The sequence below is a fragment of the Oncorhynchus tshawytscha genome, linkage group LG06 (genome assembly GCF_018296145.1).
Source record: "Oncorhynchus tshawytscha isolate Ot180627B linkage group LG06, Otsh_v2.0, whole genome shotgun sequence".
NCBI classification, from domain to species: Eukaryota; Metazoa; Chordata; class Actinopteri; order Salmoniformes; family Salmonidae; genus Oncorhynchus; species Oncorhynchus tshawytscha.
The window spans coordinates 72,726,468-72,787,415 of NC_056434.1; the positions used below are offsets into that span (position 1 = coordinate 72,726,468).

Genomic DNA, 60,948 nt, shown 5'->3' on the forward strand with positions numbered 1-60,948 from the left:
CACCTTCGATGCATGACCTCATGTTGCAACAATCTGCACACTATTCCTGGAAGCTGAAAATATCCCAGTTCTACCATGGCCTGCATACTCACCAGACATGTCACCCATTGAGCATGTTAGGGATACTCTGGATCTACGTGTAAGACAAAGTGTTCCAGTTTCCATTAAATAGGAGTGGACAACATCCCACAGGCCATAATCAACAACCTGCTAAACTCTATGTGAAGGAGATGTGCCGCGCTGCATGAGGCAAATGTTGGTCATACCAGATACTGACTGGTTTTCTGTTCCATTCCAATAACTTTTTAAAGTATCTGTGACCAACAGATGCATATCTGTATTCCCAGTCATGTGAAATCCATACTTTAGGGCCTAATTAATTTATTTCAATTGACTGATTTCCTTATGTGAACTGTAACTCAGTAACATCTTTGAAATTGTTGCATGTTGCGTTTATATTTTTGGGCTCAAAACAAAGTGACGTAAGTCATGCACGTGGAGTAATGATTACAACACATGCAAAGTGCTTGCTCTTGATAAAAACACATACAGTACATACTTTATCTGCTTTAAACTAGTTTGAAAATGTTAACATTTATTTATGGAAAATACATGTTGTATGTTCCTGAACAATGCACCATGCTGCCTTGATGACAATATGACCTGGTGGCCCAGATTATGGTTCAATTTGAGCAGGGCACTCCTCCCTCACTGCTTAAGCCTGTTCATGTCATGAGCCATAGCCCGGTGCACACCGGTTCAGCTTAATCGAACTCCCTCATTCATGTGCTGAAACAGTGTCAAACAAGGCATATCCACATGGGCAGTAATATGAAATACACTTCCACAAAGGTTCAGATGCTACTCGATAAGCTAACATGGAAGGTAAGTGTTAAGTAATTACACTGTGGCATTTTTTAAATAAAAAATAAATGTTAAACCCTTTTTCTCCCCAATTTCATGGTATCCAATTGGTAGTTACAGTCTTGTCTCATCGCTGAAACTCCCAAACTCCAGGTCAAGAGCTGTGCGTCCTCCGAAACACAACCCAACTGCTTCTTGACCCAATACCCACTTAACCCAGAAGCCAGCCGCACCAATGTGTCGGAGGAAACACTGGACACCTGGCGACTGTGTCAGCGTGCACTGCTCCCGGCCCACCACAGGAGTCGCTAGTGCGCGATGGGACAAGGACATCAATGCCGGCCAAACCCTCCCCTAACCCGGACAACGCTGGGCCAATTGTGCGCCGCCCCATGGGTCTCCCGGTCGAGGCCGGCTGCAACAGAACCTGGACTCTAACCCAGAATCTCTAGTGGCACAGCACCTTACACGGCTGCGCCACTCAGGAGGCACCGACACTGTAATATTACATGAGAAGGAGATCAGCTTACTTTAAAACAAAAACAGTATACTTTTTTGGTGTTTGTGTACCTCCTCTGTAAAATCTTATCACATACCATGGGGATATGCAAAAAATAACAGTAGGTTGGATTGTTAAGCACAAACTGAAGTCCTTTTAAGTATGTGCCACTACACTATACACTACATTGAATGTAACTTCATGTGGTCTTTTTTCTTTCCTGCTGCCAGGACCTACCAGCTGCCTGGCTCAGAACCAGTCCCGCCTGGCCAAGTCCACTCATGCTTCTGGCCCCTCACTGTGCTGGGTAACAGGTCACAAACCATAACAGGTTGGAAAAGTAAGTGAAAAAAGTTGTCAGTGAGTTTCAAGATACTCGGTAGCTAGCTATGCGGCCTCAAAGACAAGAATAGGCACACAAAAAGGGCAAGGACATAATTTCAGTATGCTTTCCTACAATCAGGGCACAGGATAGTGGAAGTGGCTTCTAGCTTTATACCTGCCTCCATAAGGCTATTGAGTGCTGCACTCTGTCCTCGCTGTCCTCCTAGGCACCCTGGCGGCCTATTTAGAGATTTATGGATACATTTATTAATAGGCTACACAAGGGGTAGACAACCCTCGTACAAGAGTGCCGCAGGCACTTAATGTATATTATTTAACCAACCTGGAAGACCAGGTGTGTTGTATTTAGTCAATCATTGAACTGATCAATTAGCTCAGGTGGTCTGGTGTGTTGCCTAGTTGGGACAAAATCCTGCAGTACCTGTGGCACTCCAGGAACAGGGTTGCCTACCCCTGGGCTACACCCTCATGCACAGTATTTTATATGCTAGTGCACATACATCCTGTTTATTATGTAATAATGCACTGTTATGTGAGCTTTAAATTGTGCTTGATGTATCTGACACCACACATTTTTCTCTGGGAAAATAAAGTTAGTTATACATGCTGTTTTGCTATGATGTGTTTCCAGTAGCCTTAACTTGAATATTCTATCCATTTGTCACGTGAATGCTGCTACAGGACTGTGCTGTTTATTTCCGCCACAGGCAATTTACTTATGTACAAGACACATTCTTATTGCTCTTCCATGTTGGTATGGAAGATATGTGTAACCCGAGTTTGTTATGGTAAAAGATAATAAAATGGAGAGTTAGATGTACACTATCAGTCAAAAGTTTTAGAACACCTACTTGTTCAAGGGTTTTTCTTTATTTTTACTATTTTCTACATTGCAGAATAATAGTGAAGACATCCAAAACTATGAAATAACACATATAGAACCATGTAGTAACCAAACAAGAGAATGCCAAGAGTATGCAAAGCTGTCATCAAGGCAAAGGAGTCATGGGGCAAAGGTGGAGGTGAAAGTGGTTGAGACTGAGGTGGAGGAGTTCAGCGAAAGCGACATCAGTGACCTTGATGGGCCAAATGTCTGCAAAGTCAGAATACACCTCAAAAGTGTATATCCGCAGCTGGCCGCGACATTAATCAATTATCGAGCAAATGGAATGAGCACCGGCTACATATGGACCATTAGTGGAATTCCCGTGAGAGAGTAACGGTTAATGTGATTGGATGTTAATTATTTGAATATGCTACCTGTATTTGACATTGTGTTGTTATGTCACTGAACTCTAGATGGTTTAATTTTATTTCTGGCAGTGAAACGAGGCTACTCAGGCGAGAAAACAAACTCACCCAAATGTATAGCCCCGTTGGAAAATCTAAATGGACTGTTTGAAAATGTGAAGAATTATATATATTTTTTAAATAAAATAGGTAGCGAGTTTGCTTCTTTGCTGCTTTGGACACAGAAGGCAGATTGCTTCTCCTAGTTATCTAGCTAGCTAGCTAATCATTATATGGGTATCGTTTATTTTACTGTTGTGGCTAGCTAGCTAGGTTCTATAGAATCAGACACTAGCCAGTTCATGAAAAGACAAGAGAAGAGCTACAGTGCAGTCGGAAAGTATTCAGACACACTTGACTTTTTCCACATTTTGTTACGTTACAGCCTTATTCTAAAATTGATTAAATCGTTTTTTTTCCCTTCGTCAATCTACAACCGATACCCCATAATCACAAAGCAAAAACAGGTTTTTATTAATGTTGCACATTTATAAAATATAGAAAACTGAAATATCACATTTACATAAGCATTCAGACCTGATACTCAGTACTTTGTTGAAGCACCTTTGGCAGCGATTACAGCCTTGAGTCTTCTTGGGTAAGATGTTACAAGCTTGGCACACCTGTATTTGGGGAGTTTCTTCCATTATTTTCTGCAGATCCTCTCAAGCTCTGTCAGGTTGGATGGGGAGCGTCGCTGCACAGTTATTTTCAGGTCTCTCCAAAGATGTTTGATCGGGTTCAAGTCCGGGCTCTGGCTTGGCCACTCAAGGACATTCAGAGACTTATCCTGAAGCCACTCCTGCGTTGTCTTGCCTGTGTGTTTAATGTCATTGTCCTGTTGGAAGGTGAACCTTCGCCCCAGTCTGAGGTCCTAAGTGCTCTGGAGCTGGTTTTCATTAAGGATCTCTCTGTACTTTACTCCATTCATCTTTCCCTCGATCCTGACTAGTCTCCCAGTCCATGCCGCTGAAAAACATTCCCAAACATCCCCAACATCCCTCCAGGTTTCCTCCAGACGTGGTGCTTGATATACAGGCCAAAGAGTGTAATCTTGGTTTCATCAGACCAGATAACCTTGTTTCTCATGGTCTGAGAGTCCTTTAGGTGCCTTTTGGAAAACTCCAAGTGGCCTGTCATGTGCCTTTTACTGAGGAGTGGTTTCTGTCTGGCCACCCTACCCATAAAAACCTGATTGGTGGAGTGCTGCAGAGATGGTTGTTCTTCTGGAGAGGAAATCTGGAACTCTGTCAGAGTGACCATGGGGTTCTTGGTCACCTCCCTGACCAAGGCCCTTCTCATCCAATTGCTCAGTTTGGCCGGCCGGCCAGCTCTTGGAAGAGTCTTGGTGGTGCCAAACTTCTTCCATTTTAGAATGATGGAGGCCACTGTGTTTTTGGTACCCTTCCCCAGATCTGTGCCTCGACACAATCCTGTATAGGAGCCCTTCAGACAATTCCTTCGACCTCATGGCTTGGTTTTTGCTTTGACATGCACTGTTAACTGTGGGACCTTATATAGGCAGGTGTGTGCCTTTCCAAATCATGTCTATTCAATTGAATTTACCACAGGCGAGCTCCAATCAAGAAACATCTCAAGGATGATCAATGGAAACATTATGCACCAGTGCTCAATTTCGAGTCTCATAGCAAAAGTTCTGAATATTTATGTAAATAAGGTATTTCTGTTTAGTTTTTCTTATACATTTGCAAAAATTTGTAAAAACCTGTTTTCACTTTGTCATTATGGGATACTGTGTGTAGATTGATGAGGGAAAAATATTATTGTATACATTTTACAATAAGGCTGTATTGTGACCAAATGTGTAAAAAGGGAAGGGGTCTGAATACCGTCCGAATGTACTGTAAATCACGTAGATATCTAACTAAACAGCTGCCTTGCCTTGTTTTTGCAGACTGTCTACTCGGCTTGTTATGAGAAGTTCATTTCACAGACTCATCTTATAAATCTGAACAGATACTCTAATTACCAACATAAAACCGAAGTGTATACAGTTTTTTACTTTAATATCGTTGTCCTGATCTCATGACAAAGCTGTCAAAGTTGTGAGAACCCTTTATGCCTTGATCGCACCAATAGTATATTTGTGCAAAATAGTACACAGCATCATCTGGATATGTATGCAACAAAAGTTTAACATTCACCTTCTGCTACTGTCTACGCATACAGCTTGACGCATATGTTTGACAAATCCAACGTATGCACCATACCGAACGCACTGCAACCGCCTCTGCAATGCCTCTGCAAACGCAGCGTTTCATTGGAAGTGAATGTAATTCTGGTGTACCAAAATGCGATGACGCTGTCGGAGTGATCAAAGCATTAATGTCCAGTGGAGGCAAGGCACCTCCCAGTGGCAGCATTCACTTTCAGTCCCCTGGCAAAACATTGGCGTCAGTCGTTACTATGGCAATTCAAGTTGGAGCTACCCATACCTCTAATAAACCTTGTTCAATTTCAAAATCCCCAAAATCCAGATGTTTCTATATATTAAATGGGCATGTTTAGTATTCATGGATGGAATACATCTTTTTGGTTAGCTTTACTTCCTAAAGGGTTTCTATTCTCGTTGAATTCAACAGGTGTTGTGCTTCAACATGAAATGCATTATGGGATTCATTCTACATGACACCCTTGAACAGCATACCCTATCAGTGGCACGGTGGCAGAGCTTCGGTCAGTGTCGGCATCAATGTGTGAATGTGCGATTGTCTGTGTGATGAACAATGGCACATTACAGATAACATCAAATGGAGGGTACACAAACCTCTCTTCTCTGTGACCCTGTCACTAAATGCTGTACAGAGCTGAACGCTTCTGTCACACTGAGTTTATGCCTCTTTATACTGTGCCATGAATAGTCTCATAAACTGGACACTGAAGACTGCATCAAGGTTAACTTCAAGATTATTTGTAAAGTAAAGCAGATATCTGCAGATACACAGTGTTGGTGTGCATGCGGGTGCATGCATGTTTCCGTGCATGTGCATATCCTTGGGTTACCATAAACGCAAGATAACATGTATCTTAGCATTGGATACATGTTTAAACCTCTTGAGCTAACCGCTTTCAATATAGAGAGGGTTTAGTAGAAGAATAGCAAAACCTTATATGGAAGAAAAGCTGGAGAGCTGTAGAATAGCTATGGATTTCATTCCTCAATGGCATATACAGCTTCAGTGAATTGTCCGTTGTGGCTGTGTCCTATAGAAAATCATTCAAGATTGTTTAGTAGGTCTGTTGCTTTATAAGTAATGCATTCCCAAACGGACAGCTGTTTAGCCAGGTGAAAATGCTAACAATTTAAACCATGTACCCTAATGACCAATATAATGAATACCTTTTCTATTTATTAAAATAAGTAGCTCTTAAATAGCTATTTCATCAAATAAATAGCTCATGAGGTCAATGCGAGTGCCAGGTGTGTGTGCATCACAATTGACACTGACGTCTTTTATTTATTTTTATTTTTTTTGATCTGGTCCGAACCAAACCTGAACCAATCATAGACATTTTTGTTTTGTTCAGATTTGGTCCTGTCCGGACCGGCCTCAATTTCAACACCCACAGACATCCAGAACGGCCTATATTTGGCCCAAACATAGATGTCTATAATTGGTTCAGATTTGGTCTTGATTTGGCCGGTCTGGACGTCTGTCAGTTTTAAAGCTTTTGAAAAAGCTAATATAAAAGTGTGACAGTAATACTAAATATTCTATGTTGTGATCTTCAGTTGGCTCCTCTCTCTTATTCAGTGGTTTAAAAAATAATTATTGTAATATAATACTTACTTCATTGAGAATGTACAGTGTGTGCAGTTGAAATTCTCTTAACAACCATCTTTAAAAAACGCATACTAAAAACTTGGAAATCAACTAATCCGTAATCATTAACACAATGGAAAAATATAATGATTTATTCTTGAAATATTGAAATAGCATGGGTGACCGAGAAAAACAAATTGTTAGAATTTTAGTCCATGTGGCAAACAATAATGAAGGTAATAGGGTTGGGGGTGTGAGCATGTGAGTCTGGACAGAGTAGATGGAGTCATTGTTTGGATGTCTGAAAGTTGTTGTTCGTATGTATTTTAACCTTTATTTAACTAGGCAAGTCAGGTAAGAACAAATTCTCATTTTCAATGACAGCCTAGGAACAATGGGTTAACTGCCTTGTTCAGGGGCAGAACAACAGATTTTTACCTTATCAGCTCCAACACTCTAACCAATAGGCTACCTGCCACCCCATATACCTTTGTATATGTAGTAAACATCTAAAATAAAAGGGGAAGACAAATATCAGAAAAAGTAAATAATAATAAGCGTTTTCAACGTCCATAAAATACATATTTTCAGAGTCCCAAAGAATACGTATTTTCACCATTCATTCAGAACCCAAAATGAACCTAACTTCAACGTCTGTAAAATACATATTCTAGACCTTTGTTTACTGGGTTATGTCTCTGAGGTGCCCATGCAGGTGGCTCTCACATCTGAACTTATTTATTATGAATAGGTTGCTGAATTTTGGCCTGTATCCAGTCTTACTCTAAACTTCACTCTAAACACTTGGCAGAAGTTGTAATTGCCTCATGTGGAAAGTTTGAGGGTTGACTGCCTGTGATATCCACAATGTTCTCATCTGTTCATAGGGTAATTAAGGCATCGGGTCACCTCAGGAGAAATCCGTTTGTCTGAACTAGCTTTGGCAATCTGTGAAACAGGGAGGTAACTCTAGGCTCTTCTGTCGACATGAGAGGTTCTAGTAAAGAGCTCTTGAGGTGGTGAATGATGAAACGAGAAGCTTTTACAGAGTTCAAAGACTGGCTAGGCTGGAGTGTGTAGAAGTGTCTTGTGTCTACATGAGTGAGCATGTCTGGGCTAATTCATATTGTTTTGAGTGACTTCTTTGTAAGTGTCTGAAAATGTCAGCCTATTTCTGTCTAGGTCCTAGATTTGTGGAAAAAAATCACCAAAAACTCATTTTACATACATATCTTTAGTATTTATCCACAATCTACTCTGGACAGGTCCAATTCTGGCCTTAAAAGGTTTTAACACCATCATTGAATGAGTTATTATCTTCCTTATCCATTCTGCATCACACCATAAACCGATTCTACCAACAACCCTTTGAACGTTCTTCCTAGAACCCTCCAAAAACAGTTCTACCAGCCTTATTTATACATCAGGCCTGCAAGTCACATTATGCTGGTTTGTAAAGTGATGTATGATTCTTATGGGAATCCAGACAGTGTGAGGTTATCCAACAATTTGAACAACCTGCAACCTGCATTCAGAATGACTAACAGGGTAGGGAAGAATGAGCACTGAGATGACCTACATTTTTTAAACTGGAACAACCATCTCATTAACGGGTGCTATAGTCCAACTGCTAACACATTGATTAGTTTAGAAAAATGTATGTTATTTATCTTCGTGCAGCATGAGGTTAGTCAACCAATCAATGCACATGCAAAAAACAAGATATTGAAGTAAACATTTCTGAAAATCAAGCTGCAGTAGAGCATGCTGGGGAATATGATAATGAGTTTCCAGTGTTTCACTCTACACAGAGTCAAAATGACACAATCACACTCAACTCTGGTTATTAATACACCAACGCTGGGGTTTTTGTACACAACTGAGTGTTAATTTTCAGGACCTCTTTGAAGACCGAATGCTGCCTCCGAGGCAAAATGAGTTTGACACCCCTGCTAAACCATTACTGTTTCAGCAAAGGTTTAAAAGAGCGTCAAAATGATTAAACCATGAATAGGGTTGTTTCTTATCTATTCGTTTCAAAGCCAAGCCGAACATTTGGCAGAAGTTGTAATTGCCTCCTTTGGAAAGTCTGAGTGAATGCAGTGAGACTGCCTGTGATGTTCACAAAGTTCTCATCTGTTCAAAGGGTAATTAAGGTATCGAGTCACCTCAGGAGAAATCGGTTGGTCTGAACTAGCTTTGGCAATCTGTGAAACAGGGAAGGAACTACATTTCAGGCTCTTCTGTCGACATGAGAGGTTCTAGTAAAGAGCTCTTGAGGTGGTGAATGATGAAATGAGGACCTTTTACAGAGTTCAAAGACTGGCTAGGGTGTAGTGTATAGAAGTGTCTTCTTGAGTGAGCATGTCTGGGCTAATTCATATCGTTTGGAGTGACATCTTCGTAAGTGTCTGAAAATGCCAGCCTATTTCTGTCAAGGTTGTAGTGCTGTGGAACAAATACACCAGATTCCCAGTGGTTATATGGCTAGGTCATCTCAGGATTCAGTTGAATCTAGTTATTTCAGGTAAGCATATCAACATATCAGTAGGTATTCAGACACAATTTAAATTTAAAGGTTTTATCACCATGATTGAATGAGTCATAAACTTCCTTATCCATATTGAAACACACCATAAACCGACCACCAATATGCAGTATTTGAGGATTTTGAAATCTTATTGCAGTAGGAGTATGAAAAAAAAACTTTAACGCACTGTGGGAATCAATTGTGTCTCAAATTTCAGGAGTTTAAGCTCAGCCTGTTAAAGGCAGCAATCAGGTAATATCTGTGTGCAGGTTCCTATAGGGACATGGAGGAAGTCTCCTGGCTGTATCTTGTCCCCTTTACTGAGTGCCTGACCCATAGTCCCATTAGATTAACATGGGGTGCAGTAAAAGCTTTTGCAGAGAGAGAGAGAAAGAGAGAGAAAGAGATGGATGGAGAGAGGTAGTTAGAGAGAGATTTTTAAGCTCTAAAAATATCTATTTCAATATCTGTGTTTACCTTAGCTTGCCCTGAATGATATTGACTTTGAATCTTTCATTGTCACACACTCCCTGATTTGAGCGTATATTGAATAATCTTATAGGCCTATTGATTTTGAAGTACACAGAGTTCTTTGATTGATTTCATTTGGCTTCTATAGGTCTTTTCCAGACTGAATAGAAATGGTCTTGGCATTAACCAGTCTCACGTAGACAATTTTACTCTGGCCCATCTACTAATGTGTTCATCTTATGGAACGTTTTCCAAGAGGACAAAACATTTAAATGCTAAATATATGATGGGTTTTATTTACATTCATTGTATAGGTCTTTCTTTTTTGTAATAAATGTAGAACAAAAGTAGAGAGGTAAAACTGAAAAGAGAATATTATTAGGTCTATAGCCCTTTTATTATTGTATATTTGTTTCACTAGATGGCAGTGTAAGCAAGCACTGGAGTTGTTACAGATATTTCAAGATATGCTAATAGGCCTACACAAAATCCAAAATGTTATGAGACCAAATGTTGTATTATTTCGTTTTTAGACTCCTCCTACGAGAAAGTGTTGCTTACATTTTCATGCATGTATTGCAGAGATCTTAGCCATTGACATGGGCTTGTTTACAAATGCTTAACTCCTAGTTTTAAATCAACATGACACCTCCTAACTTTATGACACTGGCCTTTTTGGGTGTGCTCCTGGGATGGGGTGTTATCCTGCGGGTGTGGTTTACTGATTGGAGAACGTTCAGGAAATGAACGTTTTTTTCAGCCTATTAAAAACAACAACAACATGGTGGGTGGGTGGGAGAAGCTGCAGCCAATCTAAATAAGGGTGGATTTACATTAGTAAAATGTGTCTAGTGAGATCTATCTCTCTTCAACATCCGATTTGCAACTTTTCTGTTTACACTAGCCTTGGATGTGTTGTGGCCCAAGCCACATTCCTGCTTCTTGTGTGAGTACAGCTATTACTATACTATACAGGAGCTTCTCATCTAAACCATATTGCACATGGTGTTGCACACTTGATTAATGCAATGATTCACAAAAACATTTCATTTTTTGTTCGGCTAACAGAGCAAAAATGCTGTCTACTGTTAAAGTAATGAAGGTAATTATTGCAGGGACGTGATGTGGGAGAAAAAGCGTTTACCCAAATATGCATACTATGTCACATATAATGCCTTTAGAAAATATTCATACCTGTTGACTTATTGCACATTTTGTTGTGTTACAGCCTACATTCAAAATGAATTAAATATTAATTATGTTCTCCCATCTATACACAATGCCCCATAATGACAAAGTGAAAACATGTTTTTAGAAATGTTTGCAAATTTATTGAACATAAAACACAGAAATAAGTCTCTGAAATCTTTACACACTTGGATTGTACAACATTTGCACATGATTATTTTAAATAAATGTCAAGCTCTGTGAAGTTCATTTTTGGTTATTGCTAGACAGACATTTTCAAGCCGATTTCAGTCAAAACTCTAACTAGGCCACTCAGGAACATTCACTGTCGTCTTGGTAAGCAACTCTAGTATATTTGGCCTTGTGTTTTAGGTTATTGTCCTGCTGAAAGGCAAATTTATCTCCCAGTGTCTGTTGGAAAGAAGAACCAGGTTTTCCGCTAGGATTTTGCCTGTGCTTAGCTCTATTCTATTTATTTTTTCTAAAAAGCTCCCTAGTCCTTGTCGATGGCAAGCATACCCATAACATGATGCAGCCACAAATATGAAGAGTGGTACTCAGTGATGTGTTGTGTTGGATTTGCACCAAATATAGCACTTTGTGTTCAAGACATAAAGTTAATTTGTTTGCCACATTTTTCTTTTCAGTTTTACTTTATGCATGTTTTTGAATGTATTCTGTACAGGCTTTCTTCTTTTCACGCCATTATTGTGGAGTATTGTAGAGTAACTAGAATGTCATTGATCCATCCTCAGTTTTCACCTGTTACAGCCATTAAACTCTGTAACTGTTTTAAAGTCCTCATTGGCCTCATGGTGAAATCCCTGAGCAGTTTTCTTCCTCTCTGGCAACTGAGTTAGGAATGATGCCTGTATCTTTGTAGTAACTGGGTGTATTGATAAAGCATTCAAAGTCTAATTAAGGGATGCCCAGAGGGATATTCAATGTCTGCTTTTATTTATTCCTACCCATCTACCAATAGGTGCAATTATTTGCAGTGCATTGGAAAACCTCCCTGGTCTTTGTGGTTGAACCTGTATTTAAAATTCACTGCTTGATCATTTTATGTGTGGGGTACAGAGATGAGGTAGTCATTTAAACATCATGTTAAACACTATTATTGCACACAGAGTGAGTCCATGCAACTTATTATGTGACTTGTTAAGCAAATGTTTTATCCTTCATTTAGTTAGGCTTGCCATAACAAAGGTGTTGAATATTTATTGACTCAAGACATTTCAGCTTTTAATGATTTAAAAATTTGTAATCTTTAAATCATGATTCCACTTTGACATTATGGGTTATTGTGTGTAGGCCAGTGAAACAAAATCTCTATTTAATCCGTTTAAATTCAGGCTGTAACACAACAAAATATGGAAACAGTCAAGGGGTGCGAATGCTTTCTGAAGGCACTGCAGAATGTGCACCACATTATTGCACTCTCTCGTTCTGCTATGTGTGCATCTTACTAGCCTTCACTCAAATGGCAAGGGGCTGAATGAAACTCATTGGCTAAAACTCTAATTGTGCAGATTGACATAAAAAGTGTAGTCAACTTTGTTTAAATTCAGAAATAATCTGATTGGTTTAGGGCAGAACAAATCTGATTGTTTTCTAAAAGGTCAATGGGCGGAGTTTACGAGATTCACAATTTATGAAAACATGGTGGAGGTTTGAACCAATTATTTGTATATGCACTATTTGGTGTTATTTTTATTTTTTTCTCATCTATTTTCTACTTAACACGTATTTTTCTTAGAACTGCATTGTTGGTTAAGGGCTTGTTAGTAAGTATTTCACTGTAAGGTTGTATTCGGCACATGTGACAAATAAAATTGATTTGACTTGATTTACATTCATTCCTATGAAGGACTACTCCGAATGGGGAGTGGCAATATGACCGACTGGTGGCTTCAAAGCCTCTCAATTGCCGATACATAGCATAATCTGCAATCCAGGGTTTTTATACACCATTGGTTTGAACTGAGAATCTTGTAAATAAAACTTTCAGTTAAAAGTTGTAGCTAACATTTTGAAATCATTGTGTTACAGTAGTCAGACAAATGTGAGTCAGTGAAGGGAAAGGGTGTACCTAGTCAGTTGCACAACTGAATGCATTCAACTGAAATGTGTCTTCCGCATTTAACCCAACCCCTCTGATTTAGAGAGGTGCAGGGGCTGCCTTAATCAACGTCCACGTCATCATCGCCTGGGGAGCAGTTGTTGTTGGGTGTTAACTGCCTTGCTCAAGGGCAGGATGGCAGATTTTTCCACCTTGCCGGCTCGGGAAGCTCATAACTGCTAGGCAAACTGCTGCAAAGAGTAAAATGTAGCAAGCTAGCAGCAACATGGTAAGTTAATCAGAGTTGCTAGCTAGCTAAGCATGTTGAGTTAATAAATAGAGCAAACGAGAAGATAGAACAAATATTACAACAAATGTTATGGTTAAATTCAAATATGCTGATTAATAATAAAAACATTATTTATGGAGAAGAAAAAATATATTTTTTAATTATTTATTAATGTATTATGAATATCAACGGTGGAGTTATGTCACATATGCATGCAGCTATCGGAAATGTATGGGAATGTCTGCTCAATCCAAATTTACAACCAACTGATTGCAGCATTACCACAAAAATGGAGGAAGCAAGTGGAAAAGGGAGAAGGTAGGGAACTTGCTTGCCTGCCATATACTAAAGATACAAATTGGCTGAAAGGAATAGGCATGAATAGAAAAATATACCAGTTTCATTTGAAGACAACATTTTTAACAGCTGCGCCATACAGGTTGCAAAATAAATGGGAAGAGATTTACAATGTACCGATTCCATGGCACATGGTTTATGAACTGGTACCAAAAACAACACTTGATTCAACACTTTGAGTTTTCAATTTAAATTATTGCACAAAATTATTGCCTCGAGTAGAATGCTATATACATGGGGCATACAACAATCTCAGCTCTGTAGATTTAGCTGTGAAGAGACAGAATCACTAGATCATTTATTCTGGTATTGCCGCTAGGTAGCTTGTTTCTGGTCACAGGTTCAAGAATGGTTACCTTACAAATAGCAGTGTTGGGCGATTTGGAAAGCCAGGCAATAAATAATATAATAATACTCGTAGGAAAGGTTTTCATCTTTACCTCACAATCTGTGGATACTATACGATTAGAAAGGTTCAAAATTATAACATCACAGCACAATTTAAAAATATATGGCACATGGAAAATAAACATGGGTAGTCTATGGTGATAGGTTGGATGGGCTGAGAGTGGCTGAGGGGTGGGATTAATACTTTATGTTTGGTAATGTATTATTGCTATGTGATTGCTTTATATAAAAGTATCATGTGTGCAAAATGTGTATGTAAAATGTATGTATATGTAGCAGAAAAGCTGTAAAAAATATATTTTTTTAAGTGTCCTCCAAAGAGGGGGGATAAAAAAGTGTGTATATATATATATATATATATATATATATATATATATATATATATATATATATATATATATATAATAAAATAGAGCAAGTAGATGTAAGATATACAAGTAAGTCAGCTAACATTTGCTTTATTGAAATGTTAAGTTCAATAAGCTATGTGAACTTAAAAAACAGGAATGGACAGCCCCAGGGACAGCATTGTAAATGCTAGGCTGAACAGAATGAGTTGGCTAGCAGATAGCTATCTCTTACTAATGTTGAGTCATAGAACATAGGTAGCTAGCTCCCACTTACTATATAAAAAATCTTTTGAATAAGCTTTAGAAACTTAAAAATTGGAATAGACTGGTATACTATGGGGGCAGAAATGTAACATACTAAGCTAAATGTAGTTTAGCTGCGCAGAGAGCGACCTCCTACTAATGTTGAATTCTAAAATAAAATAGCTAACAAGCATGGTCTCAAATCTGACAGTTTGTCAGTTAACATTTGTTTTATTTAAAGTTTAGTTGAATAAGCGATATAAACAAAACAAATTGGAACAGACTGTTTACGATGCCCTGGGGGCAGAAATGTTTATTTGGGTCAAGATCACTTGAGGCCATAAGGGCAGACATCAAGTACAAACGGTAATTTAAGAAAGTCAACTGCCTTCGGGGCAGCCTTTTGAATGCACTGTTTAAATACTTCCCCAGGACCAGTAATGTTAGTTTGGGTTAAGATAACTTGGTGCCCATGGACTTATCTAAATCAGTGGTTAGAGCATTGGGCCAGTAACCGAAAGGTTGCTAGATCAAATAGCCAAGCTGCCAAGGTACAAATCTGTCGTTCTGCCCCTGATCAAGGCAGTTAACCCACTGTTCCTAGGCCGTCATTGTCAATAAGAATTTGTTCTTAACTGACTTGCCTAGTTAAATAAAGGTTCAGTTAAAAAATCATCCAAACTAACATTTGGGTGAGCAGCATTTAAACTAAATATTCCAATTTATAGTTTATTAAGCTTAATCTTACCAATTCATTTTGGTAATCATTTTCTCATTTACTGGCATATTTGAAAGCTAGCTAGCTAGCTCTGCTTTTTTATTCAACATTAGTAATAGGTAGCTAACTGCTTAGATAGCTCGTTCAGCTTAGTGTAGCATTTTACATTTCTAACCCCAGGGAAGCATAACAATCCGTTCCAATTTTTAAGTTTATATAACGTATTCAACTAAATAGTTTGATAAAGCAAGTGGGAGATGACTTACTGGTATATTTGAGACTGAGCTAGTTATATTCTACGACTCAGCATTAGTAAGAGATAGTTATCTGCTAGCCAACTAGCTCTGCTAAACTTAGCATTTTACGTTGCTGCCCCTTGGGCAGCATAACTGTCCATCTCTCATTTTTATGTTCATATATATTATTCAACATAACATTTCAATAAATCAGATGTCAGCTGACTTTCTTGTATATTTGACACCTAGCTAGCTAGCTCTATTTATTAATTCAACATTGGTAGGTAAGAAGTTGCTAAATACTTAGCTCACTTGCTTGCTCTGAGTAGTTTAGCATGTTGCTGCTAGCTTGCTGTATTTTACCAGTTGTGTTTTAGAGATTTTATCACTTTATGTCTGACTACTGTAACACAATAATGATTTATTACATCTTGTAACTCAACGTTTTCTTTACAATATTCTCAGTTGAAACCTCCACCCTTGTTTTAAAAAGTTATGCATCTGTTAAACTCCGCCCATTGATCTTTTTGAAACCAATTGGATTTGTTCTGCCCTAAACCAATCAGAATATTTCTGCCCTTAGAGCAAAGTTCACTACACTTTATGTCAACCTGCTGGAATTGCTAGGGGCTGGCCTGCATAGTGGAAAAACAGTCACTTTCAAACTAGGGATTTCATGGCTAATTGAGGTAAATCTGTAATTCTGCTCATAGATTATGCATGTATTATGCAGGTTTCAAAAATCTTTAGTAGTCTGCAAAGTTCCGGTTGATGTCTTCAAAGAGAGATTTGAATCTACATCCGGCTCATTAATAAATTATACAAGTATCTCTCCTGAACCTACTTTATGTTGTGGAAGCAGTGTAGTGTAAAGAGGCCCTAAAATCACTACTGATGCTCTTCCATTTTTCTTTCCTTAAAGTTGATGATTCATTATCAATGTTGATTCTTTGTGTTAAAGTTATATTGTCTATACTTCTGTATTATATGTGTGTATTCTATTGTTGTCTAATCAAATGTGTAATAGATACATAAAGGAACAACGTGGTAGTCGGTCCCACACACTGTCTACAGTACTGGGTTCCCCTATAACATCGTGAGAATACCCAGTACCCCCTATGATAGATGTTCATATCTCCTATATCAAAAATAATATTCCTCTTCTCCATCTCTGTTTCCTCCCACACAAACACTCTTTGACACTCTCTCCCTCTCTCTCCCCCTCTCTCTCTCTCTCTCTCTATCTCTCTCTCCCTCTCACACACACACTTTCTCTCTCTCATGTGGTATTTATTTTTGTTAGTGTCTTTGTATTGCTTTACTGATTCTTTATGCAAATGCTTGGCTCTAGGCCACAATGTACTGAATAAAATGTACTATATGTCATGTATTCAGGCAGGCAGCACAGTGGAGAAGGGAAGCAGTGCTCTTTTACTCATCCACTCCTGTGTGGGAGGATGAGGTGATAGTGGGCAAGCATTCTCTGCATTGTCCTCCAAGCTGCACAATTTACAACATGTAGCCTAGCTGCACACAGAAAACAGGTTGAAAATATCTCATCCAGACAACTGAAAGTGAAAAAAGCAATAAAGTATGAATTGATCAAATGATTTATTTCATTGGTAATCCCTGATTCATCATTGTAATGTCACAGATCTTTGTGTAACACTCCAATACTACCATTTCTTTAATTTGATATGAACTATTTAGTTATTTAAAGCCCACTCTCAAAACGTTGAATATTCCTGTTCTAGTCATCTTTGCCAGAACATATCTGGTGGATGTGTGACTGTATTGCTCCTCCCACTTTTGCACAATACAGTCCCATACAACAGATTGGTATCTCCACAACCTCGTCTGACATGTTTGGAGGTTTTTCCGAGCAAGCTGTGAGAATGTACAGTGCATGTCAGTGAGGAACTGAGGGAGATGAGAGTCAAAGCAGCAGTCCATCCTAGTTGGGGCTAGATTTTTACCCTTCCCATTGTGATAATGTAAACTGCAGACTGACAACTGGCAGAACTGTGGGAGTTTGACGTGACAAATTCCCCCACAGAGAGGTAAGTGGAACAGCATTCAAGTTTTTGCAATGGTGGTTGTTGAGACAAGTGAATTGAACTATAATAGTAGTTTGTAACTGCAAACAGGGCAAGTTTTTTAAATATTTTATGTCATATCTGTAAATCACAATGTTTTGAAAGTAGCTCCTCATTTTAAGACGATTACTTTATATATAGACTCCATAAAGACTTGTTCAATGACTGATCAGAATGACAATCCATATCATGGATGAATGGAATGAATCACCTGTGAGTCTGTTTAGAAGGAAACGTTGGACTGATAAGGCTTTCCCTTACCAGATGTGTTATCCTATTCAGTAGTCTTTTTTATTAACCCAACAAGCCCCCCTCCCTCTTCTGAGGACAAAAATATATATTTATATATTTTTGACACCAGTCTCAACGTCAACAGTGAAGAGGCAACTCCGAGGTGCTGGACTTCTAGGCAGAGTTCCTCTGTTCAGTGTCTTTGTTCTTTTGCCCATCTTAATCTTCTCTTTTTATTGGCCAGTCTGAGATATTACTTTTTATTTGCAACTCTGCCTAGAAGGCAAGCATCCCGGAGTCACCTCTCACTGTTGTCGTTGAGACTGGTGTTTTGCAGGCACTATTTCATGAAGCTGCCAGTTGAGGACTTGTCTGTTTCTCAAACTAGACAGTCTAATGTCCTTGTCCTCTTGCTCAGTTGTGCACCGGTACCTCCCACTCCTCTTTCTATTCTGGTTAGAGACTGTTTGCGCTGTTATGTGAAGGGAGTAGTGCACAGCGTTGTACGAGATCTTCAGTTTATTGGCAATTTCTCAAATGGAATAGCCTTCATTTCTCAGAACAAGAATAGACTGACAAGTTTCTTTGTTTCTGGCCATTTTGAGCCTTTAATCAAATCCACAAATGCTGATGCTCCAGATACTCAACAATTCTAAGAACAGTTTTATTACTTCTTTAATCAGTACAAAGGTTTTCAGCTGTGCTAACATAATTACAAAAGTATTTTCTAGTGATCAATTAGCCTTTTAAAATGATAAACTCCGATCAGCTAACACAATGTGCCATCGGAACGCAAGAGTGATGGTTGTTGATAATGGGCCTCTGTACACCTATGTAGATATTCCACTAAAAATCTGCCATTTCCAGCTACAATAGTAATTTACAACATTAACAATGTCTACACTGTATTTCTGATCAATGTGATGTTATTTTAATGGACAAAAAATGGCATTTCTTTAAAAAACAAGGACATTTCTAAGTGACCCCAAACATTTGAACGGTAGTGTACATATATACTGTACATATAGTGGGGCAAAAAAGTATTTAGTCAGCCACCAATTGTGCAAGTTCTCCCACTTAAAAATATGAGAGAGGCCTGTAATTTTCATCATGGGTACACTTCAACTATGACAGACAAAATGAGAAAAAAATCCAGAAAATCACATTGCAGGATTTGTAATGAATTTATTTGCAAATTATGGTGGAAAATAAGTATTTGGTCACCTACAAACAAGCAAGATTTCTGGCTCTCACAGACCTGTAACTTCTTCTTTAAGAGGCTCCTCTGTCCTCCACTCGTTACCTGTATTAATGGCACCTGTTTGAACTTGTATCAGTATAAAAGACACCTGTCCACAACCTCAAACCGTCACACTCCAAACTCCACTATGGCCAAGACCAAAGAGCTGTCAAAGGACACCAGAAACAGAATTGTAGACCTGCACCAGGCTGGGAAGACTGAATCTGCAATAGGTAAGCAGCTTGGTTTGAAGAAATCAACTGTGGGAGCAATTATTACAAATGGAAGACATACAAGACCACTGATATTCTCCCTCGATCTGGGGCTCCACGCAAGATCTCACCCCGTGGGGTCAAAATGATCAAGAACTGTGAGCAAAAATCCCAGAACCACACGGGGGGACCTAGTGAATGACCTGCAGAGAGCTGGGACCAAAGTAACAAAGCCTACCATCAGCAAGGGCATTGAAGATGAAACGTGGCTGGGTCTTTCAGCATGACAATGATCCCAAACACACCGCCCGGGCAATGAAGGAGTGGCTTCGTAAGAAGCATTTCAAGGTCCTGGAGTGGCCTAGCCAGTCTCCAGATCTCAACCCCATAGAAAATCTTTGGAGGGAGTTGAAAGTCTGTGTTGCTCAGCAACAGCCCCAAAACATCTATGCTCTAGAGGAGATCTGCATGGAGGAATGGGCCAAAATACCAGCAACAGTGTGTGAAAACCTTGTGAAGACTTACAGAAAACATTTGACCTCTGTCATTGCCAACAAAGGGTATATAACAAAGTATTGAGATAAACTTTTGTTATTGACCAAATACTTATTTTCTACCATAATTTGCAAATAAATTCATAAAAAATCCTACAATGTGATTTTTCTGGATTTTTTAAATGTATTTTGTCTGTCATAGTTGAAGTGTATCTATGATGAAAAGTACAGGCCTCTCTCATCTTTTTAAGTGGGAGAACTTGCACAATCGTTGCCTGACTAAATACTTTTTTGCCCCACTGTACATACAGTATACACAGTATATACACATATAGTGCCAGTCAAAACTTTAGGCACAACTACTAATTCAAGGGTTTTTCTATATTTGACATCAAAACTATGAAATAACACATATGGAATCATGTAGTAACCAAAAAAAACTGTTAAACAAATCAAAATATATTTTATATTTGAGATTCTTCAAAGTTGCCACCCTTTGCCTTGATGACAGTTTTGCACACTCTTGGTATTCTCTCAAACAGCTTCATGTGGAATGCTTTTCAACAGTCTTGAAGGAGTTCCCACAAATGCTGAGCACCTGTTGACTGCTTTTCCTTCACTCTGCGGTCCAACTCATCCCAAACCATCTCAATTGGGTTGAGTTCGGGTTATTGTGGAGGCCAGGTCATCTGATGCAGCACTCCATCAAATATCCCTTACACCACCTGGAGGTGTGTTTTGTGGTAATTGTCCTGTTGAAGAAATGATAGTCCCACTAAGCGCAAACCAGATTGGATGGCGTATCGCTGCAGAATGCTGTGGTAGCCATGCTTTGAATTCTAAATAAATCACAGACAGTGTCACCAGCAAAGGACCCCCACACCATCCCACCTCCTCCTCCATGCTTCACGCTGGGAACCACACATATGCGAAGGTCATCCGTTCATCTACTCTGTGTCTCACAAAGACATGGCGGTGGTTAGTACCAAAAATCTCAAATTTGGACTCATCAGACCAAAGGACAGATTTCCACCAGTCTAATGTCCATTGCTCGTGTTTCTTGGTCAAGCAAGTCTCTTCTTATCATTGGTGTCCATTAGCAGTGGTTTCTTTGCAGCAATTCGACCATGAATGCCTGATTCACGCAGTGAAGTTGATGTTGAGCTGTGTCTATTACTTGAACTCTGTGAAGCATTTATTTGGGCTACAATCTGAGGTGCAGTTAACTCTAATGAAGTTATCCTCTGCAGTAGAGGTAACTCTGGGTCTTCCTTTCCTGTGGCGGTCCTCATGAGAGCCAGTTTCATCATAGTGCTTGATGGTTTTTGCGACTGCACTTGAAGAAACTTTCAAAGTTCTTACATTTTCAGGGTTGACTGACCTTCATGTCTTAAAGTAATTATGGACTGTCATTTTTCTTTGCTTATTTGAGCTGTTCTTCCAATAATATGGACTTTGTCTTATCCCTATTTGGTACATCTTCTGTATATCACCCCTACCTTGTCACAACACAACTGATTGGCTCAAATGCATTAAGAAGGAAAGAAATTTCACAAATTAACTTTTAACAAGGCACACCTGTTAATTGAAATACATTCCAGGTGACTAACTCATGAAGCAGGTTGAGAGAATAACAAGAGGGTGCAAAGCTGTCATCAAGGCAAAGGTTGGCTTTGAAGAATCTCAAATTCAGAATATATTTTGATTTGTTTAACACTTTTTTGGTTACTACATGATTCCATATGTGTTGTTTCATAGTTTTGATGTCTTCACTATTAGAACACAATGTAAAATATAGTAAAAATAAAGAAAAACCCTTGAATGAGTAGATGTGTACAAACTTTTGTCTGGTACTGTATATACAAACACAAATACATACAAACATTAGATTTTACTCTGGTATACATTAAATTACATGTAGTGTTTTCAATAATATCTTTACCGATCATGAGCTCTTTAATCCCACCCCTTAGCTACTCTCAGACCATCACACCTATCATTGTATACCACCCTCATTTGGTTTTCATGTACCATATATTTTTAAACTGTGCTTTTATGATTGGCATCTTATTCAGTATATTATTCAGTATGTATACAGTAATAACTGACTGGCTGTCACACGCTTCATAAACAACAGAGTAGAGTAACAGTGAAATTCTTAATTACCGACCCTTCCCAGTAATGCAGAGAGAAAAAAATGTAATAACAGAATGATAATAACACAAGGAATAAATACACAATGAGTAACGATAACTTGACTATATACATGGGGTACCAGTCCAGAGTTGATCTGCAGGGGTACGAGGTTATTGAGGAAGATATGTAAAGTGGTAAAGTGGAGAGGAAACAGGATAGATAATCAGCAGTAGCAGCAGCGTATGTGATGAGTCAAAAGAGTTAGTGCAAAGGGGGCAATGCAAATAGCCCAGGTAGACATTTGGTTAACTATTTAGCAGTATAATGGGATTGGGGTAGAAACTGTTCAGGGTCCTGTTGGTTCCAGACTTGGCGCATCAGTACTGCTGCCTTGTGGTAGCAGAGAGTACAATCTACGACCTTCAAACTCAACTCTGGACCTTGAAGCCAGTTCCACTGCAGTTTTTTCATTGTGCCCCTCTAACCAGGGACTGATTTAGACCTGGGACACCAGGTGTGTGCAATAAATTATCTGGTAGAACAGAAAACCAGCAGGCTCCGAACCTCGTACGGTAAGAGTTGAATACCCCTTGTCTATTACTTGGGTGGCTCGAGTCTTTGACCAATTTTAGGACCTTCCTCTGACACCACCTGGTATTGAGGTCCTGGATGGCAGGGAGATCAGCCCCAGTGTTGTACTGGGTTGTACACACTACCCTCTGTAGCGCCTTAAGGTCAGATGCCACACAGTTGCCTTACCAAGGGGTGAGGCAGCCAGTCAGGATGCTCTCAATGGTGCAGCTGTAGAACTTTTTGAGTAACTGAGGGCCAATGCCAAGTCTTTTTAGCCTCCTGTGGAGGAAGAGACATTGCCGTGCATTCGTAGATTCCAAGATGGCGTAGCAGTCAGACATCTTTGTGTAACGAAACTCCTCTTCGTCTGAGGAAGAGTAAGAAGGATCGGACCAATATGCAGCGTCGTAAGTGTCCGTCATAATTTATTGACTGAACGCACAAAACAAAATAACAAAGTGAAATGGACTAAACGAAACAGTTCTGTAAGGTGACATACACTAAACAGAAAACAACCACCCACAAACAAGAGTGGGAAAACAGGCAACCCAAGTATGGTTCTCAATCAGAGACAACGATTGACAGCTGCCTCTGATTGGGAACCATATCAGGCCAAACACATCGAAATACCAAACATAGAACAGAAACATTGAATGCCCACCCCAACTCACGCCCTGACCAACCTAAAATAGAAACATACAAAAGGAACTAAGGTCAGGACGTGACAGTACCCCCCCTCCCCCAAAGGTGTGGACTCCGGCCGCAAAATCTAACCCCATAGGGGAAGGTCTGGGTGGGCATCTGTCCGCGGTGGCGGCTCTGGCGCGGGACGTGGACCCCACTCCACAATAGTCTTGGCCATCTTAAGTGGCGCCTTTGGTGCGGCGACCCTCGCTGCCAACCTCGGACTGGGGACCCTTACAGCGGGCCCCGAATAGATGGGAGATTCCGGCAGCGCCGGACAGGCGGGAGACTCCGGCAGCGCCGGCGTGAGGGGCGACTCCGGCAGCACCGGAGTGAAGGGCGTCTCCGGCAGCTCCTGACTGACGGGCGGCTCTGGCAGCTCCTGACTGACGGGCGGCTCTGGCAGCTCCTGACTGACGGGCGGCTCTGGCAACTCCTGACTGACGGGCGGCTCTGGCAGCTCCTGACTGACGGGTGGCTCTGGCAGCTCCTGACTGACGGGCGACTCTGGCAGCGCTGGACAGGAGGGAGACTCTGGCAGCGCTGGACAGGAGGGAGACTCTGGCAGCCCTGGACAGGAGGGAGACTGGCAACGCTGGACAGGAGGGAGACTCTGGAAGCGCTGGACAGTCGGGAGCATCGGGAGGGAGGAGACGGAGTGACAGCCTGGTGCGTGGGGCTGCCACCGGAGTCCTGGTGCATGGAGGAGGCACCGAATGGACCGGACCGGGGAGGCGCACTGGAGGTCTCAAGCACCGAGCCTGTACAACCTGTCCTGGCTGGATACTCCCCGTAGCCCGGCAAGTGCGGCGGGGTGGAACAGACCGCACTGGGCTGTGCTGGCGAACCGGGGACAACGCGCGTAGGGCTGGTGCCATATACCCCGGGCCGAGGAGACGCACTGGAGACCAGATGCGCTGAGCCGGCCTCATTTCTCCTGTCTCAATGCCCACTCTAGTCCGGCCGATACGAGGCGCTGCGATGTAGCGCCCCAGGCTATGCCTGCGCACTGGGGACACCGTGCGCCTCATGGCATAACACGGTACCTGCCCGGTCCACCTCTCTCCACGGTAAGCACAGGGAGTTGGCTCTGGTCTCCTGCCTGACTTAGCCACACTCCCCGTGTGCCCCTCCCCAAGAAATTGGGGCTGCCTCTCGTCCCTGTTGCGCTGCCGTGCTAGCTCCTCATAATTCCGCCGCTCGGCTTTGGCTGCCTCCAGCTCTTCCAGGGGCTCGGCGATATTCCCCAGCCTGTGCCCAGGTTCCCCTACCGTCCAAAATCTCCTCCCATCACCAGGAGACCAGAACCCTTTGCTCCTGGTTACCACGCTGCTTGTTCCGGTTGTGGTGGGTGGTTCTGTAACGAAACTGTAACGGAACCATACCAGGCCAAACACATCAAAACACCAAACATAGAACAAAAACATTGGATGCCCACCCCAACTCACGCCCTGACCAACCTGAAATAGAAACATACAAAAGGAACCAAGGTCAGGACGTGACACTTTGTCTTTGTCTTGTCTCGTCCCATGTGTATATATCTTTTTCTTCACAATCTTTTTAATATTTTTCCTAAACCTCAACTTCAAAATAGTCTCCTGCAACCCGCCTCACCTAATGTGGTGTGGATATGTTGTTGTTTTTTCCCCCTAAAGTATTTCTATTTACCTCCAAACTGGAATATCTCAAATGAAGCTAGCTAGCTAACTAGCTACCAGCTATCACTCAGCAAACCACTGCTAGCGGTGATCAGCTAACCTTTAGCTCGGAAAGCTCTCGCCAGTTCGTACAGCGTGTTTCAAACCAGAGCATACCGGACCTATTTTTCCCTCCATATCCCCGAATTCCTACCACAAACTCTGAACCTTTTCATCTGGATCATCACAGCTAGCTAACTGCAGCAAGGTTTGACTACTCCTGGCTAACGTTTCCGGGCTGGAGCTAGCACCAACTAGCCTGGGGCTAGCCCATGCTAGGACCATCTCCCGGCTCACTCCTGGGCTACAATATCCGGACCCCTTCTACTGCCGGTACAGGGCACGGAACCCCGCCGATCATCTATGACTTGAATACCGACATAATCTGCCCGAGGATTCCAACAGGCCCCTCAGGCGCGACGCCCGCTGAAGGCCCATTCTGCTAACCTGCTAGCTACCTAGAGCTACTTGGAACCCTACTAATTCCACGACTGGTCTATCGACGTCACCGCACGAAGAGGCAAAAACAGACTTACCCCCATCACGACATCCCCCAAAGGCTAACTTGCTAACCCCAGTCTGCTAACTGCTAGCTTGCCTTCCCCGGTCTGCTAACTGCTAGCCCATGCTAACTGCTTGCTTGCTAACCCGATCTGCTAACTGCTATCTTGCCAACCCCGGTCTGCTAACTGCTAGCTTGCCAGCCCCGGTCTGCTAACTGCTAGCTTGTTTAGCCCCGGCCTACTAACTGTTAGCATGTTAGCATCGGCCTGCTAACTGTCTGAATCGCCGTGTTCCCAGTCAGCCCAACCACTCACTGGACCCATATGTTCACTTGGCTATGCATGCCTCTCTCTAATATCAATATGCCTCGTCCATTACTGTCCTGGTTAGTGATTGCTGTCTTATTTCACTGTAGAGCCTCTAGCCCTGCTCAATATGCCTTAACCAACCATGTTGTTCCACCTCCTACATACGCGATGACATCACCTGGTTTAAACGTCTCTAGAGACTATATCCCCAGGTGCTCTCATTTGTTGACTTTTGTAACCGTAAAAGAATTGGTTTCATGCATGTTAACATTAGAAGCCTACTCCCTAAGTTTGTTTTGCTCACTGCTTTAGCACACTCTGCTAACCTGGATGTCTTAGTTGTGTCTGAATCCTGGCTTAGGAAAACCACCAAAAACCTTGAAATCTCCATTGCTAACTATAGCATTTTCCGTCAAGATAGAACTGCCAAAGGGGGTGGTGTTGCAATTTACTGCAAAGATAGCCTGCAGAGTTCTATATTACTATCCAAGTCTGTACCCAAACAATTCGAGCTTCTACTTCTAAAAATTCACCTTTCCAGAAACAAGTCACTCACTGTTGCCGCTTGCTATAGATCTCCCTCTGCCCCAAGTTGTGCCCTCGATTCCATATGTGAATTGATTGCCCCCCATCTATCTTCTGAGCTCGTGCTACTAGGTGACCTAAACTGGGACATGCTTAACACCCCGGGAATCCTACAATCCAAGCTTGATGCCCTCAATCTCACACAAATTATCAATGAACCTACCAGGTACAACTCCAAATCTGTAAACACGGGCACCCTCATAGATGTCATCCTAACTAACTCACCCTCCAAATACACCTCTACTGTTTTCAATCAAGATCTCAGCTACCACTGCCTCATTGCCTGCATCCGTAATGGGTCAGCGGTCAAACGGCCTCCACTCATCACTGTCAAACACTCCTTAAAACAGTTCTGCGAGCAGGCCTTTCTAATTGACCTGGCCGGGGTATCCTGGAATGACATTGACCTCATCCCGTCATCCCTCAACTTTTCAGGGAAGTTAGGAACAAATATACACAGGCAGTTTGGAAAGCTAAGGCTAGCTTTTTCAAACAGAAATTTGCATCCTGTAGTACTAACTCAAAAAGGTTCTGGGACACTGCAAAGACCATGGAGAATAAGAGCACCTTCTCCCAGCTGCCCACTGCTCTGAGGCTAGGAAACACTGTCACCACCTAGAAAACCACTATAATTGAGAATTTCAATAAGCATTTCTCTGCGGCTGGCCAAGCTTTCCATCCTGGCTACCCCTACCGCAGTACTCTGCCCGGCACCCTCCACAGCAACCCGCCAAAGCCCCCACCATTTCTCCGTTACCCAAATCCAGATAGCTGATGTTCTGAAAGAGCTGCAAAATCTGGACCCCTACAAATCAGCCGGGCTAGACAATCTGGACCCTCTCTTTCTAAAATGATCTGCCGAAATTGTTGCAACTCCTATTACTAGCCTGTTCAACCACTCTTTCGTATCGTCTGAGATTCCCAAAGATTGGAAAGCTGCCGCAGTCATCCCCCTCTTCAAAGCGGGTAACACTCTAGACCCAAACTGCTACAGACCTATGTCTATCCTACCCTGTCTTTCTAAGGTCTTCGAAAGCCAAGTTAACAAACAGATTACCGACCATTTCGAATCCCACCGTACCTTCTCCGCTATACAATCTGTTTTCAGAGCTGGTCATGGGTGTACCTCAGCCATGGTCAAGGTCCTAAATGACATCATAACCGCCATCGATAAGAGACATTACTGTGCAGCCGTATTCATCGACCTGGCCAAGGCTTTCGACTCTGTCAATCCCCACATTCTTATTGGCAGACTCGACAGCCTTTGTTTCTCAAATGATTGCCTCGCCTAGTTTACCAACAACTTCTCTGATAGAGTCCAGTGTGTCAAATTGGAGGGCCTGTTGTCTGGACCTCTGGCAGTCTCTATAGGGGTGCCACAGGGTTCAATCCTCGGGCCGACTCTTCTCTGTATACATCAATGATGTTGCTCTTTCTGCTGGTGATTCTCTGATACACCTCGACGCAAACAACACCATTCTGTATACTTCTGGCCCCTCTTTGGACACTCTGTTAACTAACCTCCAGACGAGCTTCAATGCCACACAACTCTCCTTCCGTGGCCTCCAACTGCTCTTCAATGAAGGGGAAACTGCTCGCTGTCCAGCATCACTACTCTGGACGGCTCTGACTTAGAATACGTGGACAACTACAAATACCTAGGTGTCTGGTTAGACTGTAAACTCTCCTTCCAGACTCACATTAAGCATCTCCAATCCAAAATTAAATCTAGAATTGGCTTCCTATATCGCAACAAAGCATCCTTCACTCATGCTGCCAAACATACCCTCGTAAAACTGACCATCCTACAGATCCTCGACTTCGGTGATGTCATCTATAAAACAGCCTCCAACACTCTACTAAACAAACTGGATGCAGTCTATCACAGTGCCATCCGTTTTGTCACCAAAGCCCCATACACTACCCACCATTGCGACCTGTACCCTGTCGTTGGTTGGCCCTCGCTTCATACGCGTCGCCAAACCCACTGGCTACAGGTTATCTACAAGTCTCTGCTAGGTAAAGCCCCGCCTTATCTCAGCTCACTGGTCACCATAGCAGCACCCACTCGTAGCACACGCTACAGCAGGTATATCTCACTGGTCACCCCCAAAGCCAATTCCTCTTTTGGTCGTCTTTCCTTCCAGTTCTCTGCTGCCAATGACTGGAATGAACTGCAAAAATCTCTGAAGCTGGAGACTCATATCTCCCTCACTAGCTTCAAGCACCAGCTGTCAGAGCAGCTCACAGATCACTGCACCTGTACATAGCCCATCTCTCTACCTACCTCATCCCCATACAGTATTTATTTATTTATATTGCTCCTTTGCACCCCAGTATCTCTACTTGCACATTCATCTTCTGCACATCTACCATTCCAGTGTTTAATTGCTATATTGTAATTACATCGCTACCTGCTCCCTTGCACCCCAGTATCTCTACTTGCACATTCATCTTCTGCACATCTACCATTCCAGTGTTTAATTGCTATATTGTAATTACTTCGCCACCATGGCCTATTTATTGCCTTAACTACCTTATCTTACCTCATTTGCACTCACTGTATATAGATTTTTGTTTTCTTTTGTTCTACTGTATTATTGACTGTATGTTTTGTTTATTCCATGTGTAACTCTGTTGTTGTATGTGTCGAATTGCTATGCTTTATCTTGGCCAGGTCGCAGTTGCAAATGAGAACTTTTTCTCAACTAGCCTACCTGGTTAAATAAAGGTGAAATAAAATAAAATTAAAATAAATTCGTCATGACTGTGTTGATGTCTCTGTTGACCATCTTAATTCATTAGTAATATGGACAACGATGAACTTGAAGCTCTCAACCCACTCCACTACAGCCAATGTGGGGATGTGCTCGGCCCTCTGTTTCCTGTAGTCCAAGATCAGCTCCTTTGTCGTGCTGACGTTGAGGGAAAGGTTGGTGTCCTGGCTACCAGGTCACTGCCCTCATCCTTATTGGCTTTCTTTTCGTCGTCGGTGATCAGGCCTTCCGCCGTCGTGTCGTCAGGAAACTTAATGATGGTGTTGGAGTCATGCACGGCCACACAGTCGTGGGTGAACAGGGAGTACAGTAGGGAACAAAGAATGCACCCCTGAGGGATCCCCGTGTTGTGGGCCAGTGTTGCCGATGTATTGTTGCCTACTCTCACCACCTGGGGGCAGCCATTCAGGAAATCCAGGATCCAGTTGTAGCGGGAGGTGTTCAGTCCTGGGGTCCTGAGCTTAGTGATAACACTATGGTGTTGAACGCTGAATTGTAGTCAATGAACAACATTCTAACATCCTCTTATCCAGGTGGGAAAGGGCAGTGTGGGGTGCAATAGAGATTGCATCATATGAGAATTGAAGTGGGTTTAGGATATCTGGAATGTCAGTGCTACGGGGCAATAGTAATTTGGACAGGTTACCTTAGCGTTCTTGGGCACAAAGACTATGGTGGTCTGCTTGGAAAATGTAGGTATTACAGACAGGGTCAGGGAGAGGTTGAAAATGTCAGTGAAGACACTTTCCAGTTGATCAGTGCATGCTCTGAGTACTCGTCCTGGTAATCCATCTGGCCCCGCGGCCTTGTGAATGTTAACCAAATCAAATCAAATCAAATTGATTTGTCACATACACATGGTTAGCAGATGTTAATGCGAGTGTAGCGAAATACTTGTGCTTCTAGTTCCGACAATGCAGTAATAACCAACGAGTAATCTAACTAACAATTCCAAAACTACTACCTTATACACACAAGTGTAAAGGGATAAAGAATATGTACATAAAGATATATGAAAGAGTGATGGTACAGAGCGGCATAGGCAAGATGCAGTAGATGGTATCGAGTACAGTATATACATATGAGATGAGTAATGTAGGGTATGTAAACATTATATTAAGTAGCATTGTTTAAAGTGGCTAGTGATATATTTTACATCAATTCCCATCAATTCCCATTATTAAAGTGGCTGGAGTTGAGTCAGTGTGTTGTTAGTGGTGGCTGTTTAACAGTCTGATGGCCTTGAGATAGGCCATCAGACTGGCTAGACTGTAAACTCTCCTTCCAGACTCATATCAAACATCTCCAATCGAAAATCAAATCAAGAGTCGGCTTTCTATTCCGCAACAAAGCCTCCTTCACTCACGCTGCCAAACTTACCCTAGTAAAACTGACTATCCTACCGATCCTCGACTTCGGCGATGTCATCTACAAAATTGCTTCCAACACTCTACTCAGCAAACTGGATGCAGTTTATCACAGTGCCATCCGTTTTGTCACTAAAGCACCTTATACCACCCACCACTGCGACTTGTATGCTCTAGTCGGCTGGCCCTCGCTACATATTCGTCGCCAGACCCACTGGCTCCAGGTCATCTACAAGTCCATGCTAGGTAAAGCTCCGCCTTATCTCAGTTCACTGGTCACGATGGCAACACCCATCCGTAGCACGCGCTCCAGTAGGTGTATCTCACTGATCATCCCTAAAGCCAACACCTCATTTGGCCGCCTTTCGTTCCAGTTCTCTGCTGCCTGTGACTGGAACGAATTGCAAAAATCGCTGAAGTTGGAGACTTTTCTCTCTCACCAACTTCAAACATCTGCTATCTGAGCAGCTAACCGATCGCTGCAGCTGTACATAGTCTATCGGTAAATAGCCCACCCATTTTTACCTACCTCATCCCCATACTGTTTTTATTTATTTACTTTTCTGCTCTTTTGCACACCAATATCTCTACCTGGACATGACCATCTGATCATTTATCACTCCTGTGTTAATCTGCAAAATTGTAATAATTCGCCTACCTCCTCATGCCTTTTGCACACAATGTATATAGACTCTCTTTTTTTTCTTTTTTTCCTACTGTGTTATTGACTTGTTAATTGTTTACTCCATGTGTAACTCTGTGTTGTCTGTTCACACTGCTATGCTTTATCTTGGCCAGGTCGCAGTTGCAAATGAGAACTTGTTCTCAACTAGCCTACCTGGTTAAATAAAGGTGAAATAAAATAAAAAGATAGAAGCTGTTTTTCAGTCTCTCGGTCCCAGCTTTGATGCACCTGTACTGACCTCGCCTTCTGGATGATAGCGGGGTGAACAGGCAGTGGCTCGGGTGGTTGTTATCCTTGATGATCTTTATGGCCTTCCTGTGACATCGGGTGGTGTAGGTGTCCTGGAGGGCAGGTAGTTTGCCCCCAGTGATGCGTTGTGCAGACCTCACTACCCTCTGGAGAGCCTTACGGTTGTGGGCGGAGCAGTTGTAGTACGAGGCGGTGATACAAGCGGTGATACAGTCCGGTGATACAGCCCGACAGGATGCTCTCGATTGTGCATCTGTAGAAGTTTCTGAGTGCTTTTTGGTGACAAGCCGTCACCAAAAGCACCTCAGCCTCCTGAGGTTGAAGAGGAGCTGCTGCGCCTTCTTCACGATGATGTCTGTGTGGGTGGACCAATTCAGTTTGTCTGTGATGTGTACGCAGAGGAGCTTAAAACTTACTACCCTCTCCACTACTGTCCCATCGATGTGGATAAGGGGGTGTTCCCTCTGCTGTTTCCTGAAGTCCACAATCATCTCCTTAGTTTTGTTGACGTTGAGTGTGAGGTTATTTTCCTGACACCACACTCCGAGGGCCCTCACCTCCTCCCTGTAGGCCGTCTCGTCGTTGTTGGTAATCAAGCCTACCATTGAGTTGGAGGCGTGCGTGGCCACACAGTCGTGGGTGAACAGGGAGTACAGCAGAGGGCTCAGAACGCACCCTTTTGTGGCCCCAGTGTTGAGGATCAGCGGAGTGGAGATGTTGTTACCTACCTTCACCACCTGGGGGCGGCCCGTCAGGAAGTCCAGTACCCAGTTGCACAGGGCGGGGTCGAGACCCAGGGTTTCGAGCTTGATGACGAGTTTGGAGGGTACTATGGTGTTAAATGCTGAGCTGTAGTCGATGAACAGCATTCTCACATAGGTATTCCTCTTGTCCAGATGGGTTAGGGCAGTGTGCAGTGTGGTTGAGATTGCACCGTCTGTGGACCTATTTGGGCGGTAAGCATATTGGAGTGGGTCTAGGGTGTCAGGTAGGGTGGAGGTGATATGGTCCTTGACTAGTCTCTCAAAGCACTTCATGATGACGGAAGTGAGTGCTACGGGGCGGTAGTCGTTTGTTTAAAGGTCTTGCGCACATCGGCTACGGAGAGCGAGATCACTCAGTCATCTGGAACAGCTGGTGCTCTCATGCATTGTTCAATGTTGCTTGCCTCGAAGCGAGCATGGAAGGCATTTAACTTGTCTGGTAGGCTGGTGTCACAATGTAGCTTAGCATCCACTTCATCGCACCAGTTCCGTATTGAGCACAATACTGTTAGATTTTGTTTGAGTTTTTACCTGTAAGCAGGAATCAGGAGGATAGAGTTATGGTCAGATTTGCCAGAGATGCTATGGTACCCCTTCTTAGGTAAGAACCATCTAGATGTCTTTTTTGCTGATGTACTCTATAGTTAAAGCTGTTTTAACAATCTTGCCGAGATATATTTTTTATTGTTTGTCTGGTCTTTCTGTGACCAGAACCTCATCAGTTCCAGATGCTGAGTTAATTAAGTTACCAACAGCTGTTTCAATGAATGTCTCTCTCTCTAGAAATATTATACACTGGGTAGGCATGTGTAGTGGAATTGAGACATGCAAGATTTCATAGCTAATTGTGTCCTTTAATGTAGGTTTTCAGACACCCATCAAGTTCACATGCAGTGGGTTGTGACCCAAACCATTTTAAACATGTAATTGAGCATTATCAATTAATTTGTCAAGTTTAAGCAATGTTTCGGCAAAATAGGGAGTGGGAGGGACAGATGCAGTATATCATAATGAGAAAGACATAATTTGGAACATATTGGATATTTTCTACACAACACAAGTCTCTTTAGCCATGAATTTTACTCAAATAGTTGCCATGTTCTTAAAAGTAAAGTTATTTATGTATACACTGAGTGCACAAAACGTTAAGAACACCTTCCTAATATTGAGTTGCACCCTCTTTTGCCCTCTGAAGAGCCTCAATTCATGGACTTAACAAGGTGTCGAAAGCGTTCCACAGGGATGCTGGCCCATGTTGACTCCAATGCTTCCCACAGTTGTGTCAAACTGGCTGGATGTGCTTTGGGTGTTGGATCATTCTTGATACACATGGGAAACTGTTGAGCATGAAAAACTCAGCAGCGTTGCAGTTCTTGACACAAACCGATGCTCCCGGCACCTACTACCATACCCCGTACAAAGGCCCTTCAATTTGTTGTCTTGCTCATTCACCCTCTGAATGCCACACCTACACAATCTATGTCTCAATTGTATCAAGGCTTAAGCCTGTCTCCTCCCCTTCATCTACACTGTTTAAAGTGGATTTAACAAGTGACATCAAGAAAGAGTCTTAGCTTTCACCTGGATTCACCTGGAGTCTATGTCCGGGAAAGAGCAGGTGTCCTTAATGTTTTGTACACTCGGTGTATATGTTTTAGCTTTCAGCTTCATCTTCCCATGGTCTAGTTTTATATGATAAACCCACCAGGAGTTAAACTAGGCCAGACCCTTACTCCAGCCCAATAGTCAGCCGCACCCTAGACCGCACCCAATAGTCAGCCGCACCCTGATGGAGGCAATAGAGGCCAGTCCAGTCTCTGCCAGGTCCTCCATGTACTGTAAATAAACAAAGCTTGGCTGTCTCCTCATTCTCCCCCATCCAGCTCAATCCTCTCTCCTTGTCATTATGTATGTGTTGTATCTGTCAGTTTTAAATTCTATATAAAGCTGTGGAAAATACTGTTCTGACTGCAGCAACGTAAATTGCTCCAGGTCCCCAGTTGCCTATACATGTATGTTGCTGCTCAGCACCCACACTGCTAAAGTGAATAGCAGAACCATGTTCAAGTCTAGTGAGTACAATGCATATTCATAAGTAGTGTGATTGTATTGAAAAGATAGACTTGCAGTCAGAGGGTTTATTATTTAGAAATGCCATATGATTAGGTTCCCCTATAGCATGTTCTTCATATTATAGAGTTCAGCATACATGTAAATGTTTGTAAAAGTAGTTATTTTGTTTGTGCATTTGCCAGTAAACTTAGAACACTACAAGGGGGAACAATAGCTCAGACCAAAGGCAGGAGTAGCCTTCAGTTAAGCTATGCAGTGTTCATTATCCTGAAATAGGGTTTCAGAAATAGACGGTTCTCAGGCCTTTGACACTGACTTGGTTATTACATAAGGCTCTTGGGGGAAATTATCTAAATTTCCATTATATGAGAAAGCTGTGCACCACCCATTTACAGTGAGGTATCAATTTAATCAGCATTACAGAGGCTTAATCCTATTTCATTACTTACAAAAAAGCTTGAAGTGGGTAACAAATGCAGTGGCTAAGACGCTCTCAAAGCAAATGTGTCAAGGTTAAGAATGTTCATGTTTATGCATACTGTATCTAGGGAGTTGTGAAGTTGTTCAACATTGGTCCATGGTGGTATTCTCTTGAGAGAGCTGTTGTTGATGGATATTTTTTCTCGGTGGAACCGACTTGAAGGTGCTGTTGGTGAAATTCGATGAGGTATCCATTTCCTCAAACTCTGAAACTATGCGGTGGGATATTTTCCTGTATCAAATTAACTCATAAACAACACATTTTATTTTTGGTGTCTGTTGGTTCTCAACAGTTGGTATCAATTAGTTGGGTTAGGGTCAAAGGTCCTTTTGTTGATAATAAAATATGGTGTTCCCCATCACAGAGGCCAAAGGATAATTACCAGAAATTGAGGTATGGGAGGGGACAGACATGGACGTAAAAGTCTCTGGAAATATTTCATAGACCCTAGAGAGAAAAGTTGCCCTTTCAGTCTTTAAAGAGTCATTAACTAGACACAAGAAGATAGGGAAGATAGGGCTGGCTGGTCTACATTATTAGGATTCTCGCTCTCTTCTTTCTTTCTCTGCGATGACAAACAGATGATTTTCTGGCTGGAAGCCCAGAGTTCACCATGAGGCTTCCTGTGAAGACATGTCGTTTTTCTCATTATCCCCACACTTACGTTGACAGCCACCATGATGTGGAAATGATTTCCTCAGTTTGAGCAACAGACATAATAATAATGCCTATAAACTTTAATGGCCTCCAACGAACCAGAAGTCTTGTCAGCTAGAAACATTTGGCGGAGTATGTGAAGGAGATTCCATGATTAGATTCATTGATAGTTACTGTTGTGTTACATTTCAGATTAGTACAGTGATAAATATTAGCATAGCTTGATAAATAAAAGTCTGTTAGAAAATGATGAAAATAAAATGTGAACACTGAAATAGAAAAAATATTTTCATTCATCGGAGTAAAAGCTAAAAAAACAAACAACAACAAAAAAACACTGGCCAAAACATTCCTGTTTGACCAATGCTGTGTTGAGTTAGATGACAGCTAAAAACAGCTAAAGAAAACAAAAAGCAAAATTAACACATGGGGACAAGAACCAAATGGAGAGAAAGGTATAAATGAATGATTTTAGTTGCCATTACAGTCAGTTTATTAGGATATACTACTGTATGTCTTGCCTGCCAGAGTTCTGATCCAGTGATTCATTAAAGCTGAAATCTAATTGAATTCCTGCCAAACTTTCGCTTTCACAATTATTTTGTGAGTTGTAAAAAACACTGGTTGGAAGTTATTATGCACATTTTGACAATGAGAACAGAAAAAAGCAAACCACATAACTGACCCAAAAGACGTGCAGCATATTGCATCTTCTGGAGTGGATATGTGCCATTCACGTGTTACCAATCTAAAAGTCTAAGCCGTTTGGGTGGTAGGGGGAGGGGGCATGGGGTTTACTTAGCTAACATATGGAATTGTTTTAAGATGGTCATAATATGGATCAGTTAGCTATTACATTTCGAATTTTAGGACCCCTTTAGGTATCCCCCCAAAATATAGAAAAAATATTTGATAAAATATTGAATTTGGCATTTACTACTATAGCCCACAGAAACGCATTGAATAACACATTCATAAATGGCAAAAAACACAGTCTAAAAATAAATCATAAGGTATAAGGTTTTGAAGTGTCTGTCCTATATCTAGGAGATATAAGAAAGCTAAGGAAATATGTGTTTTTATGGACACATAATTAACCCCTTATTTTTGTTGGCACAAAACATACTTCCATTTGTTTGTATGGGTTATCTTCAAACGAGTCCCGTGACACTTGTGGGAGTCTCCCCTTTCCATGGAGTGGTCATAATAGTTTGTAGGCCAAACCGTTTGGACGCTACATGTGTTTTCATGAGAAGACCGATTTTTGGGATGTCTCATGGTCTGACAAACACCGCTGGAGCTCGGCCACCTTCCACCTTCCACCACAGATGCGGAAACCCGACATGGGCGGATGCAGTGGATTGCAAAAAAAACAGATATTTCGAGCTTAAATTTACCGATTTTGATGGGGATTTTTACAGTTATGTTACTTAGATTGACGCACAAGTTTTATTCAGTGGTTCTGCATGTAAATGCATAACTTTGCGATGAGTCTAGAGTCAAAACAAATCTAATTGTATTTGTCACATGCCCCCAATGCAACAGTTGTAGACCTTACAGTGAAATGCTTACTTATGAGCCCCTAACCAACATTGCAGATTAAAATTGTTGGAATAAGAATAAGAGATAAAAGTAACAAGAAATTAAAGAGCAGCAGTAAAATAACAATAATGAGACTATATACAGGGGTATACTGATACAGAGTCAATGTGCGGGGCACCGGCTAGTTGAGGTAGTTTGTACTTGTAGGAAGAGTTATTAAAAGTGACTATGCATAGATGACAACATAGAGTAACAGTGGTGTAAAGAGGGAGTGGGGGGGCTGCAAATAGTCTGGGTAGCCATTTGTCCAGATGTTCAGCAGTCTTATGGCTTGGGGGTAGAAGCTGTTTAGAAGCCTCTTGGACCTAGACTTGGCACTCCGGTACCACTTGCTGTGTGGTAGCAGAAAGAACAGTCTATGACTAGGGTAGCTCTAGACTTTGACAATGTTTAGGGCCTTCCTCTGACACCGCCTTGTATAGAGGTCCTGGATGGCAGGGAGCTTGGCCCCAGTGATGTACAGTCAGGATGCTCTCGATGGTGCAGCTGTAAAACCTTTTGAGGATCTGAGGACCCATGCCAAATCTTTTCAGTCTCCTGAGGGGGAATAGGTTTTGTCGTGCCCTCTTAACGACTGTCTTGGTGTGCTTGGACCATGTTAGTTTGTTGGTAATGTGGACACAAAGGAACTTGACGCTCTCAACCTGCTCCACTGCAGCCCGTCGATGAGAATGGGGGCGTGCTCGGTCCTCTTTTTCCTGTAGTCCACAATCATCTCCTTTGTCTCCTTCTACTTGTTAATAATGTTAGAGTGGACATCTTGGAAGTTCATTGGAAGCCTTTGGAAGAGCAGTGAGACTTGTTACTGTGAACCCATTTTATTCTATAAATCAGCCTTTTATATGGTTCCCTCTGCCAAGGAGTGAGGTCAAGTTCATGTCAGGGATGACGTAGAATCTCATAAACGCTTTTGTGCTGTTATCACTCTAGTTGTTATCCTAAGATAATGTGGGTTTCCTAAGTTCTTCATGAAAACTTGTTTGCTGACGAGCAAAACATTTTGGGACTATGTCAACAATGGGCTAATGAAACAAATAACAATATATTGTTTTTGAGTGGAATTTTCCTTTATGTGTGTGGAGGATTGTATTTAGGCCCTAAGTAATCAATCATAAGAAAGAGGTATGCTTGTGTTTCTGATACATATTTCTTACTGTTTATGAATACGATCTCTAGTAATAACACAAGACATCTGGTCAATGCTACACGAGAGGGATTGCCCTGTTTAAAAAGTCAAAATAGAGTTACAGAGAATGTAAGGGTTCAGTGGGAGGATGCTGAGTATGTGTGTGTATGTGCACTACATGTTTAGTGTAGTGTGCAGGCAGGGTTGAAACCATGCTAGCCTTTGGGAGTTGAAGGGTCACACAACTCTGCAGTGAGAATGTTCTGCTTTTCATTAAATCAACCCATATGTCCCCGTATCTGCCTCGCCGTGGAGACTCCACTCTGCTTCCTCTCCCCGTGTGTGTGTGTGTGTGTGTGTGTGTGTGTGTGTGTGTGTGTGTGTGTGTGTGTGTGTGTGTGTGTGTGTGTGTGTGTGTGTGTGTGTGTGTGTGTGTGTGTGTGTGTGTGTGTGTGTGTGTGTGTGTGTGTGTGTGTGTCACATTTTGAACCGATAGGTTAGAGGTCCTTGGAAATGTTTACGTTTGGTGCATTTGGAGACCAAATTCTACTCTAAACTTTCTGTGTGTGTTTGCGTGGGAGTGAGTGCATCTGTGTTTGTATAGTAAGTCAATGTTATTAATTGCTCCTACAAGTTGGCAGAGCACATCAATGATTTGTTGTAATTTGTATGTCTTTGTGTTTGTGTTCTACCAACTTTTGTGTCAATCTTATTTCTATTTTTGTGCAACAAAGCCATTTTAATTTCTCAGAACAAAAATGTTTTGCGAGTTGTTAGGACACAACCCAGAGTGGGAGTTCATTAACAGAGTTAATAGAGTTAAGTAGTATTATTTCCTGAATGGGCCAGTGAACCACATTCCCAAGGGACCAAAACAGGGGCTAGAGATACACATTTTATCAAAATATAGTTTTAAAAGGATGCCAGAATATACAATTACATTTAATTCAAGTAAGGAATAAAATGTTTACATCAATCTAAAGAGGTAATGAACTGTAATTTCTATTTTTTAAATGTTCCTAATTAATTCAACTGTTGACTAGAACTGGAATAATTTGATCTATGTTTGTAGGCTAATCAACACAATATCTGCACAATCCCACCAGTGCTTGAGGGACATATCACTATGTTGTTGTTTGAAATGTGATGTCTATGTGTGCCCTCTATGGCACAGGAAATTAATTTTGTCCATTTGATACATCATTTTTCAATCTAAAGTTCTGAGAGTTGTGAAATATACCCTTGAGAGTTAGACTTGGTGTCAATTGTATTTATAGAATAGTCAGATTATTCAAGAAACAGATCAAATGTAGCTATGATGTCTAGACTCAAGAGCTCTCTCAGTAAGTGATGCAATTGTATGCAATGCGTTGCCCTTCAAAGTGCTTTGTAGGTTAAATCATATTCTGACAAATCCAAGATTGTGGAAATGGGATTATTTCAGTGTGACACATACACAATACTCCTGTTCCTAAAAGGATGTCTGATCTCTGTGAACTGAAGAGACAATCATGTAATGTGTATTATTGAGGCATGCATATGTGAACATTTGTGTTGCATTGCTTCCACTGGGCCACAGAGCAAACCACCAGCCTACTACTTACTGCCTGCATTCACTTTTTGTTTGTATTCGTCAGGGAAGATACACAGCACGTTGAGGCTTTTAAGTTTTATTTGTTGGTAATGTTTGGCCAAAGACTTAACGTCAACCTCTTCTGCAAGGCCATGGGAAAGGCAGATTTCTCAATTATTCATGAAATTAAATAGCTAATGGTTAATTTCAAGATCGTCATACACATACGCATTTACACACACACTTTTCCCAACAGTGACATCATTCCTATTCCCATTGTTATAAGTATAAATATTCAGGAAATTAGTCCAGCAATACGATCTATTCATGATCTGTTTTACTGTAGCCTATTGGAGGTCTTGATAACATAACTGAGTTTCACTTCACTTTATATGTAATTAGCCTACTGTTACCGAAGTCAGTCAATTGATCATGAGTTGGATTCGTTTGGATTGAGGGGTGGGGGTGGGGGGCGAATTTCCTTTTTTTGTCCCGCCAAATTGGCAAATTAGTAGGCGGATATGAGAAGTCACATGGTCTCTCTTTTCCCTTTTTCCCTACACAAACACACCCACTCCAAAGAGAGTACAGTATGCCCACACTCATCACGCGGACGTACTCCATCGTGCACACATAGCTGTTTAGATATTCACTAGCTACAATGCACATACGGATTAATTTTTTACACCGTTGCAGTCAGAATGCATCGAAATCTGGAATACATGTAACACTTTTCCCTCTCGATCTTTGAATTCTAATTCTGTCCAGGACTGTGGTTTCTTCTTCGGTTAGATAGCCTACGAGGATACGATCACTGCCAAAAAGGTTTGATGTTTCAAATAGTTACTGCATACTATGTTGTCTGTTTCCTGGGGACTGGTTTTGTGCAGTGTTGTAGCACTCTGCGTCTTGATAATATTCATGGAAGTCACTAGTCGATGTCGACTATAAATTGGCATGCATTTTCAACTTTTTGTCTTGATGCGCTACTCAATGGAGTAGCCGAATTCGAGTTTTCTAAGTATACTCGACTACGTACATAATATACATAATCTCTATTTCCAGAGAGTTGAGTATCTTCGTTAAACTTTTGATTGATCTCATGCATGCAATTTTCTCTGTTAGTCTGCTCTTCCATCACATCACATTGTTGGAGGTGATTTTAAGCGTTAACTCTATTGAGTGCCTCTGTATGCTGCTTGCCAGTACGAATTAGCAGTTGTACTCCTTTTTGAACATATGGTTGAATTAATTTACCATTTATTTAGATTAGAAGCCCCCCATCATTAGTTATTCTATGGGTACAATACAGGAAATGCTCTGCTGATATTTTCTGTAATTACTGTATGTTAAGTTAACTTTGGCAGAAAAGGTACATTGAATAGCCCACGTTTGACACTGTAAAACGAGTAAAAATATTTGTTGCCACAATTTTTGTCCAGACTTCATCACATCTAGTTGTGTTGATAAGAACGTGCTGACGACATTGATCAGGCATAGTAGAGCAACAACAAAAAAGTATGTTGCCCACCACCCCAATGGCTGTTACTTTAACACCCGAGGTGCTAACTACCCTAAAACTAGTTGATTTACGTGAGGTGGTAACACAAAGCACCCCTATGATGTTTTATTGACATGCTTTATGGCTGTTGGCATGACAGTAGACGTAGGTGGTTGTAGTTTCCTACCCCGGCCAAACCCAAATGACTCTAGGCCAATTGTGCGCCACCCTATGGGACTCCCAATCACGTCTGGTTGTGATACAGCCTAGAATCGAACCAGGGTCTGTAGTGGTGCCTCTAGCACTGAGATGCAGTGCCTTAGACTGCTGCGCCACTCAGTAGCCCAAATTGTGTGTGTGTGTGTGTGTGCAACTTGGTGTAAGCCTCCTATTAGATTTCCTCAGCAATAAAATGAACTGATTTAGTATCAATCAAGTTTCCTGTGAAATAAATACATTTTCAACATCTGGCCCCACTTGACTAGCTCTGGTGAGAAACTGAAGTTTTGGTCTTTTCCCCAACAGATTCCCAGAGCCAGCTGTCCTGCAGTGTGGCAGGTGAGGACCAGAGAGAGGTGAGGCGCGATCCTGAAGATTTGGACAGTATGAGTTTGGTGGAGATCAGACAGGCTGTTGGGTCCATGACCCTGTCCCTATCCAGCACAGACTCCAAGGAGAGGTACTTTGACCGGGTGGATGAGAGCGACCCTGAGTACCTCCGCAGCAGGAACATGTCACCTGAAATACAGCAGGACTTCAACATGATGGAGCAGAAGAAGAGAGTCACTCAGATTCTACAGAGTCCAGTATGTTGCTTGTTGTCTGTCTATGTTAATGTGTGTACACAGTACAGTCACTTTCATTATCTGGTTGGAGACCATCAAATGGCCTGAAAAGGTTTGCTCTTTGAGATCCAGGCCTATGTGGTTGGTTCTTGTAGAAACACTACACCATTGATGTTTTCATCAAATGTTATTGGTCATATACACATGGTTAGCAGATGTTATTGTGAGTGTAGTGAAATGCTTGTGCTTCTAGTTCCGACAGTGCAGCAATATCTAACATGTAAGCTAACAATTCCACAACAACTACTGAATACACACATCTAAGGAATGGAATATATAAATATATGGATGAGCAATGACCGAGGCATAGGCAAGATGCAATAGCAAGACTCTGCTTGCACTGAATGCAAGAGAAGTGACACAATTTCCCTAGTTAATATTGCCTGCTAACATGCATTTATTTTCACTAAATATGCAGGTTTAAAAAAAGACTTCTGTGTATTAATTTTAAGAAAGGCATTGATGTTTATGGTTAGGTACATTTGTGCAACGAATGCGATTTTGTTAAATTGTCACCTGTTTGGCAAAGTTAAAGTAGGCTGTGACTCAATGATAAATTAACAGGCACTATATGAAATGCAGGACAGGCTAGTTAACCTAGTAATATCGTCAACCATGTGTAGTTAACTAGTGATAATGTGAAGATTGATTGTTTTTTATAAGATGAGTTTAATGCTAGACAGCAACTTACCTTGGCTTATTGCAGCCACACGGTCCTTTTGACGCTGCACTCGTGTAACAGGTGGTCAGGCTGCCGTGCAGTTTCCCCATGGATTGCGATCTAATCGGCGTCCAAAAAGGCCGATTTGTTATAAAAACTTGAAATTGGCTCTAATTAATGCCGATTAATCGGTCGACCTCTACTCTATACTGACATTTTGCTTGTTTGATTGCCTTGCAGAGGGAATAACTACACTGTTTGTATTCGGCCTTATTCCCAGTCACCTTTCCATGGTTAAATGCGGTGGTTCGTGCTTTCAGTTTTGCGTGATTGCCTCCATCTATCCACGGTTTCTGGTCAGGGTAGGTTTTAATAGTCACAGTAGGTACAACATCTATGCACTTCCTTATGAACTCACTCACCGAATCAGCGTATACGTCAATATTATTCTCTGAGGCTACCCGGAACATGTCCCAATCCGCATGATCAAAACAATCTTGAAGCGTGGATTCCGATTGGTCAGACCAGCAATTGTGGCAAAACATTGAATCAACTGACACCATGTTTGTACAGTGTTAATATTTGTTCCAATGAAGTGAAATGTGCAACTGTCAGAGGAAATTATATTAACCAGTCCAAAAATAAATGTCAGCTTTAATATACATTGCCTGACCAAGTTCACAGTTTAGCATTATTAAAGGTCCAATGCAGCCATGTTTATTTACATTTAAAAAAAAATCTGGGTAACAGTTAAGTATCTTACTGTGATTGTTTTCAATTAAAATGGTCAGAAATGATCAAAAAATAGCTTCTTAGCAAAGAGTGATTTTCTCAAGCAAGAATTTTGCTAGGACTGTCAGGGAGTGGTCTGAGTGGGGAGGGGAAGAATGAAAACTAGCTGTTATTGACAGAGAGGTTTGGAAAACATAATGGGCTTAGAACCTCTAGCCCAGGCAATTTGTGGGGAAACAACCTGTGGTTACCTAGGTTACCCCATTGGCGCACAGCAAAAAAAAAGTTTACATTTTATTGTTGTCTGCTTGTTTTAGTCAATTACAAAACTAGATTTTAAGAAAAGTACAACTTTGATGTTGCTAGCAGCCACGTGAGTGCTAGCTAGCTAGCTAGCCAGCCAAGACCAATAACACAAACGGATGAGCAATATACATCTACTAGTGAGTGGAGTTACAAACGGTCTTATACTAAACAAGTTAAATGTCTTACCTGTGGGGAAATGCTTTCCACACATATAGTTACGTGTAGCCTACTTGGACAACGGGTCCCCACATTTCCCACTCTTCCACGCTGAATAGCCCTGAGGTCACAGGGCTGTTCTCACAGGCTCCATTTCCCTACGTGAGAGCATTGCGAACCTTTAGGTCTGGATTTTTTAGCTGGTTACATGTACATTGAACAACACAGCAACTCTTCGACATGTTTTGTTCTTTCTGTATAACAAAAAATCTACGACGAAGTTGTCTCTTACAATGGGGGTCAATAATGATTTTTTTGGGGGGGTTTCCCCCAATTTGTGGGTGTGGTCGATGGGGAATTACTTAGTATCATGTGATAATGGCTGCCTGGTATTGTTATGCAATAATTTCCGTGGTAATGTAGATTGTTCATTCTAACTGATGTGCCTCATGTAATGGAATGTATTTTTTGTAATGTCAGTTCAGTTGATTCAACAAATCACAGCACAGATTTATGGGTACAGTTCCTGCTTTTACTTCCTGCTTTGCTCGTATGGGTACATTCGCAAAGTCCACCCATTATGCCATCAATGACTTGAATGGGGACGCCCATCTATTCAATCTATTTCTATGTTTGGAACGTTTTCTTATTGGTCTACTAATTTACCACCTGGTGACGTCACCAGGCAGGCCAAAATGCCATCCCAACAAAACATGCTGAAATTTCAGGTGTTTTTTTTTTTTTCAAACAGCTCTTACACTAAAAGGGCATTATCATCCTTTTTACAATTTTACAGTATTATTTCAACATCATAGTGTGGAAATGTATATGTATAACACAAGACAATCATGTTTTTGACTGCACTGGGCCTTTAATTAAATCAAATGGAGAGAACAACATATAGGCATGAACAGAAGAAGTATTGGCATCCACTGTATGTATTCCTATTTGACTCAAACCCTTGAGTATAAGCCGAAAATGTTGCCTACATGCACTGATGATAAATGCATAATATATGCCATTGTGAATCAGAGGGGCAGATAATCAAGCAGTAAAATGTGGTTAGAGAGGCTGCTAGGAGGTGCAACAAACACATGCCTTGTAAAAAAAAAAATGAGATGAGCCCACGCTCATCTGTGATTGCATAACAGACCCCAACAAGTGGAACTTAGCTCATCACCATGGGAACCGCTCTGAGATGGTGTGGAATGCTGGCGTTGCACCAAAGAGGCTTGCAGAATAATCGTCTTTTTTTGGAAAGGATACCCAAGATTCACAACAATACTGTGAGCATAAATTAATAGGCTGACTTAATGGGAGGGCTACCTCCCAGTCACCTCTATTCACATGGACATAAAGAGGGGTTTAGAAACCTCTAATGTGATTTGTGTAAACTTGTAATAAGGAGGGCCTCGTTAGGCCTGAGAGTACACTGTGCACCCTGTCCTAATGCGAACGGCTGAATAGACATGGAATTGGAACAGGGTCAAGGTGAAAAGTATTGCGTAAATACACAGACCATACCAGCAGTTGAATAATATATTTCTATATCAAATTTAGCCTAACAGGGTGGAAATTTATGAGTGGGACATACAGACTAACAACATGAAACATGGATAAATAGATAAAACTGGATGTTTATGTTTATTTAGCTTTGCACCATAGTTTCCCACCAAATAAATTATAACACTTCCTGAATGTGGGGTCATTGTAGGAAGAGGTTGTTTTCTTAATTGGAGAAGTACAACAAACTAACAGGGTGGAAAGTGGTATCAGGGACATAGAAAATCTTAAATTAAATTATTATAATTATAATACAATAATCGTGAAGAAAAAAAGTTATTGATGAAAGAGACTTTAACTAGGACTATTAAATAATGAGGAAAGATTTGATTTATTCCATGCCTTATATTTCTTGTGGAAGTTGATAAATAACACCTGTGGACAGCAAAAACTCATCCATGGACAAAAAGTGTTTAAAATGCATACATTTTCCTTTCAGGATCCATATTTTGGTGTTTTTAAGGTAAAGGGCACCTGACCTTTATATTTAAATCCACATTTTACACTAAATAAGAAATTATATTTCCTAGGGACAGAAAAGGCACTGCAGAGTAAGAATGACCCAGCTAACATCCTTTCCTCATTTTCTGTGTGACGTGTGACCACTATCCTGGAGTGGTAAGCATTGATCAGCGGCCAGTGGTCAGTGGTACTATTTTCACTGAGTTATGGATTCCAAGGTGTGTCATTGTTTGGTTTCCAGGTGTTTAAGGATGAACTGGAAGGACTGATCCAGGATCAGATGACGAAGGGCAATAATCCAACAGGACTGCTGGCTCTGAGGCAGATAGCTGATCTGATCATGGCCAGTTCTATGGGAGGGCCAGGCTCCTTCACATCTCCTCTCAGTAAGTAGCTGTGTGCGTGTAGGTCTGCGCATTCTGCATAGTGCGTCAGTGACGCATCCTGATTCTCTCTGCATTGTCAATGTTTTGGGGCATGGAATTCACAAAAACGTGTGACATTGAGAGCCCTAATGCATCAAAATTCTGCTCAATTACATGTTAACCACATTCCGAATGTTTCTAAGTGAACCAAATGTTCCCGACTTTATAATGAATTACAGCTGTCTGGAGCGTAAATGATGTTGCCCTCCGTCTTTCAATGGAGGTCACTATAAACCCTAGGGCTAAAAAGTTCAATTTTAAAAACACTAGGAATGTTTACTGTGACTGTTAGGAAATGTCAAATGAACTGTCGTCTCCTATGGCTTTGAGGTAATGGAGGCAGAACTGTCTCTTTTATAAATCAACAGTCCCTCCTAAAGTACTTGTAAAAGAATAGGGTTCCGGTTTGTCCAATGCCCTTATACAGTATGAAAAATATGTACTACTCAGAGCTCTTATGAGGAGTACTGAGAACAGCTTCTTTTATGATCCAAAAGTTAACCATGGGATGCTGAGATGTAGTGAGACATTTATTTATAGCAATCATTTGAACTAAATGTTGTAAGAGAGAGGCAGGACCATTTAGAACTGCTCAAGTTAAACAAGTCAGCATAGGTGGTGCTTGTAAGCTCAAACCAAAGAGAAAGCAAATGACATTGACCGTGTCATAATGCAACTTCAACATGAAGAATGTTCTTGTTTCATGAACATTCAAGTAGTATGAATGGTTAACACACCAGCTTGTTTAGACACACAAAGAAAGCTGTAATTTGTGGTGGTTGTCACAAAGGCTGTGGGATGTTAGTCACTGTGCTCTTGTCACAGTTCACTATGAATGCATGTGTTTTCTCCAGACCTAAGGATGGTCACCCCGGTCAATGACCTCTACGGGGTAGAGTCTGCATCCTTTACTAAAGGGGAGAAACAGTGTCGCTGTAAGCTAGCCAGTGTCTACAGACTGGTGGACCTCTTCAGCTGGGCCCATTTCACCAGCTCATACATTACTGTGAGTATTACCCTCATTAAAAACCTTATTAGACCTCTCTACTTACATGTAACACGAACTTAATGTAGCATTATAAGCACAGTAGGAATTGTGATTGCTGTAGGCATGTCAAAACGACACAGAGTCCTCAGTCACCCAATACACATTTTATTTTAGCAATTTTCAAGCATTGTTGAAGTACAAATAAATAGTCTAGCCATTTTTATCTTGAGAATAGCCTACATCCAGTTTACTGTATGTAACCGGTGCGATGTTGTTCTTGGAAATGCCTTTTGACGTTTTGCTTTTTGACCTTTTCCTTGTACAGGTCCGGGTTAGCAAAGAACAAGACCATGTTCTTATCATCCCACAAGGGCTCTCTTTCACTGAAGTGACGGCTGGCAGTCTGGTAGGTATAATGGTGCATGCATTTTCATATTCCAGATTGCTTAGAACTACCATAGAAAATAACCGTTTGTGCTTTTCTCCAGTGGGTGAACAACACTATCGTTATCAACAGTATCTAGAAAACCCCATTGAGATGTAAATCATGCAGAATATGTGTTCAGACTATCGACATGGCCACATAATCAATAACCAGCCACCCAGACAGCCTCTGGGTATGCTGAGACACGCCTCACTCTACTTCACCAAGGGGTCAAGGAGAAATTACAGTTTTGTTGAATGGATGTTTTTCAGCATGTAGTTGCCAATAGTTACAGTATTGATGGAGCGCTAAGTCCCAATAGAATGATAACTAGATTACTTGTAATCCTCTTAGTGTCATCATAATAACAACGGAATATAGTTTAATTCCAATAAGAAAAAACAAGAGTGGAATAATGAATCTATTTTAATAGTGCAGCAATATGGTAGCACAGTCTGAAATGTTTTTATTGAACTAGTAGGCAAGTCAGTTAAGAACAATCTTATATACAATGACGGCCTACAGTGAGTTGGAATAATTCCCAATACAGTTGTGCGGCTTTGTATCCGACTCAGTATCTGGTTGCCATGGTAGCCCTACTGATAGTGTCCTGGTCTGTTTCCAGGTGAAAGTGAACATGATTGGTGATGTTGTCGACCAGGGATCCACCTACCTGGAGGTGGACCACTTTGGCTTCAGCCCTCACTCTGCTATCTATTCCATGCGCCCTGACATCAGGTGTATCATACACATCCACACCTCTGCCACCGCTGCAGTGAGTACACTCAACTAAAACTCAGTGAGTGGCCATGTCACCTGGCCATGATACTCAATGACTGAGTTAACCAATAAGGCCCGAGGGGGTGTGGTATATGGCCAGTATACCAGGGCTAAGGGCTGTTCTTATGCATGCCACAACGCGGAGTGCTTGGACACAGCCTTTAGCCGTGATATATTAGCCATATATCACAACCCCCAAGGGGCCTTATTGCTATTATAAACTGGTTGCCAAGAGCAGTAAAAATAAATGTTTTGTCATACCCGTGTTATACGGTCTGATTTTCCACGGCTGTCTGCCAATCAATATTCAGGGCTCGAACCACTCAGTTTATAATTAAAAGAAACCTCTTGGTTTCATTATTGTTTGTACTGTAAATACACCTAATGTATTAGTACTGTTGCCTTTTGAGGTCGTCTCTTATGGTTCATGCAATATGTCTGATATTTTACCAGCCGGAAATAAAATAAAAGGTGCCTTTTAGGTAGTTGTTGTTGACGCAGCATTGTCACGGTTGCTTTTATCCTGAATTCACAGGTGTCCTCAATGAAATGTGGCATCTTGCCAATTTCCCAAGAGGCTCTGGTTCTGGGCGATGTTGCATACTTCAGTTACCAAGGCTTTTTGGATGATCAAGACGAGAAGGTGGAGTTCCAGAAAGCCCTAGGGCCCACTGCCAAGGTAACTATTGGTTTCCTTAACAACACCAACAGGTATTGTAGTGTGTGCCATACATAGAAACAGAACACACAGAATTCCATCACCATGGAGATTAGACTGCCTGCCATTTAATCTGTTTTGTTACTGTAGTAATTGTTTTTTTTACACAGGTATAAGAGCATTCTAAATGTAATTGTTACTGGAAGTTGTTTTCACTTCGATTTTTTTATTTTTATGTATTTGTATTCACTTATTCATTTCACCTTTTGAACTTGTTGTTATACCGCGCTTCATCTTTTTGCAGGTGCTTGTTCTGAGGAACCATGGCCTGGTTGCTCTGGGGGAAACCATAGAGGAGGCTTTCCACTACATTTACCACTCACAGCAGGCTTGTGAAGTCCAGGTAACACTTGAATTCATCAGCCACACTTGTTCTACCACATCATTGTATAGGTCATGAAATAGTTAGTTCACTGCTATTTCTGTGTTCTTATCATGTAAATTCGATGAGGGTGTGTTGCGATCCAATATACAGAATATATGTGTTATTTTGCTTCCCTTAACCTGTGTGGTCTAAACACATCAGAATGTATTAAATGAATAACTACTTTTACACTACATGACCAAAAGTATGTGGACACATTGCTTGTCAAACATCTCATTCCAAAATCATTGGCATTAGTATGGAGTTGGTCCCCCCCATTGCTGTTATAACAGCCTCTACTCTTCTGGGAAGGCTTTCCACTAGATGTTGGAACAACGCTGCGGGGACTTGCTTCCATTCAGCCACAAGAGCATTAGTGAGGTCAGGCACTGATGTTGCGTGATTAGGCCTGGCTCGCAGTCGGCCTTCCAATTCATCCCGAAGGTGTTCGATGGGGTTGAGGTCAGGGCTCTGCAGGCCAGTCAAGTTCTTCCACACAGATCTCGACAAACCATTTATGTATGGACCTCACTTTGGGGCATTGCCATGCTGAAACAGGAAAGGGCCTTTCCCAAACTGTTGCCATGAAGTTGGAAGCACAGAATCATCTAGAATGTCATTGTATGCTCTAGCAGTAATATTTCCCTTCACTGGAACTATGGGGCCTAGCCTGAACCTTGAAAAATAGCCCAAGACCATTATTCCTCCTCCTCCAAACTTTACTGTTGGCACTATGCATTCGTGCAGGTAGTGTTCTCCTGGCATCCGCCAAACCCGAATTTGTCTGTCGGACTGCCAGATGGTGACGCGTGACTCATCACTCCAGAGAACGCACTTCCACGGCTCCAGAGTCCAATGGCGGCGAGCTGTACACCACTCGAGGCGACGCTTGGCATTGCGCATGGTGATCTTAGGCTTGTGTGTGGCTGCTCAGCCATGGAAACCTATTTCATGAAGCTCCCGACGAGCAGTTATTGTGCTTACGTTGCTTCCAGATGCCGTTTCGAATTTAGTGTTTCGGTAGTGAGTGTTGCAACCTAGGATGGACAATTTTTATGTGCTGCGTGCTTCAGTACTCAGTGGTCCCATTCTGTGAGCTTGTGTGGCCTACCACTTTGCAGCTGAGCTGTTGTTGCTCCTAGACATTTCCACTTCACATTTAACAGGACATACAGTTGACCAGGGCAGAAGTTTGACGAACTGACTTGAAAAGGTGGCATCCTATGATGGTGCAATGTTGAAAGTCACTGAGCTCTTCAGTAAGGCCATTCTACTGCCAATGTTTGTCTATGGAGATTGCGTGGCTGTGGGCTCGATTTTTATACACCTGTCCGCAACGGCTGTGGCTGAAATATCTGAATCCACTCATTTAAAGGGGTGTCCACATACGGTGTATATATAGTGTATATTAGGTATGTACCAATATCCAATATTTTCCTTGCCAAAAAACCTGATACCGATAACCGATATTAAATATTTTAAGCCTTCTAGTTAAGTTGAATAGTTGAAACACACACTGACCAAAAAGTTAGGGTGTTGGTGATGAGGATACCAAGGAACTTGAAATTCTTGGCCCGCTCCACTACAGCCCCGTTGATGTGAAGGGGGGCATGTTTGGCCCTCCGTTCCCTGTAGTCCACAATCCGCTTCTTTGTCTTGCTCACATTGAGGGAGGGGTTGTTGTCCTAGCACCCCACTGCTAGGGGGACTAAGCACGCACACCTGAGGGGCCCCCGTGTTGAAAATCAGAGCGGAAGATGTGCTGTTGCCTACCCTTACTACCTGGGGGAGGCCCGTCAGGAAGTCCAGGATCCAGTTGCAGAGTGAGGTGTTTAGTCCCAGGGCCCTTAGTAGGGATGCACCGATATTACATTTTTGTCCGATACCGATATCCTATATTTTCCTCGCCAAAAAAAACAAAGCCGGTAACCGATATTTAACATTTTAGCTGCCTTCTAAGCATTCTAGTACAGTTAAATAGTTGAAACACACACACACACCACACTGACCAAAAAGTAATTTTGTTGGCATTTACGTATGTCCCCATTACCAGTAAAACATCATCAAAACCGATTTCTTTCACTTACTTGCTGGGCTGTTTCGTTGCTCATTTGTTTAGTCGTTTCATTCTCAACCAGTATTTCATCAGGCGTCAAGCAGAGAAGTTTCAGCTCTGTTTGTCCATGGCCTCTCTTCCTCGGTGCGCACTGTCACCGTGTCCGTTTCCATCTTGTCCAGCTGTGTTTGTAGCATACAAACACGTAAACCCTGTTTCTTGTCTGCATCGAAGAAGCGGTCCTTGTACCTAGCATCGAGCATAGTGGTGACACAGTAAAGAGGCTCAGAGAGAATGCCACCGAATCGCTTGTACACAGCCTCTAGTAGAGTACTTTTGCAAGTTTAACCCCACGATATGTTGGAAGTTTTGTTGAGCAGGCATTTCAATGCCATGACAGAGGGTATTACGTCTGCTGCAGACGCAGTTGATGAGCTTATTTCTCCAGTAAGTTGTTCGAATGGAGCTAGGAGTGTGTTCATGTTTCCAAGTTTCAAACATGCTCTCAAATGCCATTGAAATGGCAGAAGTGGTATGAGAACCATGAGCGGCTTTCCTCAGTACGAAATCCTTGTCGACCCACTGTGCAGTCAGACTCAGCATGCTCATGGGGCTGACATCGCTGGTTCAAATGTCAGTCGTGAAGCTAATAGCAGTGACGCTCATGGATGTGTGTTTCAACAATACTGTGTAACTCCATTAGGGCTACATCTGAAAAATAGCGCCTTCTTGGTAGTGTGTACTGGGGCTCGAGGTGTTCGACCAGTCAGCGAAAGCCAACATCATCCACAACAGAGAAAGATTGATTGTCAAGGGCAATGAATTCCATGATCTTGTCGTTAATGGATTTCGCCTTTGAGTTGTCTCGCTGACATTTTTTTACTCTTTCAAATGACTGCTCAACTTGAACTTGTTTAGTTGTTGGAAGTATGCGCTTAGTTTTTTTCTGCTTTTGTTCTAAACTGAAAAGCTGAAGTTCTAAGCTGAACTTCAAAATAGATCCACACAGCAGACATTGTGGGTGAGGTTAGGAATGCTGTGTAGCGCTGTATTTTTCGTGGCATCATTACGTCATCTACCTACGTTTTATATAGGTTTGCACGTCAGCTTTGACATCGGTTTTGCACATCGCTGTTAAACTAGACATCAGGCCGGTGTTGGAATTTTTTGCTGATGTCGGCCGATTCCGATATGCTTACTGATATATTGTGCATCCCTAGTGTGTATATATAAATCACTGGGTTATACTTGTAGAATGGTTTCCCTCATGTAAAGAAAAATGGTCCCTGGTTTTGGAAAGGAATCAAACTTGGTGTTGGTCGTTTTCCAATTGAATGGTGTTACATTCTCTGCATGAAAGAGACATCTGTGATAAGTCAGACATCTGTTAAAACAAAGCTAAATCAAGGACTCTATGTGTCTTTGAAACCACTGTTCTCAAAGAGCAACAGGTGGAGTTTAGTGTTCGATTCGGTGGCATTCTCTCTGAGCCTCTTTACCGTGTCAGACCGATAGTGTTCTCTTATCATCATATGTTTCTGGGATAGTGTTTCCATTGAGCAGGTCATTCCACATGTGGTCAGTCTCGGATTCCTGTGCTTTACTAGACTCTACTGTTGCCTTGTGACATGCGTTTTTACCTCATATTTTCACTATAATAGCTACAGATGTCGGATCTTAATTTGATTACCCTTTTGCAGGATAACTTTCTTGCAATGCAAGAATTGTAAAACGTGTAGTGTATTTGAGGCTTAAAAAGGCTTCTGAAGTTTGTAATTTGCACCTTGAAATTTGAATTGATTTTTCCCTTACACTTTTTTTTATCAACTCCTACAAAGATGTCCATTAATTATTATCCACATAATAATTCACATTTCCTGTTGCTGCAGGATCATTTTTCTTGCTGTAGCAAACTGGTTCAAATTAAGATCCTACGTCTGTAGTTTTAGACTTTACTCATTATTCACCAGACCTGGTCTTCTCACATGGTCAAGACAAACTCCCGGTCTTAACTATGATATGTGTTTTTGATGTGGTCTTTCAGGTCAGTGCTCTGCGGTGCTCTGCAGGAGTGGAGGACCTGGTGCTCCTGGACAGGGAGAGGCTCAAGCCCCTGACCCACGGAGTGGCTGCTGCTGGGGTCACCGTGGACAGCGAGGTCAAGTGGAAAGTGGGCGAGGCAGAGTTCGAGTCACTCATGAGGATGTTGGACAACCTGGTAAGTGACCTCACTATTTTATCTGACTTTTCCCACAATGCTTAGCATTTCCATCCTGAGGATGTGTGGGAATACATTGACGACATAATCCCAACCAGATCTCCCATGAATCAAACATGGGAGATCATGAATGCCAGCTGTAGCTCCTTGAACTAATGCACGATTATTGTCCAATATAACCTATTAAAGAGTGCCACACCGTTGGGGGTTTATCAAAGATGAACGTCCAATCTTAGCCTGCGGCTAGCAGACTGTTTGCTAATGCTGGGTCTAGCATCCCCTGTAGATAACTGTGATGTTCAGAGGGCTTCTCCCCTTTAAACACTACTATCTCAACATCACTACTAATGATAAGGGACAGACACAATCTCTGGGCACAGCACACCCTACTCTGAGAAATCCTCTATTGAAACTACTAATGACATGCCACTTCCTGGGTAGGCTACAGCTGTGTTAGCTTGTACAGCCCTGTGTCATCATAGCCCGCCTCCCCCATCATGGATTCCAGATGGCAGGCCATGCTGTGTGGAGTAAAGAGCACAGACCACACAATCCTTCAGAGTCGATTGACTGGAATACTCAACACACTCCCTGGGTTCCGCTCAACATGGTTGAGTTTGGGGTTTGCGGTCCCCCACCCCCCTTTTCTTTGATGTGTTCCACACAACATTTCCCCTGTGTGGCCAGACTTTATCTATTCCCTTTGAAATCAGGCACTTCTGAAAGCGTTGTTTATATGTACTGTACAAAGTGTTCCAACAATGTAAAGAAGGTCTTCACTGGAGAGGCTGAACATTGGGTGTTCTACGAACCGCTTAAACCACTGGCTTTAGTCATTTTTATGGAGTGTAATGTTTCACATGGTTAAAGATGGAAATGATCTTACAAACTTTGATGGAAAACTGCAGGACCAATGTCCGAAAACGTGTTTGGGAGATTGATTTTATATGCTGCCAAGGTGCAAATCACTTAACTGTACCTTGTGGTACTGAGCGTAATTATGTTGCGGAAACCTTTTCCTTGGAAATCACATTTCCTAATTAATATTCATGTATAAAGGCTTTATACTTGATGGGTAACAGGTGGCAGTTTTCATGGAGTCCATTTTGGCAGGTGGACTGAAAGAATGTCTATGTGTTGCTAGGGTTACCGGACAGGCTACGCATACCACCACCCCATAGTGAGGGAAAAGATTCGGACCAAAAACGACGTGGAGATTCCTGCCACGGTCTACACTGTCCCATTGGTGGACAGTGATCTGGGTCAGAGAAAACCGTTTAACGTCCTGGTTCAGAAACAGAAGAGGGAGAGGACCCGCTGGCTCAACTCTCCCAACAGCTACCTGAAGGTCAATGTGCCTGAAAGTTCACCTAGTGGAGAGTGCAGCCCCAGGACCAAGACCATGGTGAGCTGCTATAAACCATTGTTCTTCAATCTACCTTGTGTACCGGTAGACATGCAGTAATATCTATATTGCTTCAACCTGACAGTCTGTGTTCCTATGGCAGAGCTAAAATATTTGCTCAAATATGCGGCTTTTCTGTCGGTTGCCAGAGCAGTTTTAAATGTGTGGATTAGCCTGCCCTCTTGTGGAATCTTGTAACTGTATGTATGAAACACCAACATTTTCCTACATAAAATGTTCTTAGTTTACCCAATGCATCAAATGTGTTAATGAGCCCCAGTCTGAAATGTATTTTTATTAAACCAATATCTTTCCTTTTAGTGGATGAAATCTGAAGAGACCAGCAATGGCACTGGCACCCCCATAAAGATTGAAGACCCCAACCAGTTTGTTCCCCTTAACACAAACCCCACTGATGTTCTGGAGAAGAGGAACCTGGTGAGCTAGAACATTGTGTTTTCTAATCATGTTCCTGATTGAAAGTTCAGACATTGGGCTGGGTTAAATGTTCAAGTTCAACAGCTTGACCATACTATTGAACTCTCTTCCCAAGCAAATTTGTATTGATTGCAGTGACCTATAGGGTGCAACCTGTCTCCCTCTGGCATGACAGCTGGGTGGACCAGAGGATCAATCAGTCATAAAGCCTTTCTGTTCATTTTGATGGAGTCCAAATGTGGTGTCACTGAGTCATTTCAGAACAAAAATAGACAGATTAATAGACACATTTGGGTGTAGTAGATAGTTCTAATTACCCAGAGAGTTATGCCAATGTCTTGAAAACAGAACTTACAATTATTTTAAATTTGTTATTATTATATATTTTTTTAGATAAGGCAACAGAACACTGGTGATCACATGACTTCAGGACCAAAGTCCCATCTTCTAGCTGGCATCGTTGTGGACACCATACCAGGACCTGTAAGTACTTGGATCAACTTCACACCACACAACCCTAACATGATATATGTCGTTCCACAAAATGTTTGCCTTTTGCGTCCCTTTGATATTTTAAGTAGAAATTGGGCACCAATAAAAATAATAAAAAGCCTGTTATATTAAATGAAGTGCCCTCTAATATAGACCACATGGAGAATTCAATAAATCAGATGTATATTATGACTAAGGGACTTGCTAAAGTGACAAAATTAAGCATTTTAACATGTCCATTTTGACATGTCCGTCAACCCTGTGTCACCTCTAGGAAGATTTTAACCCCATCATTTCACCAAGTTTTTACTATCATTCTAAAGCCCAAGTTATTTTGTTGCTTTGACAGTCATTTCTGAAGATTATTATTTATTTAATGTGATTCATTTACATCTGTCCCTTATTATAAAGTCAACCCAGTTACCTGAACTCAATTCTCATTTTATAATGGTGAAACTATTTCTTTTTAAAATATTTTTTTCAAAAGGAACAAAGAACATCTAATAGTCATATCATAGTGTAAAAGTAGATGAGCTGCTTCTACTATTTTTGGCCATTTTCTGGTGTTTTGTGGTGGAAAACTGAGTGTGTCGAGCACAACACGTCAACCCTGTTATCCATAGGCTAGAAGTTTTTGTTTTTGTTTTGTTGTGAACTTTGTATTCAATTGCCCATCCCTGTTGCACACAACACGCTTCCATTCCAACTTGTTTTTTATAAAGTTGAACATGTGATCTTTATGAAAGACTGTTAAAATTAGGTGAAATCAAAAAAGGCACCTAATTGGTGGAACGGCCCATATGGTAGTGAGTTTCATAGTTGTCATGATCAGAAGACTAATGTGGGTCTTCGTTGGTCCATCCTTATATTATGTGTTCAGTGAAGTAGTTGGGTTGGAGATCACTGGTATGTATTGGCCTTACCAATGGTTTTAGGTTAAACTGAATTTGTGGAGCTCATTGGACACTAAGCAGGATGTCTAGCAGTTAAAAGTTTAACCCCATTTGTATGTACCTCTCTCCCCTCAGGCCTTTATCATTGAGGATGAGGAGCAGACACGCTCTCTTCCTCCCAACCCCTTCAGTGAGCTGACAGAGAAAATGCTAGAAGAGTATAAGAGTGTTTTGGAGCAAAGGCAGCTGGGTCAGGATGGTATGATTCTCCCCTATCTCATTACAAATATCAACTCTGTCATGATGAAGATAATTTTATTCCCACCTCTGTTATCTACAGTAGTGATGACTAGGGCCCAACGTTTTACCTGGCCAGGCCACAAGGTCAGGATAAAACTCCAGGCCCTATTGATAACCCTTGAACTTTGAACTTGCAGATGCTGAGGATGTCACAGATGCAGATGAGATGACAACTTTTGACGAGTCCACCATCTCACTGTCCCTGTCTCCACTCATGTCTCCAGTCAAAGGTATGGGCTATTTCATTAGAAAGGAACAAGACCATTGTGTGAAATAAAGTTTCAGTGAGATGCTTAAATCCTAAATCAGGGCATTCCTTCTCTTTAACGTTGAATTGGTTCTAATACATAGAGTTTTGGAAAGGTTGCACTACAGACAAAATTGTCATCTTCATTCTTCCTGTAAAGGAGTATTCTTTTTTTTAAAGTGTATAAGTGCTTCGTTCACCAACCCTTCCTCGCTGACTTGGTTTCTTCCTGTTAACAGAGATCATACCCAATGGGAAAGACTATATGGAAGAACTGGAGGAGAAACTGAACATCAAGGTATCCAAGATCAGCATCAGCACCACAGAAACGGTTGAAATCTCCATCACAGAGAAATCAGGGGGAGACAAGACCCCTGAGAGCCAAACCAAGTCCCCAAAGAAGAAGAAAAAGTTTCGCACTCCCTCCTTCCTAAAAAAGAATAAGAAGAAGGAGAAGGCTGAGGCCTAGGATGGAGAGAACCTGAAGAAAGCCAGGTCAGCTTGTTTGGTATGAGATGAGATCATAGGATGAGGTGTGTTCCTTAGAGAGGGAATGTATGAGTCACTAAGATCTTAATAGATCTCTAGCTTTTGGGAGGGAGCAACTGTGACAATAAGCCTGTTATTACGATCTTCTTATTACTCAATTACTTCCTCTGAGGACTCCACACATGAATAGTAGGCATGGTGATGAATGTGTAGTGTATCAGCTTTATTGTTCTCAGTATGTACAATAGCCAATTCGCCATTGTGTAATCAAAACACATAATAGTATATAGCTACAGAAACTCATTCTTTTAAAATCAAAAAACTCACTGAAATACCACATTTAGCCTGCTATGTATTTGTGTTCAGGTCCTTTTTCCAGTCGGCTCATCCTTGAATGTACAGTAGCCCATAGTTGAAGGTAAGACATGTAAATGTCATGAGGCAGTGTCAAGTGAGTGTTGTATCCTGGTCCCTGAATGTATTGAATGTATAAGAAGTGTGGTTGGTTTGTATCTGGACCTAGACATAATAATGCTGTTTTAGTAGATTTTTATGAGTAGGATAAAGTATGGGTTGTAGTTGTGTTTCTGATTTTTCGGTTAACATTTTGATTTACACTACAGTACATATTTGTGTTCTTAATAATCCATTTGTTATACATAATACTTTTAACAATGCAAGACAGAGAAGGCAGTTTTAGCCAGGCAGAAACTTTTCAACTTTTATTTATGCCAGTGATATTATTTTAGTGGTTGCTGCTTATTCGTTATTGTGATTAAATGGACTGATAGTATGATGATTAATACAATCTCTAATCCGTTTTACCACATTCACCGATATGTACACATGGGTATCATATGACTGAAAGCGAAATTACAAGTGTAATGATATGAGATAGCTAGGCCTATATAAGGCTATGGAAATGTTATATGTATGTGCTGTGTATGTGAAAGACTGTCTCAACTAATATCTTGATAGATCATTTGAAAGTTGATTAGGCCATACAAATGTAATAAAATGTTTAACGGATGCCCCTCTTAACATATATATTTTTTGTTGTTGTTGAGAAATCTGATATTGTTGGAAGAAATGCAAGATTGTAGCAAAAAAACAATGTTGTGAGGCTTCCAGTAGAGATATACAACTTCCTCTCTGATTATGGCTGAATTGTACCTCTTTTTGTCTCCCCAAGAGGCTAAAATCTCTTGATTAGGTCACCAGGTGTTAAACTAAGGTCCCTATAGTATTTTAACAAGAATGAGTCTACTTTTCACAAATATTTAAATAAATGTGTGTGGCCTTAATAGCAATATGTTATAAAAAAGCTATTCTCTGAACCTGAGTTAAACCTAAAGACAAAGTAAAACATCCAGAGATGGTATAAATTGAGGATTGGATTTATCCCAGTAACCAATGTGAATGATTTGCTTCGATCCAAAAGGAGAAACATGGTTTTCCTTTGTAAATACTGTGTTTTGTGAAGCTGTTTTTAAATGCAATACTGAAATGAAGGTTGATCAATTTGCAACGGTCTGCCATTTTATTTAGTATGTTTTGATGCTTGTCAGTTTATGGTCTGTTGAAGTATTACAAGTTTAGATGCATAAACCCTGTATATCGTGTTCCCATTCCCAGTTTGTAACCTGCATTACTAATGCTTATATTGTCCTTGTTCCTTTGTTTGAATTGCTTTTGTATGGACTGAGCTTTTGTAATATAACTTTTGCTCTGTATAGCAGCTTCATAGAATTTCATTACATTCTTTAGGAAATGACATTTCACAACATATAATAAAAACAGTGTGTGTTTACGTGATCGTTTTATTAAACCATGGTCCATTGTTTATATATTTTTGCATTTTCATGTCATTAAATCATGCCATAAACATTGCCATACACTGAGTGTAGAAAACATTACATCTTTCCATGACAGACTGACCAGGTGAAAGCTATGATCCCTTATTGATGTCACTTGTTAAATCCACTTCAATCAGTGTAGATGAAGGAGAAGAGATGGGTTAAAGGAGGATTTTTAAGCCTTGAGACAATTGACACATGATTGTGTATGTGTGCCATTCAGAGGGTGAATGGGCAAGATAAAAGTTTTAAGTGCCTTTGAACAGGGTATGATAGTAGGTGCCAGGTGCACCAGTTTATGTCAAGAACTGCAATGCTGCTGGGTTTTTGATGCTCAACAGTTTCCTGTGTGTATCAAGAATGGTCCACTAAAGGACATCCAGCAAACTTGACACAACTGTGGAAAGCATTGGAGTCAACATGGGCCAGCATCCCTGTGGAACACTTTCAACACCTTGTAGAGTCTATGCCCCGACGAATTGAGGCTGTTCTGAGGGCAGAAAGGGGTGCAACTCAATATTAAGGAACATATTCTTAATGTTATGTCCCCTCAAGTGTATATCTGGCTGTATGAGACCATCTTCAAACCCAAATGGGAACACCAACCAGGGGTGTATTCCGTGATGTTAGATGTCAGAATATTGCAGATGGAAATGTCATGAATAAAGCTGCCTCTTATTTGTAGATACTTTACAGTCAATCATATTGGTTCTACATAACACTTTTATATCGGAACATTCTATAATGTTGCATCCTCCTATCAACAGGCTCCAGGTAGAATACCCCTGGCAATAGCCACACACATACAATACCGCAGGTTTTAAGGCTTTCATTTTCAAGCAGACACAGCAGTGTGCTAGAAAATGGTATCACCCAAAAA

At 41.4% G+C, this 60,948-nt stretch overlaps 1 protein-coding gene across 2 annotated transcripts; it reads left to right on the forward strand.

The window, feature by feature from the left end:
* Positions 1-17,483: 17,483 nt before the first annotated feature.
* On the forward strand, positions 17,484-60,022 carry LOC112253051 (gamma-adducin). Of its 2 annotated transcripts, none has more exons than XM_024424921.2 (15): positions 17,484-17,695; positions 41,776-42,056; positions 46,217-46,361; positions 47,255-47,406; positions 47,714-47,794; positions 48,438-48,587; positions 49,128-49,271; positions 49,555-49,653; positions 53,775-53,948; positions 55,093-55,353; positions 55,675-55,791; positions 56,185-56,274; positions 57,312-57,435; positions 57,614-57,706; positions 57,963-60,022. In XM_024424921.2, exons 2-15 carry the CDS (start codon positions 41,856-41,858, stop codon positions 58,190-58,192), a joined length of 2,061 nt encoding a protein of 686 aa, XP_024280689.1. In that variant the 5' UTR covers positions 17,484-17,695; positions 41,776-41,855; the 3' UTR covers positions 58,193-60,022. The 2 variants fall into 2 exon arrangements, with proteins under 2 accessions (XP_024280689.1, XP_024280688.1); XM_024424920.2 differs by lacking the exon at positions 17,484-17,695 and adding an exon at positions 40,315-40,574.
* Positions 60,023-60,948: the final 926 nt, after the last annotated feature.

Excerpts from the sequence above, each read along its gene's own strand:
- LOC112253051 (XM_024424921.2), top strand. The coding sequence starts at position 41,856 with ATGAGTTTGGTGGAGATCAGACAGGCTGTTGGGTCCATGACCCTGTCC. Across the intron at positions 46,362-47,254 it reads CTCCTTCACATCTCCTCTCA|ACCTAAGGATGGTCACCCCG; the intron begins GTAAGTAGCTGT and ends TGTTTTCTCCAG. Across the intron at positions 57,707-57,962 it reads ACTCATGTCTCCAGTCAAAG|AGATCATACCCAATGGGAAA; the intron begins GTATGGGCTATT and ends TCCTGTTAACAG.